At 50.5% G+C, this 72,089-nt stretch overlaps 1 pseudogene; it reads right to left on the minus strand.

Annotated features, from left to right (window-relative positions):
• Positions 1-428: 428 nt before the first annotated feature.
• LOC139825726 (dynein axonemal heavy chain 9-like) lies at positions 429-58,156 on the minus strand (annotated as a pseudogene).
• Positions 58,157-72,089: the final 13,933 nt, after the last annotated feature.

Here is a 72,089-nt window from a genome sequence, read left to right on the forward strand (position 1 = left end):
CTGCTCACTGGAGGATTCCAGCCCAGATCCGACGGGTTGATGTACAGGATCCCTTTAGGCCCAGGGTAAGAGAGAACATATAGTAAAGACATAGCAGAAACTGTTCCTTTCTTCCAGCAGAGTTTACCAGGTACTTTCACACAACTAAAACCCTATCAAATATGACGGGACGTCCCATTACCTGCCCCCTTTTCCTGCCCCACTGCAGAGTAGAAACATGAACAGTGAAGAAACTTCACCCTTGAAACCACGGCGCTTTTCATGACCTTGCCCTAAATTCAGAACATTGTCTTGTCTGAGCAGTTTCATTGCTCTGGGCCCCATTTCCCCATGTGTAAAACTAGGGGACACCTCCATTCCCTTCTCCCATACTTCATGCACTTCTTCAGAAGATCAAGAACTCTTTGAGACAGATACTGTCCTTCTCCTCATAAAGTCCATCCAAAGGGCTTTGCACAACAGGAGCACTCAGCAACGCTGAAGCCATGATCACCCACCAACAGTCAGAGTGCTCTGGGTAAATCTCCAGGATGATGACAGCTCCACATGTGCATTTGGGGTCAGGATCCTCAGTTTGTCTGTCAGAAACCTGCCCTGTCCACCCACGGCCGCTGTGATCTCAGGTTGGGTACTTGCAACAGGAGTCAAGTTGGCCAACAGAAGACTGGTTAATGGCACTAGATCCTCCTGGGTTCACGGCAAATCCCAGTGCGGAGCTCAGGCCAGGACTCACCCGCTCGGGACACGGTTGCTGGGGTGGCTGTGCGCAGGTGGCTGATCTCAAACACCAACCGCATCGTTGGGTTCAGAGGGATTCTCTCATTGCTCGCCAGGGTCAGCACCTGCATTGGGCAGACAGACAGACAGACAGAATGACATCTTCCCCAGGAACAGGAATGAAAAGCATTCAGCACTTTGCACTAAAAAGCTTGGTTGCTGCCAGCACAGTTCCTTGAGGGAATGCAGCTGATTTCCAGCAGGTAGTAGAACTGTCTGCCATGACTCAAAGGAACAGCACTCCCTTCGAGCGGCGGAAAAAGGTGTGGAATTATGACCCCACCCTATTTTTGAAGGGCCTGGAGTTACAATCAGGACATCTGTGATTATCCATGAGCCCAGTTCCAGGAAGGGAAATTACAATGAAACCATGATTTGAGCTATTTCCCCTCATGCACCATTTTCTATATGTGATATTGTTTGGTGTATCTGAAGAAACACAACCGCATTATTCTAGGAGGTGTTATTTCAGCATCTGCATTTTTAGGCTGAACCATGCCACGCAGTCAAAGAATATCTCCTTCTTTAACTTATATTCATTACCTTATTATCATCCATCACAGTATTAAGAGACTCAATCCACATTGGATCAATATCTCCATCTAGTACCATCCACTTGGGACCGTCATGCGTGATGTTGGCCAGCTCTCGCATGATTGATGAAAACAGGCCTGGGAGGGTGACAGGAGGATGGTGATGAACACTGAACTTGACACCTGCTCTAACGGTTTTCTCCAGCAACACAGTAAAAATTACTCTAATTAATGCTTTCCTCTCAAACATGCAAAACTCTATGTGCCTATACGTAAATATTACTATATCACAATACGGTTCTAGTTTGCTTTAAAGTGAAAAAAGGGTTATCAGTTATCACTACTGAAAATGATTGCAGACCTACGCACGAGCTTCATTCCCACCGAGAATCATAAGGGATAAGAAAAATGTAGAGTAGCTACTCAAAGGCAAAAGGCGGCATGAGTTATACAATGCAGAGAAAACCACCTGAATATGCCTAGGAAATCCTTATAAATATTTTTTTGTGGCTCAAAGTATATCAGGGCAATCAAGATGCATTAAACGCTGGGTCATGGCTTTAGTGAGACTGAGGGGAGAACAAGCACAGAATGACATTGAATGACAGAACAAAATGTTGGTAAAATCAAGGAGAGAGAGGATACAGAGTCTCAAGGGGAGTAAATAATGAATGTTAAGAAGACCACGAAGGCTGGGAATAGAGCAGCAGCACTGCAGAGCAAATGAAAACTCCACAAAACTACTGCTCTCCTCTACATGTGAAAATACCTCGGGAGATGCTGGTCTTCATGAAAAAACATCAGGCAAACATTAAAAAAAAGCCTCTCTTCCAGTGAATTGTGACAAGAACTCTTTTTTTTTCTCTTTTTTTCTCCAGGACAAGCTATTTCTTTGTGATCCAGATCAGGAACAGCTAGTGGCACCATCTGACTGAAGACAAAGCTTGTGCTCAGCAAATGCAGAACGGCTCACCTGGAACAGGTGTGTGATCCCGAGACTGGGTCAACAAAAATAACGCTTCAGCGCCTCTGCCTCCAGCCAGTTCCTTACGTGTTGGACACGCCTTGGGAACCACTCCGACATTATTAGCATCAGAAACAGTTGCTGTCTCAGGGCATCAGGGCTTCCCTCGGATACACCGCGGCAGCGGGGAGAGGAAAGCGCCTCTGTCCTGACCTTGTGCATCCACAGCACACGGCTCTCTTGGGGTTTAAAAGAAGAGTTTTGTTCTGCAAAGAACACTTTTGGGATTCCCATATGGGACCTTTTACCACCTAACATGTAGGACCTTTTCAACTTCTGATAATGTGACAGGATAAAACTGGGGAGCGGAAAAGCAGGGGCTGATCTGTAAGGGAACAGGTCACCTCTTGCTAGGCTGTGGTGAAGATTGCCTTGCTGGTCTTTGACAACATGAAACAACATTTTCAGGAATGGTTACTGCAGAAAATATCTGCCTTGAAAGCTCAGGGAGGAGTGCCACTATTTCATTTAAACCATCGCAGGCCAGAAACCACTGGACAGTCACCTGTAAAATGTCCCTCCTGCTGTTCGGTGTCACCGCTGCCCTCGATCTGCAGCCACTGCTGCAGCCAGTCTGCACAGTTCAGGCTGTACCCTGCACGTCCCTCTGCCACTTTGATTTAGGCTCCCTAATTACAATTAGAAAGAAATTAACCTGGCATTGGAGCAAAGCAGGGGGTCGGGAAGGGTCCATGGCGGGGCCAGGGGAGGTGGGTGGCAGCTCATCTGCTGCTGTGGATGATTCATGGTAATGTCTTCCCTCACCTCCCCCACACCTCCCAAACCCACCGCACACGTAAATCGAAGCTGCCTTTATGTATCAGTCACAACCAACATTTCCACTCCAGATTTTCTGTAATCTTCCAGCAAGTTTGAAATGTTCCTCAGGAGTAAGCAGGATCAACAGCTTGGCAAACGCTGGTGTGCTACAGAGATCGGGCAGCCATACTGAGTGGAAAAACTGACGTTAAGGCTGCTGTGCGTGCTATCAGCAATGAAAACCTGGGGATGGGACATTTTTTGGGGTCCCAGTGCACACCACAGTGCAGGAGGGACATCTCTTCCATCACTGGTCCAGCCAACTCCCAAAAACTGCCTGCCCCACTTAGGAACTGGTAAGTGTTGGTATTAATGGGCATTAAAATTATTCTTAGGGCAATAGGATCAAGTAGGCTTATGCTATATTTCCCATTTGAAGATCAAAGAGCTAAAACATCCTGTGTATCCTTTCAACAACAAACTGTCATGTGGCTGTAGGCAGCAGACAAGCACCTGGGCTCTCAGACCTGCACATGAAGAACCAGTCACCCTGCTGCTGCTCGGGAAATTCATTAAAAATACCCGTCTTTATCTACATATTTCAGACATGAAATGACATTTACCGTCTTTCCATTCTCTTGTTGCTGGGTTAATGATGCCAAAGAGCTCATCATTGGTGACTGCCTTGGGGTTGAGGTCTGTCCAGACAGGACGTCGCTTCATTATCTGGTAAGTCCTGTTCAGGGATCTCATCACCTGAGACTTGCCCGTGCCCGCGTTACCCACCACGAAGACAGAGTGCCGGACCGTCAGCAACTCCTCCAGCTGCACCACCTGAGAAAAACACTCCCAAATTTTAGACAAAGATGCCAAACTGAAGTTCAGGTCTATAAAATAGGTCCCACTGGGCCACCTCTTTAGAAAGACGTGACCCTGAGACACAAGCAGATTTGACAATTGAGTTTGGTCCAGCCACTCTAATCACAATGGGTGAAATGCTCAGCCTGCAGATAAACTTTCAGCGCTGTTTATACTTGACAACCACCACCTGATGAGGCCCTGCTCTCCAGGGGCTACACTTTCATGAGCCTACAAAAGTTGGCCCCTTTGGAAGCCCAGAGACTGATCCAGTGCTGACTTCAGGAGCAGGTGCAACTGCCTCAGACCCAGCACAGCTGACTGCCCTCCAGCGAGATCTGCCTGCAAGGACAATGCTGTGCAGAGCTCTCTTTGTAGAAGCAAAGCTGTTTGAGAAAACCCAAATGATTTGATGGCGACGTGGGTGTAGCAGAAGATCTCTTGGTCTTACTTTGAGCACAAAGTTGTCCTCAGCCTGCAGCCGGAGGTCCAGCACAGCCTGCCTCACAAACGACTCAAAATTCAGGTCACGCTTCCGAGGCACATCCAGTGCAGGGAATAGATCCCCAATCAGCCCCATAAACACCGGCACATCATCCGTCACAATCTTGGGGATGTTGAAGTCACGAAGAGAGCGCATCAGAACCTGGTCTTCGGGTCGCTCTGGGTCATCTCGCTTGAGGGAGCCAGCAACAACTAGCACTGACTTAATGGCACGCAAGCCCCAGTCGTAGTGATCCTACACCAGAGGAAGAAAAAAAAAGAGGCATGAGTTTATGCTTAGACAGTACCATGTAGGGTGAAGAACCACCATTCCCAAACTGCCAGACTAGTAAGCAATGAAAATACATCTAAATCTGTTATTTGCATTGTGGCCAGAGACCTTCTCCAGCCTGAGTGACCTGGTTTCCATCTCAGTAGGTGAGATTCCCGTCAGGGACAGTATTAAAGAGTCAAATAATTCAGCTGTTCAGACCATCACATGGGCTCACAGTTGGCAGTAAGACAGCAGCAGGATTTGCACTCCAGAGACCAAAGCAATTTGTTTCACCTAAATCATAAAGCACCTATAGCAAGGCCAGCCAGCCCCCTGCATCTGCAGGAGCCACCAAGGTGAAAGGCTTGTTAGTCCATTATGAGGCCCCAAAGACCCAAGTTTCTCCACCCTGCCCATCACAAGATGACAAGCCTGTTTGGTCTCAGAGGAGGTCCAGGAATAAGGGGTCAGTAAAGACATTGCTGAAAAAGTACCACAAAACGGCATGAGAAGAACTCTCAAGCCAACAAACAACTGTTCGTATTTCTGTCCTGTTAACACCCTCCAGAGCACAGCTCGACAGCTGACTGCTCTGTGTGGGAGGCCATGGCTTCCACCAGGCCCCTCAAGGCACAGCACCAAGTTTCTGCGACAGAGCATATCCCACCCAGCCTCATGCTGGCACAGCCAAGATCAGCTTTGTATCATCAGGAATCCTGATTCAGGTCTCCTCTGGACCCAGCTTCGATCGACACAAATAATGACAAGGAAAAATCTGATTTGCTTTGCACTGACAGTAACTCTAACAAGACCTGGAACCAGCCTAAGGCTGAACTCAGAGAGGGACACCATAAACCCTTTGCAGGCAGGAGAATCAATAGGAAGAGACTGGAAAGCAAAAGGTCACTGAATACTACCCCAAACATGGTGTCATTTAAACTCACTGAAAGGTCTCCCATTAATGCAGCTGGTCAAATGCTTTTGTCCCTGCAGATGCTCCAGTAAAGCAGTCTGAAAATTTTATTGCTCCGATGATCACCAACCCTCTCCTCCCCCAGCAGCCAGTGCAAATGCAGCCATTAAATAAAAGCTGTGAAACGTTAGCCATGGAGCTGAGCAGCACAGTGCCATGTTTCTGCTGATTTTGGAGATTCATCATACCACTCAGCCACAGAATCAGGCTCACCTGCTTGGACAGGAGCTCTTTGCAGAGTTGGTAGAGAGTAATGAACTTCCTGGCTAACACCCGGGCCTCGATGAATCCCTCAGCCACCAACATCATTTCACAGATCAGCTCAAAGTCTGGCACAACCATCGCACACGGCCTAAAATGACAGGTGAGGAGGCATTGCAGAACAAGTATTTCTTGACTACAGGTCTTACAGGCAGCGCATTTGCAGCTTCATCTTCTAGGCCTTCTTTTATGAGCCAGGTCACCCTCTGCCTTCCCCACGACAAGGGACAGAGCTCCTTTGCCCTGCCTGTGCGTGCCCAGACCCAGGCCTGTTGTGCAAGGCTTAAACCACCTGCGAATGCCCTGTGCAAGTGAATTCCCCAAGGACATGAGGTCGAGCCTGGATGTTCCAAAAGACAGTTTCTGCCAGGTCACAAACCCTGACCTGGACTCACCTGAAGAGAGCTTTTAAATTCTCAGGTAGCTCTGTTCGCCCTGCGTAACCAGGGTTCATGGTGATGAAAATGCCTACTGATGGTACTAAGTTGATGTCTTCTCCAAGAAAATTGAAGGATTTCTTCTTCTCCCGTATTGCATCCTGCACGCTCTTCACCTAGAAATCAAGACAGTACTATAGTATCAGCGTTCACTTATGAAAAACACATCAGACAACGGTGCTTCCTTCGTTACTCTTGGCCTCGTGACAAATGGGGCTAATCACTGTTTTATTTTTTACCGGCAGCATAAAGCTTTATACACTGTTTGGAGTACATCAGCATGGCAATATCAATTTCCCATCTCAGTCAAACTCTGGCAAAGCAGAAAAAAGAGCTGAAGAGAGTGGAAAGTCAAAATGCAAAGGAGTTGCAAGACTTCACACCTTTGCTCCATGAGACAATGATGAACGTGGGTCAGGAAGAGCAACTCAGGAGCGGGAAATGTCCCCAGCACTGCCTGCATTCACCTTGGCTTTTGACATCACCTGTGGGACACTGCTCAGCACATCTCACAGCAAAAACACCACCAAAGGCTCCACCATCTCTGAACCAGCCAGCCCAGCAGAGGTCTGATGTGTGAGAGAGACACAGGGCAGTACAGGTATCCACAACACAGCCAACACCCAAACGCACTCCCCAAAGTCTATCACAATATGGGCCCATTATTCCCTTTACCCATCTCACCTCTCCCCACACAGCGTTGCTCTTCAGGACATCCCAAAACCCTCCTGTGCCTGCTCCGTTCCCTGACCAGGCCCAGAGAAGGGGTAGCACCTCCCAATAAGCTTGGCCTCAGCTCAGTTGTAAACTGACCACTTGATATCACTTTTAAAGATTTTGGGACATCAGACGTTTGATTTAAAACCAAAACCAGAAGGCAGAAGCTGTAAAACCTCTCCTAACACCTTCACTCACTAATATTATATTGTTTTTTATATTTGCCTGATTGCAGCTTTGTTCTGCTCATTCCTCTCCTTCCGAAGAGTTCACCTCTCTGCAAACAGCACCTCAGCGAGGGGCAAATCTCTCTCTATTCACCGCTCTAACCTCACTACTGTTTGCCATCTCAAAGTAAAGCAATTAATCGAATTTTTCCCTGTAAGGAACCATATCGACATCAGCTGCATGAGTAAGACAGCCAATTAAACATCGCCATGGTAACACTCCTAATAGCAGCCGGGAGACACCATGATGGAATGACGGCCGTGCCGCTTTCTTCAGCTGCCACGCTCCAGCCAGGAGCGAGGGAACCATCAGCAGTTGAGTCATTCCTGGGCTTCTTTTGTTCAGCTTCCCTTTTTATTTCAAGATCCTCAAAGACTTTTTTTCAATGACAACTTTAAACTAGGACCTGACGGAAGAGAAATTGAGAGGGAATGATACATAAACTCTTGTACCTGCCTGGGGCTTCTCTGGGATGCCACATAAGGTACCAATTATGAGTGAAACAGATGAGAAGAATGAGGAGTTCATGGAGGGGTTGAGAACAATGTCTTTGACCGAAACATTTACAGAAGTGTAGAAACTTCTGAGCTTTATATCTTTCTATAACACTGAGCCCAAAAGGGAGTCCAGGAACAATTCAGCACCTCAATCAGATATTAGGATCCTAAAACACGCACTCAGCTGACAGTTGGATCCTGAAGAACTTGGGCACTTTGGCACCTCAGTTTTCTGCACTGAAGCCCCCCAAGGCTTCCCCTGTATAAAATAATGCCAGGTTTCCTCATGGGCTGGTAAGAGGAGGGGAAGGAGGACGCGAAGTGACAGATTATATATATAAGCACGAGAGCACAGGACTTTCTGGCACGATGGGGAGGCCAGTCTCCCTTCCAGCCCTTCTCCAGGGATGCTGCTGCGCTTCACACGAGACTCACCAACACAATGCACTGAGCAGCTAAACTACAGAGGAGATGAGAAACCATTCGCCAGGGGAAACACCCATGCCCAGCTGGGCACCGCTCCAATAGCTCTGTCCCAGGTTTAATCCCACGGTGTCAGGGTACCCTGGGCAAGCGCGTCAGCAAGGGCCGCAGATCTGCCCCAGACTCCAGCTCCCGAGTGTCACCAGCTGACACTGGCTTTTGGGAGCACCACGGGGCTGCACACATTCCTCCAAGGAATGGTGCCAGTTGGCCAGGAATACCTTCCAAAGCCACTTGGCAGAGCTGTCGTTACAGACACCAGAACTAAATCCACAGCCATACAGTTTTGGAGACAGGTTAAGAAAATTAATCCTGAATGTATTCCCATTTCCTGAGTATGACACACAACCTGTGCCTGACCAGGGGTGATAAGGAACCCCCAGAAGTCCAGCGGATCTGCCCCAAACACCCCTCTTCCCCTCTGTGAAAATTATTCCCTACATTGCAGACTGAGCAGCCGCAAGTCAAGGCAGCTTCTCTGTCTTGAAACGATGTGCTGCAATTATCTCACAGCAGATTAATGACACGAGTGCTTTCCTGAGGAGGAACAGGTACAGAGCCATGGTGCGTAGTGGTCTGGGAAAAGATGCTACAAAGAATTGTCTTGGCACAAATGCTGTAACTGGGGCAAGAAAAGTGACAAATATCTTTGCAGCACGTAACTGCGACATCTTGGCAGTGCTGTGATATTCATGTGATTAATCTTGAGATCTAATCCCACACCTGCCTATACACAGAACTGAAACCGGCAATATGCAATTGCCATTTTTACCCTTGCTCCAAAGACTGCAGAATGGCTCTGCTCTGTTTGTATTTATTTATGAGTGTTTCTCCACTCACCTGTACAGCAACCACAGAAAGGACCTCAACTGAGATCCTGTTAAATTCATCAAAACAGCCCCAGGCTCCCGTCTGGGAAAGGCCTTTGTAAATATTCCCACAAGACTGGAAAAACAAAACAAAAACAAAGATTACAAGAGTGAAATCATAAATGGAATCAACTCCAGCAAAAAATTGATTTTATTTCCCAGCCTGTTTATTTATAGCAATTTACAGTCTATTGTGGGTATTTAGAAAAGTGCATGGAAACAGCAGGCACAACTCAATTATAATATTTATAGCTCTGCGCAGCTTGCCACTTTATCTGCTAATTGCACTTTCTCGATATATCTGTGCACCAGTTTCATTTAAAGGTCACTTGTGCTGAATTACTGATGGTCCCGTTTCCTGGGAGAGCCCATAAGCTAAATGAAATATGATCCGAGGCTACCAAAATCACTGTACCGTGCCAGACTGGCAGAGAGCAAGACTCAGCCTAATGATTCAGTGCTCTGTAGCGGCTGAAGGTTCACTATGTTTTGGGTTTATTCTGGGAGAGGATCCTGAGAAAACCAGGACAGGTCCCTCCCCGTGCCAGGGGCTGCCAGGTCGCGAGCACGCCGAGAAGAAACGACCAGGGTCCAACTATCAGCACAGCCTTGGTCTCAACTGAACAGACCAACATTTTTGAAGAATTACACATGAAATCTAACTCCAGAAAGGAAGGGAAATGCATAATGAGGCAGAGAAGATAGTTCGGGTCTCTGCCTCCTGAAGAACCTTGTGCAAATCTTAGAGAAGGAACGGGAGGAGAAGGAAAAGGCATTCAGCTTAAAGGAGTGTAGCAGGGATTTGGAGAGAGGTGATCACAGAATCCCAGCCTGGTGGGGCTGAAGGGACCTCTGCAGATCCCCCAGTCCAAGCCCTGCTCACGCAGGGTCACAGAGCAGATCACACAGGTGGGTCCAGGCGGGTTTCAATGTCTCAGAGAAGGAGACTCCACACCCGCTCTGGGCAGCCTGGGCCAGGCTCTGGCACCTCCCAGCAAACAAGTCTCTGCTCATGTTCAGATGGAGCCTCCTGTGTTTCAGTCTGTGCCCGTTGCCCCTCACCCTGGCGTTGGGCACCACTGAACAGACTCTGGTCCATCCTCTGACACCCACCCTGAGATATTGATCCCATTGATCAGATCCCTCTCAGCTTCTCTTCTCCAGCTCAACAGCTCCAGCTCTCTCAGTCTCTCCTCACAAGAAAGAAGCTCCAGACCCCTCAGCATCTTTGTAGCCCACTGCTGGACTCTGTGCAGTTATTCCTTCTTAAACTGGGGAGCCCAGAACTGGACACAACTCCAGATGTGGCATCACCAGGGCAGAGCAGAGCGGAAGGAACAACCTCCCTTGACCTGCTGGTCATACCTCTCCTAATGCACCCCAGGTACCATTGGATTACTCTCATCCTTCAGGTTTGCTCGGGCCCTGAGCATCCCCAGCCCCATGTGACCGCACTGCAGCCGAGGTGGGAGCCATACCTTGTAGTCCATCTGCTCGGAGCAGTTAAACACGTACACCATGATGCCCAGGGCTCGCCCCAAATCTTTCGTAGTCTCCGTCTTGCCAGTGCCCGCAGGGCCTGCAGGTGCTCCGCTCATGGTCAGGTGCAGTGACTGGGTCAGGGTGATGTAACATCTTTCACAGTGAATGATGAATGAAAAAAGGAAATATGTCCAATAGGTCAACTGTGGGCTGCAGGGCAATAGCACTAGAGCATTGCACTCAGCAGAGCCTCTCCTCTGAAAAGCTGTACGTGAGCAGGGGTCATGTCTGAGCTGAAAGCCTTCTTGGCATTAATTACCACCTCTGCTCAGCTCTGTTTTCTCCAAGAGATACTCATCTTCCACCAAGGTCTGCCCAAACCTCTTCATGTCCAGCTTGTGTTCTCTCTGGATCCTCATACAACTCATGGATATTGGGCACATCTCAGGCAGTATGAGAAAAGGACAGCTTTTCTGGAAGACCTGTCACTGACAGAAACCTGCTCAGGTGGCCTATGAGTGAACCCAACTCAAAGCTGCAGCAAGTCCCAAAGTTTCTCCATCATGTTGATGATGGACACTGGGGTGGTGTCCACATGTGAGTATCTATACTACCTGTATAAGCCACAGAGGTGTAGTCAATATAGCCAACAAAACCTGATGATACCTGGGGGCTTGACGCAGCTGACTAACACAGGTGACTAGAGCCACCTGAGATGCTCTTGGTTGCTGAAATGTCACATAGGGTGGAGAGATATGACAAGGGGTCCATAGGAGACTTTTACACTTCTGGATTGGCAGCTGGAAGCCAGGTGGGACAACACAGAGTATCTCAAGTAACCCTAGGTGTCCCCACTGAGGCAACCAGGTAGATGTCTGCTTCAAGATGGGATGAAAGCTCTCTAGACTCACCAGCTTTATGGACTGTGGACATCTTGTGCACAGGAAGACACCCACAAGTGTTTTAATGTGTGAGCTGAATCCCACCCAGGGATCTGATGTACAAATTCCCCAGAGGGTACCACCAAAAACCAGATAAGAGTTAGAGCTCGACCACTGGAGTGCTGGGACATGGAGACAGAACAAGAGGGATACAGGTGTCTGAACTAAATCCATCTTTGGTTGGCATCTCTCTCTCTACCTGTGTGGCAAAGCCCAGCTATGACATTGTGTCCCAGGGACTTACCTGTCGGTCAGCGGAGTGATCACAAGCCGAGGGGTATTGCCAAGGTATTCATAGGAGTACAGGAACTGGGCGTCACAGATGTTGGCAAAGCAGTGCCGTTCCTCATCTGACCATCTGTGCCGGAGCTGTGACAGCCAAATGAAGGCCTGGGCATTGTCCACCTGCAACACACCCACAAACACCATCACAGGAAGGCCGGGGATGCCAGACACATGCAGCTCGGGGGCCAAAATAGCGACTGCTATAAAATTTTCATGGGGGATGACTGGTCCTCACTGCAAGGCAGGTGTGGTGAGGAAGGCCGCCTCCTTGCAATGCGGTGAGAAATGTCACCTCCCCATCTCCCATCAGTAAAGGGGAGGAACCAAATTAGTGACCACATTGGTGGGAGAGGAAAAAATTAATGGCCAAGAGAAAGAGCCTTACAAAAAGACTCCTGAATAGATTTAAGAAGCAGCAAGTCATGAAGAAGGTCTCATAATGCAACCAGAGTGAGAGAAGGAGCAGAGGCCATCTAGACAAGGAAGAGGTTGCAGACAGCACCAAGGAAACAGACTGGGGACAGGTGGACAAAGACAGGCATGGCCAGCGCTCTCTGCACAACCAGCAGGCAGGTCCAGATGCATCACTTCACCCCAGGCTGGACCGAGGCACCACTGAGCCCAGCTGAGCCTTGAAGACAGAAACCCTGTGAGCAGCCTGGCTGCCTCTGAGATGACACAGATGAGGGAAGAGCCACAACCCAATACATTCAGGGCATCTTCCCACCCACCTGCAAGGCTAAACACTTGGCATGGTGTCAGGGACAGGGGAGTAGTGTGGGAGAGGTGTTGCAGGAGAAGGGAGTCCCACATAAGTCCCTGTGGCCCCACACCAGACAAAGGACGCTACAAAGAACAAAGCTTGAATGCTTTTTCTTACTTTCTAAAGTCAAAACTGAGACTGAGTCCAGCAGCCTCCCAACACACCACCATCATCCACCAGCACATGTCTTGGCACCAGGACGCAGTGCCGCGCTCTCACTCCTGGTGTGAATCTGCAGCAACTACAAGTTGGTGTTGCAGGGCCATGACACAGCACAGCTCTGCAGGCTTACAGGGGCTTTCTGCACACTTACTACAAACATTGTAGAAATAAATTTAGTCATACGTCTCCCACTGAGACCGGCAGTGATCTGAATGGCCAGTGGTTGGGCCCCCTGAAGCCCCCCCTCCAGCACCCACAGAACTGTGCTGAACTGCCAACACCAACCTTCTGTGCTATCATCTTTGCCACCACATCCCGAGCATGCACGTCGATGGTGCAAATGGTCATGATTTTCTGTCTGTCGCCCTTGGAGAGCTGCCCGATCAGCATGGTAACGAGGGTGTTCAGCTGGGTCACTTGCTTCTTGTGCTATTCCTTCATCGCATTCTCGTAGCCTTCCTCCACCCTGGCAAAGGCAATCCCAACCTCGGTTGTCCACCAGATCTGGGTGCAGCAAAGCGCCACCTAGGGAAATAGGCTGGTTCAGTATCAGGGAAAATACCAAAGCTTCCTTATGTTCAAGAGTGTCGGATCCACAGGGAGATCAAGGATGAAACATCCGTGACATGAAATTAAGTATTTTTTCATACAGTAGTCACAGCAGACAGTACAACAAGGATCTGCTCCATGACATTCATTTAAAACACCATATCAGTGATAGACACATTTAGCAGCTAGTTATAAGTAAATCAGCACCTTTCACATGCCTGACACAGCAGAGGAGGAAGAGTTGGAGACCACGAGGTTGTCAGAGGTGCATCTGAGGGGCTCTTCACTCTTATCAGGCCTCACCACTTTGCCTTCCTGCTGCACCTCTCACTGCTCTGGCTGTACAGACTGCACTGCCCAAGCCCCTGGGCTCTGTCACCCAACCAAGAGCCCCAACCAGAGCATGGAGCTCAGCCTGAAAACTCCATCAGGAGACCGCCAGGATAAAGGACAACTCATCCTCCCTCTCTCCTGGATAGCAAGGTGGAGGCCAGAAACATGCCTGTCCACAGCTGCTGAAAGAAGGGAAGGGCAGGACTGATGGGGAACCCAAGAGCTACCTTTCCACGAGCCAGCCTGAGTGGTGATAAGAAGCAGTGGCAGATACCTGGGCAGGATAGTCAAAGAGCCATTGTTCCCTTGGTTTTTCCTCATAAGCCATGACGGCTTCTGTCATCTCATCTCTCACAGTAGCCCTCATGCTGTCTAGTACATGACTGAGCCAGACTTCAACCTGGAAAAGAGATTAAATCCCAGTAACACATTTGCTCTTCTTAAGTGCCTTTGGTAATTAGTGAAGATAGGAAATGAGGCAAGCATCTCAGTTCTCTTTAGACTGGACATGAGGGAAAGGTTCTTCACCCAGAGGTGCTGGACACTGAACAGGCTCCCAGGGAGGTGTCACAGCCCCAACCTGACAGTGTTCAAGGAGAGACTGGACAACGTCCTCAGACACACGGGGTGACCTGTGGGGTTGTCACTGCAGGGACAGGACTTGGACTCCATGATCCTGGTGGGTCCCTTCCAGCTCAGGACATTCTATGAGTTAACCAAACCTCACAGCCTCCTTCAGACTGGGTAGATTTGGCTAATTCTGGTACTGTAGGATTAGCATCTACTTCCAGACACCAAGAACAGAAGACAGATTTTTTTCTTGAACTCTAGCTACAGGAGGAACCAAAATGAACTCCGTCAATGAATAATTTGGTCAGGTGTGTTCCACCTCCAGGCCATGACAGAATCCCTGGTGGGATGTGGGCAGTCTGCCAGCAGCAGAAGAAAGATGCTGCCAAACTTGGGAACACAATTCCTGCTGAATTTCATATTTCACAGGCAAAGCCCTCAACAAGAAGACAGACTGAACGCAGCAAGCTCCATTGCTGGGGAGCTCAGTAGCCGGTATTACGTACTTTAGCTTCCTGTAATAGACCATGCAGAAAGGTGAAACTACCAGGATAGATAAGCTGAGCAGTAGCTTGATTCTTACATTTCATACTTTCACTCGTGGTATGAAATAATGAAGACTTGAGAAACAGGTAAAAGGCCTTCTCCTGCCAAACACACCCGTGCAGAGGTACTATGGAATAGCTTGGTCTCTTTTCAGTCTGCATCCCCTCCCTCACCGAGGATATTTGTAGCAAGCTTTAAGACTAACCTTCAAAAGGTCTTAGAAAAAATCAAATTAAAAACCTAGTCAGAAAAATGGCACAGCTCTTTCTCTCACAGTGGACTGCGACATCCACGTCCCCCCTTAGTGAGGACCTATCCAGAGTGACACGAAAGGTTGCGGTGTAAGGAGGTACTAAATCACCACCTCTTCCAGCTTTTCTCATGCACCAAGGGAGAGCAGTGAAGCTCTATGACGTCTTGGCAAGGGATCTCACACGAGGGGCAGGGGAGCAGACTCCACCGGACAGTTTTGATAGACAAGGACTTCCCTCTCACCTGCCCACTGCAGTCCCAGGGCTCGCTGAAGCTGACGTACTCCTCCTCTCTACTGTACATTCCCAGGCCAACCTTGGTTGGCTTTTGCTCAGAGTCCAGCTGGAATTTCATCCTGGCCAAGCTGTCAAAGAGTTTGGAAAGATGACGTTGCACCTGCAAAACGGGTTGTATAAATAAAGCAACCAAGATAGGACGAGCGGAATGAAGATCACTATACATGTCACAAGCAAAATCATGTTAACAAAATATCTTGGATATTTAGGTAGCACCACATCTTCTCAAATGTGGCCAACATACTGCCAACAAAAGCCTCTTGCTGTCTCTTGTAATACTTCCACCTATTTCTACGTAATTTAGAAAACAGACATGCCTTAATAAATCATGTTTCTCCATTGGGAAATCTTCCATACAGAGCAAAAGCATAGAAAACATTGAAACACCTCATGACTCCTACCCCAAATTTCCCTACATGTAGTGATGAGAAGTCTGTAGCCATTTCTCCACCTCATCCTATTCTCAGCACAACGTGGAGTTTTCTTCACTATGAACTTTCCTGTTTTTCCACTACTAGAAACTGATTTTGTGCTAGTGAAATATCCTAAATTCTCTTTCATGGAGAAGAAAGATCTTTATTTCTGCCTAAGACCTATGATAAACAGCCCAGACCTCCTATAGAACAACCATGTTCACCAAAAGCACTCTTCCAGAAGGAAAAGAATAATTCAGTTCTTTCCTGTTCACCTCCATCTGAGTCTGCAAAGCCAACAGGGAGATGCTGTGGGCTCTCAACATCAGCATCTGCCTGCTGGGAGCTGAGCAGGTCACCAGCACTTCTTCCAGACCACTGCGTAACACACAACTGCATCACTGCGCGCCCCACGCCAATGAAGGTGAGATTCTCCTAGGATTGACGTCCCCACAGAAAGGGGAAGCTCCCAAAGCAGTCCCAGACAGGAGCTGCCTCTCTCAATTACAGCAGAGAGGTAGAAAAACTCCCATAGGGGAGATGAGAAATGAGGGAAAGGGACCTGGGGGTCCTGGGGACAGCAGGGTGACCATGAGCCAGCACTGGGCCCTTGTGGCCAGGAAGCCAATGATACCCGGGGTGGGTTAGAAGGGGGTGGTCAGTAGGTCAGAGAGGTTCTCCTGCCCCTCTGCTCTGCCCTGGGGAGACCACATCTGGAATATTGTGACCAGTTGTGGCCCCTCAGCTCCAGAAGGACAGGGAACTGCTGCAGAGAGTCCAGCGCAGCCACCAAGATGCTGGAGGGAGTGGAGCATCTCCCGTGTGAGGAAAGGCTGAGGGAGCTGGGGCTCTGGAGCTGGAGAAGAGGAGACTGAGGGGGGACTCATTCATGTTTACAGATATATAAAGGGGGAGTGTCAGGAGAATGGAGCCAGGCTCTCCTCGGTGACAACCAGTGATAGGACAAGGGGGAATGGGTTCAAACTGGAACACAGGAGGTTTCACTTAAATTTGAGAAGAAACTTCTTCTCAGTGAGGGTGTCAGAGCCTGGCCCAGGCTGCCCAGGGAGGTTGTGGAGTCTCCTTCTCTGCAGACATTCAAACCCGCCTGGACACCTTCCTGTGGAACCTCAGCTGGGTGTTCCTGCTCCATGGGGGGATTGCACTGGATGAGCTTTCCAGGTCCCTTCCAACCCTGACATTCTGGGATTCTGCGTGAGATGCCCAATGCTCTGATGCTTTCAGAGAAGGAAGGGTGGAGGTGGATTTGTCCATCTAATTCTGACTCACTGACTCACAAAGAACTACAACCCTCCCTCTCATGAGCTGTGCTGCAAGTGGACGCAGCTTCTCACACACATACAAGCAGGGCCAAACCCTGGGAGGTGCTAAGTGACTCTGAGAAGCACAGGGCACTCAGCATCCCCCCAGATCACAGAATCATTTTGGGTGGAAGAAACCCTCAGGATCAAGTCCAGCCATACCCTAGCTCTGGCACTAATCCATGTCCCTAAGAACCTCGTCTAAATGTCTTTTAAACCCCTCCAGGGATGGTGACTCCAGCACTGCCCTGGGCAGCCTGTTCCCATGCCCCACAGCCCTTTCTGGGAAGAATTTTTTTACAATATCCAATCTGAACCTCCCCTGGCACAACTTGAGGCCATTAAGCGTATCTTGAGGCCATAAGCTTATCTCTTTTCAAACCGTAAGTAAACCGTAGAAACTTTTTCTTACATGTAGAAGCTTCTGGTCACAAATCCCCAGCTGCCCCTTCCCAGACCCTGTCCAGTCTGGAGGGTTCGGACACAACCCCAGCACTTGCTGCGATCCTGCTGCCAGAGCCCGAACGCACCTGAATCTGCACAAGTTCAGCACCCAGTTCACGAGGATAATGTCATTGTGTATTTAATCCTCCTTTAGGAATCATCAGACTTTGAAACTACATTGGGAAGGCTGAGAGTGTATCTATGTATGATACTGCTTGACATTTACTTTGATTTTACTGCAAATACTTTTGAATAACAGAAAACACCAGGAATTTCTTCTTACTCAATAGAGCATTTCAACACAGTATCTTTGCTTCCTGTGTTTTTTTTTTCCTCTTCATTTTAAATATCAATCAACTATGTATTTATGATACTCTGTGGGCTGAAATCACCCAGCAGCAGACACAGACAGAAGCAGCGTTAAAGGTTAGAGGTAAACAACAGCATTTCCAAATACACATGCAAACCTGCTCCATTCCTGTGCTCACATCAATACTGAAAATGGTGGAAAGCCTGAAGAAAGTGAAAATACTCGCTACCAAAAGACAGAATTAGGACTTTGTTCATCATCCAACACTCGCCTTTTGCTGTGAACGTTTTGACTGGTTTTATGCACCAACCTCTGAATAAAAGATGCGTCCCAAACAAGGCCAAGCAGAGCTGTGCAGGGGTGGGTGGCAACCCAAGGAAGTCCTGCCTTGGCCACAGCCACTGTCTGACCACCAGCTGTCTTACCTCTTCCAGGCTGTGTTCTGCTCTTCCCCTGTAAACAGGCCATCCCAGAGACCTTTGCATGGGGGAAGGAAGAAGTGGCTGACTAGCAGATGTCTCCTCTGCCTAAAAACAGAGACGTCTCCAAGCCCTCGGTTGTCAACACTGTCACATTTGAATGATCGGTCTGTGGCTCTTTCAACAACAGATGCTGTTTGCTGGCATCCCAGCTTGGGGAACCAAGCTCAGCAACAAGTTTTGGCTGAGATCCTCAAGAAATGGTTTCCCCCAACCTCACTGTATCCCAGCAGAAACAAACCCACTGTTTTTATGGTATCAAGAACATAGCTCTGCTCTGTGCAGTGCTTTCAGAACCATCTGCAAGCATCACCAGGGACAGATGGGACAACATACAGTGTGCGCATTGCCTTTCAGAGACGACAGATGAAGGCCAGCAGTGAAAGAGTTATTGTTAATCCAAGTGAGGGTGGGAGAAAAGGCACTCAAGAAAGGATAAGCTACAGCTGAGTCCCTAGACAGCATCTTCCACCCTGACATTACTGACAGCTGGAAAATGTGAAGGTGACATAGTGCAAGGCTTACCAGCTGTGGGTTGGTGCCATTGGAAAGAATATCCAATAAATCTGCTGAAGAAACAAAGTAAAATCTGGGAAAGGCCAATCTTTTCATGTCCAAATATTCAGCCAAAGCCTTCTCACACAGGGACAACCTGGGGAGAAGAGCAGAAAAATAGAGCCCAGGACAGGCGGGTGAATATCCTTTAATGTGTCGTGCTACAGTTTGGGTTATCGAGCAGATTCTCCCCTCCCATGGGGAAATGCCAGACATGAGCTGAGCCTGCAGGCTGGTCCTTTACAGCATTTTCCAAATAGATAACAAAGCACATAGTAACTCATAGATCTCTCTCCACTCCCAAGGGTCAAACAGACAAAGAGTCAGAGAATCCTCACCAAAAAGCAGAAACACAGGTGGAAGAAGAGGCTAGAAAGGCTTTGCAGTCTGACTTACTGTTTTAGACAAGCTCTCAACTGCCACAGGTGATTTCACACTAGGATGAAAGTTTCCAAAACTGCTTTTATTCTAATGAGCACATTTTAAAGTCTGATTCAAACCTACTCAGCTTTTTGTGCTTGTGAAGCCTGAAAAGAAACTTGTTTGCTCCGTTCTAAAATGAATCTCTCAGTGTTTACATGTTAAACTGCTGCTGAGCTTTCAAAGTTCATAAATAACATGCAGTTAGTCCTCTGTGGGGAACACGGGCCTTATCTGTTTAGGAAGTAAAATTAGATCTCTATTTTAAATGGATAGTTATTACTGACACAACAGCTCTCACGTTAACTTGTTAGGTGTGTTCCAGGTAGAGTAGCTCATATGTTAGGTGAGAACTGTATCCATCTCTGGACATTAAGGTCTTTCTCAGGGAGTTCAGTTATACCATCTGTGAAGGGTACACACACAAAGATAATTTTGTTAATTAAAGCACATGGGATCAGCTCTGCTGCAGATATCCCTGCTTGGACTGCTAAATAGATATTTAAGACACCAAATTTGGGGTGGCAGTGAGGCCACATGTTATTAAAACCAACTGAGTGCCTAGCTTTGTATGTGCGCAAATCAATATTCAAGATAAGAGTTTGCACATACGCAAAGCCAGAATCCACCTTGGGGGCTTCAGGGTGATGGATCATGAATAAAAAGACTCAATGTGTGAATGCAAAGAACGCACAGTCCAGAAGGAAAGCCTTGGAGCACAGGTTAAACCAACTTATTAGAGCTGATCCCAGTCTCTGACAAAATCCTGGGACTGAAGTTGTACCTACCTACTCTGAATGTCCTCCAGTTGTTGGGACAGACCTGGTTTATTGGTGGCCTCAACCACATTTGGGGTTTTCTGAGTTTCATAGGCCAGTTCTTTAAAGTCCGCATCAATCCCTTCAAAGCGTTTGGAGTCCTAAAAAGCAACACAAACATGTTCATGGTAAAACATGGATTTTGTGCTAAAGGTCTCCATCCTCTGGGTGCTGTCTTTGGGTTGAGGGGAAAACCTTCTGTCCAGTGCAGACAGGGACCCCTCCACCATTCCAGAATGGCTCTTCCACTGACTTGCCTGAAACTAGTCTTCAAACAGGCACTTGCCTTCTTGTCACTGTATCCCAAAGGGGTTGTGGATAAAGTGCTCCATGCAGGAGGCAATGTCTAGGACCAACCATTTTCATGGGATTTAATTCCCCTTGGAAAACCTCATAAATCTCTCTCTCCCATGTCCAGGTGAAGTACCAAGTTTCCCTGGCTGCAGCAGCAGGAGATGCTCCCACACCGTGGAAAGGCTACCAGCCTCATGTGAGTGCACTCCTCCCCTCCTGCTACAGCACAGGAATCCCAACACCCATCCACAAAACGGGTATGATGACTCTTGTAGAGGAGAGCCCTTCCTTGCCTTCAATGAGGGTATGGAAACCCCATGTCAGCACCGGAGGCCCACGTCAACAATTATGCTCCATATCTAACAGGGACTCTGAATTTCTGGAGCTAAACACTGAAGAATAAAGCAAGCTATGTTCAAAACATCTCTGCTCCTCCCTTCTTCCCAGGTCAGGCCTCCTAAGTGAGGCGGGACACTGAACAAGTGTTCCAAGCAGTCCAGGTAACACTTCCACGCTACCCTGTGTTCAGCCCCAGGAGCAAGGCTCCATCTGGAAGGTTGAGCCCTCCCTACACTCACGCCACAGATCCAGCTCCAGGTGAGCATCCCACAGCCTGTCAGCACATCCCCCAGCCCTGGATGCATCCTGAGGGTGCTCAGCTACAGAGACTTTGAGCTTCAGTCTTTCTTTTACGGAAGAGAAGCTGCTGACTGAGCCACCTGTGTCCCTGGAGCCAAGAGGGCCCCGTGTCCTGGTGCATCCAGCACAGCACGGCCAGCCGGGCAGGGAGGGGATTGTCCCGCTCTGCTCTGTGCTGGGGCGGCCTCACCTGCAGCATTCACTGTGTGCAGGGCTGGGGACACAGGAGAAAAGGAGATAAAGCTACTGGAGGGTGTCCAGAGGAGGGACATGAACTTGGTGAAGGGTTCGGAGGGGAAACCGTATGAGGAGCGGCTGAAGTCCCTGGGTTTGCTCAGCTGGAGCAGAGGAGACTGAGGGCAGAGCTCATGGGGCTGCAGGTTCCTCAGCAGGAGCAGGAGGGGCAGGGCTGAGCTCTTCTCTGTGACAGTGACAGAACCCAGGGAATGGCAGAAGATGTGCCAGGGAGGGCAGTGGGACATGAGGAAAAGGTTCTTCACCCAGAGGTGCTGGACACTGAACAGGCTCCCAGGGAGGTGTCACGGCCCCAGCCTGACAGTGTTCAAGGAGAGACTGGACAACGTCCTCAGACACACGGGGTGACCTGTGGGGTGTCCTGTGCAGGGACAGGAGTTGGACTTGACAATCCTGATGGGTCCTTCCAAGTCAGGACATCCTATGGTTCTATGGTTCATACCACTGCCAGACAGCTACTGACATGCAGACAGCTGCCCAGCAGGATGCAAATGTAAATCATGATGCAATTTCATACATGACATTAGATAGCTCCTGGATATTAAGAGCTTGCTGGCACATGGTACAGCCTCAGGGCACTGGTTATCAGCACCTGTATATATTGCCCAGTGAGCGAGGTGTGCCCAGAATCATAGAATCATTTAGCTGGAGGAGACCATTGAGATCACTGAGTCCAACCATAACCTAAATCTAGTACTAAACCATGTTCCTCATCTATACATCTTCCAGGGCTGGTGACTCCAGCACTGCCCTGGGCAGCCTGTTCCAATGCCCCACAGCCCTTTGGGGAAGAAATTGTTCCCCAGATCCAACCTCAGCCTCCCCTGGCGCAACTTGAGGCCGTTTCCTCTGCTCCTGGTGCTTGTTCCTGGGGAGCAGAGCCCGACCCCCCTGGCTCCAAGCTCCCTTCAGGCAGTGCAGAGATCAGAAGGTCTCCCCTCAGCTCCTGTTCTCCAGCTGAACCCCCCAGGTCCCTCAGCCGCTCCCATCACACTTGTGCTCCAGCCCCTCACCAGCTCCATTCCCTTCTCTCAACTTGCTCCAGCACCACAAGGGCTTTCTTGGTGTGAGGGGCCAAAAACTGCCCCCAGGACACTCAGCACAGCGTGCTCTCTGAAGCAGATGGAGGAACAGTCCAAGCAGAGCAGAGTGCAGGGTTGGAGACAGAACAGTGTGTTGTCCAGGGGTCAATGGGCTGCGCACATCCCCTCGTGGGTGTTCGTCCCACAGTGGTGCTGTCAGCGATGCTGCTCGTGAACAGGGACGGGGGTCACACAGCCAACTGTGGGTCACTCGTGAGTGAAAGGCAGGTTCCTCCACAGGGCTGCGAGTGGTCCAGCGGGGCCAGGAACAAGCTTGGAAGATTTTCTAAATAATCAAGAGAATAGGGAATAAGACTGGAAGCTGGACTCAAAGACAGCCCTGAGGAGGTCACAACCCTGAGGAGGGCATCAATGACAACTCTGCTCAATTTTCTGAAGCTGAAGTGGGAGAAGAGCTGCTCTCCTGCTGCACCAGCACTGGAGGCAGGGAAGCGGATACTGCAAAGCTGCCTGGTCCAGCTCTGATTTGACAATTTGCACCATCTGAGTAATTACCTCCGTCTTCTCCCCTCCAAGGAAAGAGGGAACATGCCTGTATCACTGAAGGAAGCCAGCAGCCTCCTGCTCAGCCTCCAGGAACTCTGCATCTGCTGTGCAATGGTGGAGGGGAGGAAAAACAGTTTCTCAGCAGGGTTCAGGCACAACCAACAGTACAAAAACATCCTGGGGCAACACTGGGGAAACTGCTGTAGCATTAAGGGAGCCTCCAAGAAAGCAATGCAGCAAGAGAACAGTCCTGCTTGGGGGAACACGGCAATATAGACAACCTTCTTCTGTGTAATGGAGGCTCTTCTTCAACGCTTTCCACACAGGAAAAATAGGATTTGGGATTTCATACCTTAGGAAGCTGTGCCCGTATATCTTCTGAGCCTATGAATATGCTCTCCAAGTGAGACCACGTACGCTGCACTTTGAACCAGAGAGAAATGACGGAATCTGTTGTGGACAGCTTCCTCTGCCATATGGACACTTCCTCCAAGAAGAAAGCAATACATTTGGATGTCATTAAATTCTGCAGCTGCACCTGGTTGTCTTCTAAAGTTTCTATGAGTTCCTCGTCTGACTTCAGCAACGGGATGTTCGTCCGGGGGTGAGGCTCATACTGAAACTCCATGGTGCTCCAAGTCATTTTTAGCTCCTTCAGGACTTTCTCCATACTCATTTCTCGTACCGCTTTGTCCACAATGCCACGAACCTCATCCTCAAAGTTATGGAGGTTGAGCTTCAGGAGGTCAGCCAGCGCGGTGTCCGAGTCCATCACAAACCTCACACCCGTCACCTGCATCAGCTGATTCCAGTGCCTTTCCCTAATGGCGGGATTTTGAAGTTCTGCCACAGCTTTCAGGGCCGTCAGCATGTTCTTCACCTTGCTGTCCAGCCCAGTGAAAGCATCCCACGCCCTCACCTCCTTATCCAAATTCCGAATCTCTCTTGCAAACTTTTTACACTCCAGATCCATGTTTTCCACGTTAATATCCGCCCATTTGGTGGTCTGCCAGTCATCAAGGCAAGTGCCCACAAGGGAGATCATATCCCAGAGCTCTTTGAGAAGACACAGCTCCTTTCGGCACTGCTTCAGTTGTTTATAGTCTGGCACTACGACTTCAAACAGACCAGCTGATTCATAAATCGAGGTCATGGCTGACTCCATTTGTTTAATCTCAATGTGCTTTGTATCCAGCAGTTGATAAGGCTTTTTGGTGTCAAACCTAGAAAGAAATGTTTATTCTTCATAAGTGATATTGTAACAACTTCTAAAGAAAACATAAAACAAATGGTGCCTCTGAGACACAAAGCAGACATGATACATCTATAGTACCCATTGATGGTGCAGCCACATGGCACTGCTGACAACCCCTTTAAGCAATATTGTGCACTCAGCATCCAGATTGAATCTCTTGCTAACACCTTACAGTGTTTGCAGGGACAAAACACCCAGGGCATAACAGATACAACACCGTGAGCAGGTAGGAAATGTATGCAAGGGTTCAAGAACACATCCTCAGGACACTCCGAGATGATCCCATGAAGCTTTTCTTCCTCAGGGCTTCTCTGATGTTATAATTTCACTGTACCTGAATGGTGCTTCTTTCCGAAATCGCTCTCTGAATCTGTGTTGCTCAACATCAAACGCCGCACAGCTCTTGCGCACAACTGTCATTTCGTTCGCCTGCAGAGGAGCCACATGCTGCTTCACAGCTATCGCCAGCTTCTTTATATTGTTCCATTTTTCTGGCAGCTCCTGCAAGCAAAATTTAAATGACGGTAGGCAGTATTTGCTATTTGATATAAGATGTGACTGATCTGTTTAGGGACAATCACAGAACAGGAAAAGCAACAGATTCCATGCCTAAAACTGCAAGGAAGTTTTGTTGTGATGCAAAAGCTAAACACAATTTGGGATAAAACTTATCAGTTATCCACAATTTTGAAGACGAATGAAGACTGAGACTTTAAAACTGACTGCTCTGATTGCAAAACATGTTAAATAACTTCAGAAGAAGGGTCCCAGACCAGATCCTGGGCTCCCAGGATGGCTCGGTGGTTGAGAGAGCACAGTTCTCCTGACACCGAGCCCAGCGGGACCCAGAGCTGGCTGGAGGCAGGAGGGTGGGCTGAGGATGCAAGTTCATCAGATCGTCCGGCTTCCCAGAGCTAATTAAGAAACAGAGCCCGGGAAATTTCCAGCCAGCTCTTAGAGCAGAAGATATTATGCCAGAAGGACTTCTACAGAGCTTTCTGGGGCAAATCCCTCCAGCCTGCCTGTATAATATTAGTACTAAATAAGACAGTTTCTTTCTCAGGACTGCATCCAAGCTGCGGGTGCACAGCACTGCTAACAATCCACCCTTTGCACCTGGGATTTTATTTAGAAAGAGATTTGATTTCTTCTCTTCTCACTAGACTTCTCGAGCCAAATCCTCACCCCAGACAGTGACACCAGCCAGGGCTCTGCTGTCCTCAAGTCCCACAGCTTTGCTCTCCCACTTTCCCAGGTACTGTGCCAGCCTACAGGAAAGACTTTGGGCTTCTTTTCATCCCAGTGCACATAGTTGAGAAGACTAATGGAGATGCACCAACACTATGCAAAGAAGCGAAATAACCTGGAGGCAGCAGAGGCGGCCAGAGCAGGGCCAGTCCCTCCTGAGGGGTCTCTTTCTGGCACTTCATGTTCCAGTCTCTGTAGAAATCACTATCCATGACCATAGCAGGGCACACATGGAGCTGCTTCCTTGTCCTTCTCATACAAACTATCAGCTCCAGCCCATCCATCTTCATGGCCATGGAGGGAGCGGTACCTGGAGGAACTTACTTTGGTTTTCCTACTGTGTACAGCAGTGAATGAATTATTCAACTATGTGTTGCTGTCACTTGCCAGAAAGAACGAAACTGTTTTGTTATCTCCTCCATCTGAATGGCTGCCCTGCATACCTCATTTCTTCTGTCAGAAAAATAAATCAGTTGTTCAAATCTACACGCACAAACAGGCACCAAGCAAGCAGCTCTTGGGCAGAGGAATCAGCAGAGCTGGGTTCCCCATAGCACCATTTTTTATGCTGAACTGAAGCTGCTGTAGCAGCCAAAACATTCATTTAATGCAGCTCTTCTGTTTTTCAGGGTGTCTGTAGGAATCCAGTTATCTTTAGGACCCTTACCCGTGTCAGATTTGGTGATACAACCATCCGTGGATCACGGCTGCACCAGCAGAAAACTGGGGGATTGCTAAAGCCCGCTCAGGTCCCATCCAAGCCTGCAGCAGAGGGAGGAACTTCTCCCCAAAAAGCTCTGCCTTAAACCTGGTGTCCTACACAGAGCCCTCTGCACACAACACCCCGTGACTAAGGGGTATCCATCAGTATGCAGCCACACGCTCCTCCACCGTAACATGGTGACTGCTGCCAGTTCCCCAAGGCTGGCTGGGCATCCCACAGGCTTTTCCAACCTTCACCTCATGGTCCCCTGTCCAGAAATGAGAAGAATTCCCCAAAGAAAAATTGATTCATCAGGGCCAGATGTGGAAAGGTGCTGAAATACTTTCATAACGTGCTCCCAGTGATGTCCTTTGGGTCAAGCAGATTGGGTGTTATAGACCTAGTGGAGGACTGAAGTCCTATGAGAAGGCGACTCCTCTGCCAACATTATCCTTCCCATCTCCACAGTTGCCAAGAACTGGCTTATTTAAAAATAATTATAATTCAAACTAATTAACAGATGTATTTGAAAATGCATTAATTTTTTTCAAGAGTAATCGCTGAGAGTTGGAGCAGGCAATTCTATGTTTTTCATACATAACAAAAGGCTTAATCTCTGCTTTAAAAGAAAAACCTCAATATAACTCCAAAATTTAGAGCTATTAAGGCACATCCCACAATAGTAAAATACTATCCACTGAGGCCCTCTAATGACAGGGAGTGGGGCTTTAAATATTCCTGCAATGCTCTTAAGCTCATACTCTTTGACGCTGGCTACTTGGCAAACCGCCGTGTCCACCGCAGCTTTTCACCCACCTCCAGTTGCTTATAGACTTCCTCCGGCAGCTCTTGCTCATACGTCTTCAGCAGTTCGACGGTTTGCTTCAGGGGCTCGAACATGGCATCGGTGACACTGTGCCTTTCCTTAACGGCCAGGAGATGCCCCATGATCTCCACCAAACCGTCATAATCGCCTTTTTCAACCTTTTTGCTCAAACCTTTGTCAGCAGTTTTTATGAACTCGTCCAGGTCAGACAAGCTGTAGAACACAAAACAGGAAAGCACCAAATGAGAGCAGTTCCTACCGGAATCGTCCAGGCAGCTGGACTGGCACGGAGAGGGAAAGGCCTGGCTAACTCTGCCCATCACATGGCAACATGCTGAGGGCATCAGAACCACAGTTCATGCTCACAGGGATCCATAGATGTGGTACAGCTTCCTGTGAGGAACGGATAAATGGGTTGGGACTTCACAGGTTGGAGAAAAGGCATTTGAGGAGCACAAGTCTTACGAGGAGCAGCTGAGGGAGCTGGGGCTGTTCAGCCTGGAGAACAGGAGATGAGGGGAGACCTGATCTCTGCAACTGTCTGAAAGGAGGCTGGAGCATGGAGGGGGTTGGTCTCTTCTCTCAGGTAGCAAGTGATAAGATAAAATGGCCTCAAATTTCTCCAGGGGAGGTTCAGATTGGGTATTAGGAAAAAAATTATTCACAGAAATGGCTGTCGGGCCTTGGAACAGGCTGCCCTGGGCAGTGGTGGAGTCACCATCCCTGGAGGGGTTGGATAGACATATAGATGAGGTTCTCAGGGACATGGGGTAGTGCCAGAGTTAGGTTATGGTTGGACTCTGTGATCTTGATGGTCTCTTCCAACCAAACAGATTCTAGGACTCTATCCTATGATTCTATAAGGGAGACCTGTGAGCTCGGGTCTGTGGTCTGAAGAGAGTGAATTTGAAAGGACAGTTTTCATGTCATCTCTTCCAATACAAGAATTCAACAAATGAACCTGGTAGGTTGTAAAGCTACAACAAACAGGGATTCTTCTTCGCACGCTGCCTTATTTCAGAGGGTAAGTCTCTGCTGCAGAAGGATGCAGATGTTAAAAATTCACAGCGGTTCAGAAAAGCAACCGAACTTTTGTGGGAGAAAAAAAAATCCATCCAGGTCTTTAGATACAAAGGTACAACCCATGACTCTCAAAGTCCTCAGGTATGAATGGTTAGAGACAAGGAGACTATTTGGGGGAAGTTTCCCTACCTGCTTCTTGATCTCACCAGCTGCTGGACACTGTTAGCAGAGCTTGATGGGCTCCTGGATCTTTGGTCCTTTCCATTCTTCCCTTCTCAAAACGCTTACTTTTGAAGTGCCCGCTTAAATTCTGTGGATGCTGCTGGACCAAAACAGAGCCCTAAACACTTCACCTATTAAAGACTAAACTGCTGAGTCAGGAGCTCTTAATAAGAACTCCTAAATGCCTGTTCTAACCTATGCAAAAACCTCTTTGCACAGGAATTATCGTGCTGAAAAGAACACAAGAGATCACAGCAGCCACCACACGCAGCAGCCTTCACTAGTACATATGTCTGTAAATATTTCTTCGTAAGCATCCAAGCCCTGTGGCATCCTTCAGCTGCTACTACTCAAATAAATCACCTAACACATCATCCTGCAGAGACCAGGCGGCTGAGCAGCTATTCAGAGCAGGGAACACATGTTAATTCAAAACTTACATCCAAAGCTCCTCCTTTTTGTAACCTTGAAACTGCCTCCCCATGACTGCTCATGCCAGGCAACCCAAATTACTTTTTTTACAAAGAGTGCACTCAAAAGAGCACTGCATTTAGAAACGGAGCAAGTATCTCATGGCATTAATGCAGCTTTACTGATGGCAAATTCAACAAAATAAGCATAGAGCCCTAGAAGAGATTAGATTAGTTGGACCAGGATGAACAGACAAACAGACATCCTGTCCAACACCACACAGTAGGTCGTAGGAGCATCAGCTCGCAGGATGTCGATGGTACCGAGTTCGTGGAACTGTTTGCACTTTACACACTCAGCTGGACCAGCTGCTCCCAGCAGAGACGAGGGGATGAAAGTTAGCAGAGATGCGATGGAGCTGGCAGGGGGTGTGTGCCCCCTCCTCTTGCTCCTGTATTAGCCTTTTGCTTATCAGTGTGAAATGATAAAGCCCAGCCAACACAAGAGAAACCCACTTTGGTTCTGGGAAGAAGAGGTAGAACGGTTCCTACCTGTGCATGACGTGGTCCATGAGATGCTGCTTGAACACCAAGCTCCACCGTTTAATCACATTCAGCAGAGACGCTTTGAAAGGCCGAGCATCAACTTTCATCCAACTCTGGAAAATGCTGATGGGCTCGATGCGATTCACCTCCTCATAGATCTTCTCGTAGGAGTCAATCTGCTCTCGGAACTGCTGCAGCGTGGGAGGTGACTCAGGGACCCCGTTCTCTGCATGGGCCTCCATTTCTGCCGCAGTGAGAATGTGCCCGTAGAGGAGGAACTGGCGGAAGAACTCCTTTCTGTCCTCCCCGTACAGGTAGGAGTAGTGGTCGAAGGCACTGCGGTAATCACAGCAGGCCGCCATCACGGCCTGCACACGCCCCATCAGCTCGTGGCGCATGTCGGCCAGGTCAGCCATGTCCTCCATGTCAGCCTGGAGAGAAGAGGAGAGGAGCTCGCAGTGATGCGGGGGCAGCGTGGCACCTCCTCACTGCCACACAGCGTGAGGGAGCTCCACAGCCACGGACCTGGTAGTGGAGGAAGCCGCTGTGCTCAGCCAGCCTGGGCACCAGCGATGAGATCCGGTAGATGTCGTTGAGAAGACCTTCCACCACGTCGTAGAAGCCATCGTTTGTGCCAGGGTCCAAGGAGGGTTGAAATATCAAATCTGGGATCACCAAATCCAGCTGCACCTCAAACAGGGGAGGAAGCCCTGCCTTGGGATCTGGTAGGGAAGAACAGAGGTGCCAGGTTATTTTTGAAGGGGAGAAAAGTGATCTAGAGCCACCACTAACATCCCACCACAAGACACACACATGCCCCACAGGGACACCAGGCAGGTGGGACACCCACTCGCTGGGTCCAGTGACATTGTGTCTGCATACAACGCAGAGGGGAGGCTGCCAAACCAGCTGGTGTTCTGGTACCCACAGGAGATACTGGAGAACAGATGAGACACAAGTGATTTAAGGACCGGAAAAATGCTGTGGAGGGAAGCCTTAAAGAGACCAGGCTCTTCAGCTAATCAAAAGGGAGTCTGAGAGCTGAACAATTACAGCGCATAAGTACTTAAAGAGGAGAAAAACAACAGGAACCAAGAGGCTCTTTAATTTAGTGGAGAAAGGCATGAAAAAATAAAACACCAACTGGTTTCACAAATGTGAAATTCTGTGCTTGTTTTTAACAAGATGGTGAGGAACTGGATGCAATTCTCCAGCTCAGTGTGCCTCCACATCCAGGAGGGAAGCGTTCTGAAGATGTGCTTTAGCTGGACACAGCTGCTCTCAGCAGAGTGACCCTCCGTGGCAGCCTTAGGCAGGAGCTCTGGTTTGGTGACCCCTCTCCTCACTCCTCAGTGATGGAGGTTTTTCTTTCATGTCTTTCATCCACAGAACCAACTCTTGAGACTCTCCACAAACGAAAGGTTGTGTCACCTTGATGCTTTGTGCATGGGAGGTCAGGAGATGGCTGATGCCCAAGAACAGACTTGGAATGATGCCTCAATTTTGTCTGTTCACAAATCCCAGCAAATGGTGCACAGTCATCTCTGTCCCTTCCCTTGAGCAAGGCTTTGCTCCAGTGACCAGGGGACAGAGTTACCCTCTGAGTCTGGAGGCTCCTCCAGCACTTGCTGTAGACAATGCAAGAGGCAGAGTAGAAAGACCACCAAAAGTCAAAGCACAAAACAGAAACTTCCTTTTGGTGAGACTGAAGATGGTATCACGGCCAGAGCTGAGGAACCAGCAGTTACCTGTGTTTTCGAGGAGGTACTTGAGTGAGCACTCAATGGCAGTGAAGAATCCATCCAGAACTATCTCATCCACGTAATCCACATAGGCCTTCCAGATGTCAGATGCTGGGTCTGCAAGTAAGAGGCTCTGGTTTTCCTGGAAGAAAAAGACGACACTTTGAAATACAGCGGGGCTGAGTCTGTCCTACAAGAGCTGCCCACAGCTGAGGACTCATGGCAATGAGCACACAGGTACCAGCCCTGCGGGGGGTGAGAAACCAGACAGACGGATGTTGCTGCTGGTAGCATGGCCACAATTTTCTCCTTCTGTCAAGGGCTGCTTTGTCATCTGAAGCAACTCAAAATAATCACAAGGTAAAAATGGAGTGCGTGAGAGACTTAGCAGCCCTGCAACCTTCTCCTCCCTCTTCTCTGAGGCCAAAGGGCTCAAGGGTGCTTTGCAGACCTGGGCCAAAGGCTCATCCCAATGCATGAAGCCTCAGTCCTTGTGGCCTGTATAATGTTACCTTGGGTGGATGAGTCCTTCCAAGTGGACTGCTTACACCTCTGCCCTACAAATGGTCATCTCAAAACAAGAGAACTTTAAAATTCAGAAAAGGGTTTTTAAATAAACCAAGTGAAAATAGTTAAAGATTGGGATCAGAAGACAAAGGGTTGGCTTACAGCCTCCCTTCTCAGCTTATTGCGTTCCTTACCTCCAGGCAAGTTCACAGTCAGGAAATTCACGGTTTTCTAGGCCACAGAATGGCCCCATCCTTCTTGCGTCTCCTCTTCCACACCCACAAGACCAGCCTGGGTATCCATCCCCTGCACCTCCCAGGCTCTGCCGTGATCCTGTTCCGGCCTTGCTATGCCCTCTGAGGGCTCTTTCTCCTAAGCCTGCCAGGGGCTCTCAACACAGGCACGGGCTCAAAAAAAACGTAAGGTCCAGCTTGCAGTCTGCTGCCAGGGGTTCAAAGCTGGCTGTATTTCATCTCTGGGGACACAGGAGAGGGTGCCATTCCCAGTGGCATGGCAGCTTGGCACACATGAGATCATAGAATCATTCTGGTTGGAAGAGACCCTCAAGATCATCGAATCCAACCATAACCTAACTCCACCACTAACCCATGTCCCTAAGAACCCCATCTGTACATTTGTTAACACCTCCAGGGATGTGACTCCACCACTGCTCTGGGCAGCCTATTCCAAAGCTTCACAATCCTCTCTGTGAATTATTTTTTCCTAATATCCAATCTGAACTTTCCTTGGTGCAACTTGAGGCCACTTCCTCTCATCCTATCTCTTACTACTTGGGAGAAGAGACCAACCCCCTCCATGCTCCAACCTCCTTTCAGACAGTTGCAGAGAGCAAGAAGGTCTGGCCTCAGCCTCCTCAAGATAGAGTGGCACTGCCAATTGGGCTTGAGTCAACCCAGAGTTGCTGCTCCCCAACTTTACACATCAACGCTGAGTGATTAAACTGTTAACAGAGCAAGCCAGGGCTCTGGTGCCTTGCAGACTCACCTCCACATTTTGCTGACACAAGAGAAAGGGGAACTTCACAGGACTGAACACTATGGGAATGCCCATTTGAAAGCACCACCCCCTCTTCACCGTCCCATGCCCTTGTATTTGACAATGCCCCCTTGTCACTGGTGTTCTACTGAACCTTTACTCCAGAGGCCTCATCCTGGTGCAAAAGGGCAATGCAAGCCAGCATCTCACTGTCCTGCCTGTGCTTGTGGGTGCACGTACCCAAACTCTCTGTGCTCTTCTCTCAGCAGCCTCAAGACTCACCTGCTCAAAAGAAGACCTGAACACCCAAGGGAAACACAGCAGACCAGCTCTTGGCCCCTTTGCTGCTGTTCCTCCAGGTTTGACCAGCACAGCAGGACAGAGGCATGGGGACATCCTATTTTGGGCCACGGTGCCTTTCCCTCCCCAGGACCTTCATGCTGCTTTGCAGTTGGTCCTGCCCTGTGAGCCACCAGAGCAGCGGTGCCAGCCCTTCTGCCTTGGCCACAGCCCCATGTTCTCTCCGGTCAATTTAGGAAGTGTTCCCATCTTTTGGGTGTAGCTGGAGGTGGTTGAGCCTGTCACAGCTGCAGCAGCAGGACAACGTGGGCATAGTAAAATCCTCGCCGTGGGTTCAGAGGGTACAGAAGTGGGTCAGAAGCCCAAGGCTGAGTGCAGACAGTGAAGTAAGGTGAGCAACAAGGGCTCAGTGTCCCAGAGAGGGTCAGCCCAGTCTCTCCAGAGTCCAAGGCCAGATGGCGACCCTCAGGAGTGGGCTGGACCTAAAATCCATCTGCCTTCCAGCCAAGGTGCTGTCCCTGACACGCTAAAACCTCTGGGCAGGTGAGGCGCAGAGATTTGGGCTTTCTCCTGCTCTGCAAAGAGGACTCTCAGCTCTGGCAAAGCCACTGGAAAAAACCCAGGGTTCAGACAGCAGCTTTTTTCTTGTTACTCAGCTTCTCCCTGGACTGACAGCGTCACCTCCTGCTCCCACAGAGGAACAACAAGCCTAAAGCAGAAAGGTCAGCCACAGCCAGCTGCCTCTCCATTTTAAGGTGAATATTTCGGAGGAGTTTTTCCTCTGAGCAGGATCCCAAAGCCTGATGCACGACTCCCCTCTAGTGGCTTCACAAGAACCAGGACTGGGAGCCAGACTGGGCTGCATCGGCTCCCGCTCCTGCTCCAAACTCGGTGCCTGGTCAGCAGCCCCGCACACTCAGCTGTACCAGCTCACCCATCAAAGTATTCCTTAATCAACAACAGGTAAGTTTTTCAAATGAGTTAAGGGAGTTAATTTTAAGGTGAAGCAGCTCTGGACATTTTCACCAGAGTGGAGAGACACCCAGAGCCTATGAAGAGTCAACAAACCCCTGGAGAAGGTCCCCCCTCACCTTCACCAGCAGATGAATCCTCTGCCCTGACTCTCGGACAAGGCTGTAACGCCGTTCCAGGCGGTCCTGACAGTCCTCCAGGCTCAGCAGCGATTCTCTTTTACAATCTCTTCTCACAAATATGGGCGACGCCCACGATCCCACGATGGTCTGGATCTCCTCAACATTGTTTTTGGCTTTCTGTATCCTCTGCTCGAGGTCATGGACATCATCCATCACCATGGAGATGTGATCCCAGACACCTGGTAAAAAATGAGATGATTGACTACTTTTTTTCAGAGCTGCATGGCCAAGCTCTTGTGCACTCTCCATAAGACTTTTCCCCCACGGTTTCATGTATTTCTCACCCATCATTAACACAAGAGACTTACCACCTCAACCAAAAGAGTCACTTCTAGCTCCCTCCTACCCCAACAATCCATGGTACAGCTGCAGCCTCTGTTTTCTGCCAGGAGCACCAGCACCGTGGGGACGTCTGACACTTCCCCCTTTCCCGTACCCAGATTTAATCTGCTACCAGAGAGAGAACAAGGACAACAGGCTGAGTGTTCCTGCCACTGTCACTAGAGCAGGGACCCACAGCCCCACAAACACAGGCTGTGACAGCCCAAGGTACCAGCGAGGGCTGCATTTAGATTCAGGGAACTTCATCTGCAGGAAAGTCCCTTCATCTTTGTTGTGCAATGGAGAAAGAGTTTTTCAGCATGAGGAATTCTGCTTTGCAAGTTCCCAAGGGAGGACACTTGTTCCTGTTCATACCACAAGCCTGATGACAGAAATATATATTCCAACAGCGAGCAGTTTGCTTTCACCAAGAGGAAACAAATTGTCTTCCTCCATTCTGCTTTGCAGTTAAAACTGATCAAGCAAGAACACTGGTTAAATCATCCCAAAGTCACAGTGCACAAACCTCACCACTAACCACAGTATTTCATCTGGCTGGAAAGGATAACGAGGTGGCCCTGGCCCCCACCGGGAGAAGTCTGTCCCAAGCCAGATGGCTGGGCCAAGGGGTCCCAGTCCCTGCACAACTCAGGGAGAAAGCAGTGCCTTGGGGACACAGGGACATGACCACACAGTGGGTCACTTGGGCTGGCACGGGCAGGGAGCAGACTCTTCAACCCCAGCCTTGCCAGCTCTCACAAACCCCAATCTTGCCGTTTCCTCAGCATCACTGCTTACAGGGCAGCCTCTCTTCCCCAAAAGCCCAGAGGGAAGCTGAAGGGATCAGGATCCTGTCCCCAGCCCAAGCAGATCAAGGTAAGATGGGAAGGAGCAGGCAGGCTGGGGGCTGCCCTTTGTCTCCCCAGTGCTGGCTGGGAGATCTCCAGAGGTCTCTTCAGCCCTCACCAGTCTGGGATTCTGTGAAATCCTGTACGGCCTCTTTTGCCCTAACACAGAGCTAGCTCACCCTCCATCTTCCAGTTGAGTGTTTCTTCTGCCTTCTTCAGCTTCAAGTTAATATCCCACAGCTGCTCCTGTATGAGAGGGTATTCGACCTCCAGGACTGTCTTCAGGACCTTGTTGTATCTGTTCACCATCAGCTCCAAGTTGGCCGCCAGCTGCCGGTATGACTCCTTGGAGGAATAGATTTCTGCTGCCGTGGGTGGGATGGCTCCCAGCCGGCTGCCAGACAGGTAGCTCAGCTCCCTCAGCACCGACACCAGCTGCAGAAACAAGGCAGAGAGCTGAATGTGAGACAATCCTCCCCATTCACCTGGTAGACACCCTCCCGTCAATTCTGGGGATCTTAGGGGGTTCCTGCTGTTTTATTCACAAAGCAGTACGCTCTGAGAAGGGCCTGGACACCTCCTAGTCCAGACCATCTCCCTCCCATTGATCTTTGCCTCTGATTTGCTTCCCAATCAAAGACATATAGCTCTGTTAACTACCCAGCCAGCAAACCCTGTGCAGCCTCTAAAAGCCATGATGATCTCTGGTCTTCTCAGCTATCCTCATCAATACAGTCTTTCAGCAATACTGTGCCTGCAGGAGGAGGCACAACCAAAAGCATCTTTGAGTTGTGATGGAACGGGATTGAGTGGGTTATTAAACTATAAACCCAAGTAGAAGTGAGTCCCTGCAACAAACGGAGCAGCAAGGTCTTCCAACGCAATATATCACTTCTAAGACAAAAAAAAAAAATCTTTGCTCAGTTTAGTGGCTTGTGAGAGGGAAAATGCTCCTGAAACGGCACATTTTGGCTGGGTGACAGAAATTCAGTATATTGTATGGGCAATGGCAGGGGTGAGGAGTATCTACAATACTAAAGTGACTATGTCCACAATGACAAGAAGAGGAAAGAAAGACGGAGCGCAGAAGGGTGAAGGGAGCAGTTTGAGGAGGTGGATGGAAGAGGATGGGATGGGAGGAAGGGAAAAGCAGGGGATTGAGGGAGCAGGAGGCCAAGTGAGATAGAACCAAACTCCCCTCCCTTTTATGCACTGGAATGTCTGAGACATCCCCACCATGGTGTCAAGGATGTCTTACCCTCTTTCCCTCTCCTCCATGGAAGGTGAGCTCTGGAAGATTCTTTAATGTTGAAGGGTTGCAAATACATCCTCCCTTTAGGCAAAATGAGGTGCTCCTATCTGCTCTGAAGGGCATGAAGGGGCTGCTAAGCAGGCACCTGAGGACATGAGGCAGTCCTCAGTACGGAAAGCTGAGAGCAGCGCAGAAGCACTCAGAGACTGGAGCTGAGAACATGCTCAGCACGTCACAGGCTCCAAACCCTGGCACCAGGGTGAAGGGTGGAAAACATCCCCTGGGGCCATTTGCTTCCCACCTTAGCAAGGAGATTCCAAGGAGCTGGACAAATCCTTTGTCTGAGAGCCAAGCTGGAATCAGCTCTGGAACCTCAACACTTTTCTCTAACAGCAGCAAGTCCCAGGGAAAGGGGGAAGTGTTTGATGTTTTCCCAGGCCCCTGAGATTCAGCACCTCCGCAGCAAATGGCATTTCACATTTGAGAGGCCCCAGCTCTCATCAGGCCCCAGCACCTTTGAATCCACCTCTGCACTCTGCTGGCTTGGACCCTGCCTCTGCTTTGGGCAGGGGGATGGTCAGGCCTCCCTGTGCTGGAGAGGGCAGCCCTAGGGAACAGAGACCTACTGGAAGCCTCCTGCACCACAATTAAGGAAATCCAACAGCCACAACACTGAAGTAACAAAACAAACCTTTCCTGGGATTTTTATACCCTTTCAGGAAGCTCAGATTTCAGGTAAACATAACACGAACCCACGTCTGTAGGATGATGCTCCTACGCTCCCCACACCAGCGTCAAACCAACCTGCTCTGGAGATGTTGACACCAGTTAACATCTGGCTACTCACAGACTTTCTGGCTTTAATTACAATCTGCGCTGCTTAAACTGTAATCCTGATATTTTACCAGGAGACAGAGCCCACAAAGGGGATGGTTAATTCATGTCACCCATAACAGATGCTCCAGGGACCTCAGCAGAACAGATCTAGTAGCGATCCCACCAGACTTGCCATGCACGGTGGGGCACAGCTTGGAGACGTGCCCTCCAGCAGACAGGAAAGCTAGTTCTTACCTGGGGATCAAAATTAACTGTGATCAGTTTGGTTTCTGGATCTCGCCGGATAAGCGGTTGAGTAAGGTTGTACTGTGATTTTTCAGAGACTGTCTGGGACCAGTCTGCATAGAGCTTCTCCTGATACCTGCCGAAAAACAAACAAACAAATTAAAACATCCACCACGTAGCTGCCAAGCCCGCACACCAAGACATAGAACCAAATAAAAGCCAAGTCCACTTCTGAGGGCTGAAGAACATCAAGGAATATTTAAAACCCACCCACACCACCTCCATAAAGATCTTGGCTTCAAAGACAAACACCTGAAAACCAGTGACAGCATCAAGTCAGGAAAACAAAGATCCCCCAAGTACCATTCTTAGCAGAGGATTCAAATTTGGGGACAAACATTCAAAAGCTCAGAGCAATCAGTTCAGTTTTAGCATCAAACATTAAGATATTAAGTGAGGTGCAACGAATCCCACTCCCACTTGTGGAATACACACATTACAGCCACGGTAAGTACACTGTGAATGGGCACAAGTGGATTGAGACTTCTGGTCAGCTCAGGTTTTCTACCACAGCATCTCCTACATCCAAAAGAATCTCGTTCCAACATTTCTGCTGGGCTGCACAGCCCCTGTCCCTCCCATGCAAACTTCTCATTTCAAGATATCACAGAAAGACTGTGGTGTGTAGCAAAGGATTCCTCCTCCTCTCTCATCACAAAATTCCTTCTGGCTTAGAAAGAGACATTCTCAGGCCCTGGGCTTGCAAATGTGCTGAAAGGTGGTTTAGAGAAGGAGAAGGAAATGGCCTCAAGTTGCACCAGGGGAGGTTCAGACTGGATATTAGGAAACATTCCTTCCCCAAAGGGCTGTCGGGCATTGGAACAGGCTGCGAGGGCAGTGGTGGAGTCATCATCCCTGGAGGGGTGGACAGACGTGGAGACGAGGTTCTCAGGGACACGGGGCAGTGCCAGGGTTGTGTTAATGGATGGACATGAGGGTCTCTTCCAACCAAAACAATTCTATGATTCTATAAGGTTTGGCTTTTTTTCATATAGTTACAGTCATGCCTGAGCCACCACTTACCTGTCGAGCAGCTGGATCATTTCTTCATACTTCTCTATCACCCTTCTTCCTTCAGCAGAGTCCAAGCAGCTGGTGGCACAACAGACAAGCTCAGCGTTACATTTAGCCCTGTGAGGCTGCAGTCTCTATTTACCCCTTCCCAAAACCACCCACCACCTTGCAGGCAGAGCCTGGCTGGGGATCTTACATTCCAACCCCACCATATCGCCCAAAACCATTTCACTGCACAAAAGCTCTCCAAGCCCCAGTGCGCCCTTTTGCGGGTGTTTGCATGGCAACTGGCAAATGAGAACCACGTCCTGGGGGAAGAACAAGGGCCCAGAGCTGCTGGAGGAACACTGGTCTCCGTAACATACTCAATGCTCCGGTGTTTGCACAGAGCAGGGCAACCTCTGCTCACCAGCCACCACTTTCTGAGGTCAAAGAGGCACAGAAAGAAGCAGAGTGTGGCTCCCGGCAGATGAAGCTCTTGGCGGTGCCCAATTCATGCCCCTCAAACCGAAGAGCAAAGGTGTCCCAGAGTGCGGGAGGCAGAGCCCTGGCCACGCTGCCAGGGCTGTACAGCCCAGGGAACAGCAGGCCAGAGGAATTCTTATCATGCTGTCTTTTCCCCACTGTTTCATCTACAATATCCAAGTTTTCCTCAAGATGGTTGTTGATTTTGGAGGACATATTGACAAAACCTGAATTAACTTAACCAAAAGCTGGAAAAAAGGAGCGCCTGAGCAGTCACCGCTGGGCAAGTGCTGAGAAACCTGCTGGAAGTAAACAAGTCCTCTGAGCAAATCCAAGTAAATCCCAGCAAAACCACTTTTGTTTCTCCTTTTTAATCCTTTTTCCCTTTCAACAGCATCATGTCACCACCGTTGCAGAGCATGTTATTAACTACTCTAAACAGAGGACAGAAAATCAGTGTGAAATGCAGATCTGGGTCCTTCATGGTGGACAAAAATTTGCCATTTAGGTTCAAATCAGACATGATAACTTGGGCTCTGTGCTGGGAACAGCCCAAGAGTTTGTTTCATTGCACCAATGTCTTTGCTGCTGCAGAATAACTGTGCACTTAAAGACACTTAATGGCAAGATACAGTGAGAGAAGGTTACAAACATGGTACAGTGACGGTCAAGTTATTTTGGTCAAGTACATTAAAAAAGTGGATCCATTTACACAGAATCCTGACCAGCACACGTGAAGCCATTCCTGTGAGCTACCAGGTGCAGTCCCTAGAACATCCTCAGTTGTCATAAGTCCAACACTGCCTTGCTTACAGAGCTCTTAAATGTTGTCTCATGTGGTGCCAGCTGTGAGTATGAGGCCATACTTCCCTGACACCATCCGTTATAACAAGCATTTGGGTGATAAATATACCAGCATTGGTTTCTTTCCTTGATCTTGGGAGATGGCTCCTTTGTTTAACGCTGAGAAAGTTTTCTTCTGCCCAACAAAATGCTCGTCTGCTCCCCAACATGCAAACCCAGCTCCATCGACCCATCTCAGCTGAGTCCAGCCCAGCACTTCTCTGCTATTCACAGTTTGGATGATGCCAGAACCAGGACTTGCAGCTGAGGAGGTCCTGGAGAACATGCTGAGTGGGATTGCAGCAGGAAAGGTTCTGATACCTCTTTCAATTGCAACCTGGGAACTATGTCTGAAAGCTGAATAGCCCACTGTGCCTCTTAATCGCTTCAAAACAAATCCAGTTAATGAGTTTCTTAAAAAAAATAATGATCACAAGGAAGCTGAAAAGCACCAGTGCAACCACTTCACACCTCTTTGACTAAGAATTATTTCAGCTATAACCATGGGATAATGTTCACCACAGAAAGAAAATCAGATTGATTACAGAGAAGATAGCAAGGTGGTCATAAAGCAACTTAGCTGGAACAGACACGCACAGATGTGGGATGTGCCTGAAGTGATCAAACGGCACCTGGATTCGCGCTCGCAGCTCCTGCGCCCAGCGCAGCGCTCCAGCCACCGGCGGCATGTTCTTGTGCACAGGGGGGGATCCTGGGGAGGGCACATTGGAACAGCATTTGACTGAACACTGCACTTGTAACCCCAAAGATGCAACAACAGAACCTCATTTGCAGAAAACTGCTCTGATTTCCCAGCTTCCTTCCTTAAATCCAACATCTGCCACACTGATGTAGGTCTGTGACCAAGGCAAGTGCCTCTGGATCTTGAATAAGGAGCTGAGATCGAACGAGAAGCCCAGACTATGTCCAAACCTGAGCTGATGTGAGGTGTCCCTTGCCTGGGACACATTCCCCGCCCCTCACAAACACTGACATAGGGATTTCTGACCAGGAGTTACTTCTGTCCGTCTTATCTAACAGCCACAGAACAATAACCACAAATTCACAGCAAAGGATTCTCTCCATGATTCTCTCCAGTCCAGGACTTGTCTCGTTCCAGTATGATCTTTCTGAGGCAAGTAAATAGGTTATTGTTCAAAATGACACACTTGAATCCTCATAATCTGATAGAAATCCACCCATTCCCCCCTGTGCCAACAGTCACGGGGAATAATAAACTTGGAAAAGGCTGATTAAACCCTTGGTTACAAAGTCCCACTCGCATACTTTGCATTTTAAGCATTGTAAGGGAAACAAAATAAATTCGTTCTGAGGAGCACATGAGTGGGTTTGCAGGTCCCATGGGGTGTTGGAGGCAGCACACAAATGTGGAGAGAAACCTCCTGTCACAGCCTCGCTGGGAGAAAAGCTCAGCATGTGTCTCCATTCCCAGTCACATATCATGCATACACATTTGAAAAAGGGTATTTTTACTCCTAACCAATTATTTGCTTTAATACTAAGAACAGAGCTTTCCCAGGCATTTCCATTGCCACTAGGAGCTACAGAGGCTGAAAACATCTGCAATTTGTAAAGTTTTGGGTTCCTTAGAAAAATAAATCATTTCCCCCCCAAATTAATCTCAATCAAACTCCCTGTAAAACCCATTTTACTCAGCACGTTCTACCTACCGAGCTTCAGCTCTGCCTGGATGTGCCGGGAGTAGATCAGCCTGGCGTGGTCCAGGGCCCTGCTGAACATGCTGATGAGGACGGAGTATTTGCCAGCAGCATCTGCAGCGACTACCGGTCGCTCCAAAAGGCTCCCGAACATGTCCAGCAGCTGTTGGGGTGAACACGCAGGAAAAGAAGAGGGGAAAAATTTACAACCCCGACTCCTGCAGAGAGATCAGCTGGGACCTTCCTCCCCAGCCCAGAGGCTTCAATGCTGTCCGCACCGATGGGCACTTTGGAAAAAGGAAATTTGCTCCCTTTGTTACGGGGCCTCTCCGACTTTCTCTGGGGTTGGACCACATTCCAACTGTTGTTCTTCAAATGCTTCAAGATTTTCTATTTTTTTCAAAAAACTTACAAAGATAAACACTGTCACTTGCTAAAGTCTTTTCTACAAATGCTTATATTGATTTTTTTAAAAAAATACCATTTATTATTTCTGCAAGATAGATTAATTGATAAATAAACCAGCTTTGTTTCTAGAAAACCTGTTTCCAAAACTGAAACAGATCCATGTATTAATAATATTAACAAATTGATACTAACAATATCAATTCTCACCAGGAAATCCTAGAAAAAGCATGATTTCCCCCAACTTGCAGAGAGAGACACAAATATATCTCCTGGCATCCAAAAGCTTTGTGAGGGACCCACCAGCCTGAGCATCCCAAACCAAGAGCAGCCCAAAAGCTACAAGTCCCACTGTCCCACCAGCAAACACCAGCCCCATGTGCCTGTGGCTCCAGCACTGCCTGGTCTCCTCAGCGTGATTCTCACCGAGCCGGGTGCCCTGATTTCCCTTTTAGGGAAGAGCAAGGGAGCGATAAACAAACCTTGAAGGCGTGGTCCAAGTTGGAGGCGTCATCAAAAGCCTGGATGAAAATGGTGCCCAGCCGACGGTCCATGTCTTCTACTTTCTGCTGGAAACCAAAGGCATCCTGCTCAAAGTCCTGCACAAAGGCAAAACACAAGCTGTGAGGCTGCAAGATGGCACTAGGAAGGTACCTGTAACTCCTCGATCCAGAGATGCCCTCTCTTATTCACCGTGAACTAAGCCACGCCTCTGGCCAATCTTCAGCCATCGCAACGTGGCAAAGTCCTCACGAAGCTTGAGAACATTTCTGTGCTGTCCCATGGCTGAGATGTCGGCCCTTTCTCTGGGAGGGACCCTTTGGTCCTGAGGGCTTTCCACAGCCCACATGGCACTATCTTCAGCCTACAGGCAAGATGGACTATTTCCACACCCTCTCCCCCACCACTTGGCCTGAAGACCACACCATCATCCAGAAAACCCACGGATGCACCTGCTGAGTCCCAAATCCAACCTACTTTCAAGTCAAAACAAGCCTGTGGTTCCATGGTGAGCTGGTTGTGAGTGAGGCAGTTTCAAAACACTCGCACAGGTTGCCCAGAGAGGCTGTGGAGTCTCCACACTTGGACATAGGTAATCTTGGAGATATTTCACCTGACCAGTCACAGTCCTGCTCTAGCTGAGCCTGCTTTGAGCAGGGAAGGTGGACTGGGTGATCTCCAGAGGTCCTTTTCAAACTCAACAGTACTGGGTTTCTGTAATTTCCATCATCTTCTTGCACTGCTTTTCTTGCTTCAATTGTAATAAATCCTTTGAACTTCAAGAGTAACATCTATATTTGTTTTCCTACACGTAAAAGAGTCCAAATCAAAGACTGAACTTGACAGTCTGTGACAGTCCTTCTGTTCTAGCTTGGACAAAACCACTAAAAATGAGGCCATGTGTCTCTTTTCCAAAGGACAAAGTGCAAGGAAATAGCTTTTACTATTGCTACTGCTGAGCTCCAGCAGATCCAGATGCCATGTTTTAGCTAAAAAAAACGGCTCCAGCAGTGGCAGAGGGTGCAAAACTAGAGCACTGAAAGAACAAACATGACTCAGAGTCACACAAATGGCCATGGGGTCACCAAACCCAAGCCACCTCCTGCAGAGCCACTGTCACCTCTCCTCTGTGCCTGCCCTGCTGAAGGAGGGGTGCTATGGAGCAAGCAGCTTTCCAGCAAGAAACACTGGGGACGTGCCACCCCCTGCAGAGATGTACTGGGAGCTGCAGGAAGCAAAGCACGAGCCACCCATCCCCACACCAGGCAGGTCCCAGAGGGCTGGGAATATTCCTTTAATTAAAGCACTACTGATAATAAAATAGAGCATCCTTGAATTCTGAGAGCCCCAGATGCCATGTGTTCATCTAGGCAGGAGCGAACACATCCCAGAGATGATCTGAGTTGGCCCTCATCAGGCAAACTACCTTGTTTTTCCAAAACTAAGACAGCGTCTTATATTAATTTTTGCTGCAAAAGATGCTTACTTTTTTACATGTATAGCTGCCTGGACCCTATTTAAATTGACTTTTTTATGAACTGTAATTAGGGCTAATTTTTTGAATAGGGTTCATATTTCAAGCATCCTGAAAAATCATGCTATAGCTTGTTTTTGGGGTAGGTCTTATTTTTGGGGAAACATGGTAAATACCAAGAGCAGGAAAGCAAAGAGATGTGGGTGTTGGTATAGCTCTTATACCTCAGCAAGCACCATGTACAGCAAAAGCTTGTGCAGAACTCATGGAAATCCCAGTTTCCCAGCTGCACTGATCTAAGGTGCTGATCTAGCAAGATATGTTAGATATAGACGTGCAAGAAGTCCCAAATCTCTGCAGGAAAGGCCAGCGGCTCCCTGTTCCCTCCAGTACCAGATCAGATCATAATGAAAGGAGGAAAGAGCTGGGAAGAAGATAGCAGGAAACTGCTGCTTTGGAAACATGCACATGTTCCTGATGTTCCCGCAAACTGGTCCCACCTACCGTGTTGGTCAGGTCAAGACAGTCATAGGTTCGCTCTGAAAACACCTTGTATGCCTCCTGGAATTCCTCATACATGTCCAGGACCTGCTGGCCCAGGGTCTTCCCTTTAATCCCACTGAATTCAATTTTCTCCAGCTTCATCAAGTCCAAGGAAGTTGCCAGGAGATCCTTCAAAGTCAACGGAGGGAGACACAGGTCATGATGTCGACAAAAGAAGATGACAACAGTTGTCACGACAGAGTTGCACTTGCTGAGGGACCTTCCCAAGCACAGCGCTGGTGCTCAGGCTGGGTGGCAGGGATGGGAAGGGGGGAGCCTGATCTGCCTGTCCTGAGCATCAGTGGCTGCTCATAACACGTCCCTGCCCAGTGAGACCTGCTGCAGCCACTAGAAATACCATGACAACTGTAAAATCGCTTTTAAGCGTATTTAAAGGACAGATCCAAAGCAGGATATGAGACTCTTATATGTCATCCAACATAGCTAAGAATCCCAATTTTATAGGTATTAACCAAGGACAGATTTCTAATATTTACAGGTACCCAAACTGTCCAAAGCTCCTGCGCAGTCAAACCTCCACGTGTCCAAGTGGGTGTTGCAGCACCTGCCCCGCTGGCCCTCTCTGCTGAGGTGGCACACGGGTCCTTCCCTTCCCTTCCCATCCTCTGCAGCCTGGCAGTGTCACCTCTTGGGAAAATGTCCCGCTCCCCCAGTGGTGGTGGCAGCACTGGGCAGCTCTGCTGCCATCCCACCTCATCTGTCTCCCTAGGTAGGGCCAAGTAAGGGCTGGTTGAACATCCATTGTCTCAGAGGACCAGGAGAAATGTGCACAGGAATGTACTGGTGGCCACTCTCTGCTTGCACTTGTCCTGGGGCCACCCGAGCAGGGCAGCAGGTTTTACCACAGACACGTAATATGAAACAGTGCAACGAACCAAAGGAAAGGGATCCTTCCCTCTTCACGTGCTCATGGGCTACCCATGCACCAGTGTAACTGCAGCTTTTATGAAAATTCGAAAACAAATGCACATATGCATTCATATTCACTTCGACACACCAGCACATCCGCTTGAACAAATACCTAGTAAGGCAAAAAAATAATGTGGAAATACCAGTTGTCCCTTGCTTTGTCTTGCAAGGTTGCTTGAAATGAAGTGATGAGGGGAAATTGAGACGGAGAGAGATGCAGCAGTTTTCCTCATTAACAGGCTGGTGTGCACTATGCTTTTAATTATTGTTTTACAGCTCACTCCGCAGGCTCTCCCTCTGACTCCAGATACTGCAGCTTCTACTGTCCCTGGAGTGTGGGACAGCCACGGAAGGAGGAAACAGACACTGGTCAAAACGCACAGTGCCCCAGCTCAAAACCTCCCCACTGGCTTTTGTCTGCAGCCCATATCCACAGTGTGCCCACGGCATCCATGGAATCCCAGCAGTCAGTGCCCCAGAGCCTTTACAGGGTCCCAGTAAACCTGTCACCAACACTGTCCTCATGATAACCTGCAGTTATTCCTGTGTCTATTTATATTCCTCTCTACACTGACCAGCATAATTTGGTTTATTTCACATCAAACCCTACTGGAAACCATCATTATGAATACTTTTAAAATAGGCACCAGTCATGACAGTTTTCAACATAGTTAATTAAGGAACACATAAAAGTATATGGCACATTTAAAGCAGTAAAACTGCAAACACCAGCAACCTGTACACTGGCCATCCAACCCTACACACTGAGAACGCAGCAACAATCAACAAAGAAATTCATTTGGGATGTGTGTGGAGAGCAGATGAATGTGTGTGGTTAGCCACGTGAGAGATAACAGGTACATGCAAGGTCTGTACAAGAGGTACATACAGTATCTGTATAAGAGGTATATACAGTGTCTGTATAACAGGTACATATGGTGTCTGTATGTCTGTGGTCTCCAGACACAGCCATGTGGTAAGGAGAGCATAGGGAGCTCCCACATTCACACTCAGACCTGCTCTCTGCAGAACATCTCCTGTGGCTCAAGGAGCCCTTGGCCACACTGGGAGCTCAGGGATGACACCCCAATGTCCCTGCCTCAGGTGACAGATCTGGCAAACAGGGACACCCCTGAGCCACAGCACCCCAGTTTGATGGACTATGAGGATGCGAAGGGACAACCTGGTGAGGAACGTGTCCCTGCTCCTCCCCAGGCCCACGTGGCACAGCCAAGGGGATCCTGCCATCTGGCCTCTCCAAGACAGGCAGGACCCAGCTCTAGGGTGTCATAGAATCATAGAACCATTTCAGTTGGAAGAGACCCTTAAGATCACTGAGTCCAACCATAACCTAAATCTGTCTCTGATGGCACCAGGAGACCTGGGAGATTACATTGCTTTATTTACAGCTGTGCAAACCACACCTCCAGTAATCCTCCTTTTCTTGCCCCAACAGGAGCAAGGAGTCCAACGGGACTCCTGAGAGCAAAAAACACACCTATCAACCTGACCAGCTTACATATGCACTGAGCAGGACATAGTAAAACACAGTCTTAGACTCGCTGTAACAGGAGACCTAACAGCAAAAGAGTGGCCCCATTCCCTGGTATCAGGTGAAGCTATAGAAAGGAAAGATGCCAGCAAGTGATCTCCTGGCTACAGAGTTCTCCTGACGGTTTGCAATGTTTTTCAAGACCAGAGTCTCACCTCCACCATCTCCAGTCTCTTCAGGAAGGTGTCCAGCCTCGCAAACACCATCGTGGAGCTGAAGTCCCACTCCCTCACTTCTTGGCCTGGTTCATAATACATGTGCAGTTTTTCCCTTCTCTCCTCAAATGCCTCTTTGAACATGTTCAGGATACCGAGCACCATTCGCACCTTGCCCAGGCTCTCCTCCATGTCCCCTTTCAGAAGGTCTTCTGGAGACAGGTACACCAGGGCCTGGAAGAGCAAAATCACACCTGAGAGGTCACTTCTGCCATCATGGAAAACAAGGACTTCTTGTGTTGAACACATTTGAACCTGTTTATTAAGTTAAATGTTGCCTAAAGAATCACTTTTCCAGGGAAGGACAATAGGAAGAAGGGGAGAGGGGACACAGGGGACTGCAAACACAGGCATCACAGCCACAGACCTGCTCAATGAGAAGGTTGCAGATCTCCTGGAGCAGCACCACTATCCGCACGGGCATGTTGTAGTGCTTGGAGGTGACCCAGATCAAACACACCACGTGGAGCAGGGGGAGCAGGAAAGGCTTCACCTCGCTGAACTCAACCCTCTCTACGTCTTCCAAGCGGCGCTTGAGGGGTGTCAGGTGCAGGTGAACGTCCTGAGCTTCAGTCAAAGCTGTGTTGAGAGACGTGAGAAGCGGTAAGAACCACCCAGCTGCGGTGTGCTGGGTTCCCAGCTAGGTGCTGGCCTCACCACATGGAAAAGTGCCTGGGAAAAGAAACTGTCCTGACAAGCACTGAGCACCCTCAGCCACCTGTGTGCTGCAGGTCACTCACTCGTGAACATCACTCACCTGCGGCAGTAACCAGAACAGAAATAAGCTGATGTGATGGCAGGGGACAGGGAGCTGGGACAGGGCTTCGTGGAGAGCCTGAGTCCACAACTGCTAAAAAGTCACACGGAATTTGCCCAACAGCACCAAAAATACAGTGCTGCCATGGCTGTGAGCCATGGCCTTGCTGTACAGCACGACAGGCTGTACAGCCTTGGCCTGAGCCCTTTTTAGCTCAGTTTTGGCTCAAGCAACTCCTTGTCCAGTGGGCAGATGACGACGGCCCCACTAGTCCTGACTGTAATAGAAAACCTGTCAACAGTAAAGCAACTGATGTCTGACTCGTCGAAAGCTTTAGCTTAGCTCTGTACAGCTGTGTGGTTTTACCCTGAAGAATTACCCCAGAGCGCAAGCATTAATAAAACCAGATCGTTGTGCAATTAAACCTGTGGACCAATAAGAAGTGACAGAAGTGCTTGAATGCATGCAAAAATAACCCCTAAGGCCCAAGACCAAGGAAGAAGAGACTCCCACTATCAGCATCACCCTCCCAGCAAATCCACCAACAGCAGCCACACCAGTACAATGCCAGGGAAAGGGGCAGAGACTTAAAAGCAGGTGCACACAAATCTGAACTGCGCTGTAATGGAAATTAACAATTATAGTCCAAATTATCCAATTAGGGTTAGTATCGCTGTAGCCGGATTAAAACCAAATATTTGTTGTATTTTGATTAAACCCTTAAAGTATTAATTAGTTTAACAATGAACCCTTGGCTCCTTATATAAGGGGTGTTTCTCCAGCCCATTTAAACTGCACAATGCAGAGTGTGATACAGATCCTTAAGAGATTCAATGTTTGCACGTGAAGTGGTGAAGAACAGTGTTTTCTGCCAGCACGTGCACAGCTAACACAGTCTAGATGGTTTCATTGTGCCAGAGAGCAGCTGGGTTGGACATGGATGTCCAGCTGTGTTGGTCTGCAGGGACAGACCAGCAGGACTACACTGTTTTTCACTACAGACAGGGATTTGCAATATTTCCTTGGGCTGCGCTCAACTCCCCTAAGCAAAGCAAAGCAAGGAAATTCGGGCTGCAGTGGCCAAAGCCTGAGAAGCAGCGCTCTAACAAAGCAGTCTTAGGTACAAGATCTGTCCTCTTAGTCTGAACTCCCGTTCCTGCATAATAACACCAGAGGAGCTGGTGGAAGTTGAGGTGAGTCCTGTTAGAGTAATGCAAACACTTTATTACAGCAGAATAAATTCCCAAACCCATTCACCCTGAACTTTGGCAAGAGTCTGGCTCAACAGACCAGCGATGGAGCTTGTCCCAGCCTGGAAACAAAAGCCTAGACTCAAGCACAAGCAGCCCAGTCTCAATTCACAAACTAGAAAGATTTGGCTTGAAATCAGTCACACCAGGCCATGAAGAAAGGCCAGAAGCCAGCACTGTGGTAAAGTTGCCCCAGCATCTCACCTGCCTCAACATCCATTAGCATGGTTTTGAAGGCTGGGATGTAGCTGCTCTCAACTCTCTCCAGCAGCTCCATCATGTTCCTGACCTTCCTCGTTGTCAGCTGGTTGTAAATGCATTCCAGGTCATCACACCTACAGCAACCGAGACACAGAATCACAGAATCAGTTGGTTGGAAGAGACCCTCAAGATCATCGAGTCCAACCATAACCTAACCCCTGGCACTGCCCCGTGTCCCTGAGAATGTCATCTCTGTGACTGTTCAACCCCTCCAGGAATGGTGACTCCACCACTGCCCTGGGTAGCCTGTTCCAATGCTTCACAACCCCTTCTGGGAAGAAATGTTTCCTAATATCCAACCTCAGCCTCCCCTGGCGCAACTTGAGGCCGTTTCCTCTGCTCCTGGCGCTTGTTCCTGGGGAGCAGAGCCCGACCCCCCCTGGCTCCAAGCTCCTTTCAGGCAGTGCAGAGATCAGAAGGTCTCCCCTCAGCTCCTGTTCTCCAGCTGAACCCCCCAGGTCCCTCAGCCACTCCCATCACACTTGTGCTCCAGCCCCTCACCAGCTCTATTCCCTTCTCTCAACTCACTCCACTACCTCAAGGTCTTTCTTGGCCTGAGGGGCCCAAAACTGATTTGAGGTTTGGCTTCCCCAGCGCTGAGTACAGTGGGACAGTCATTGCCCTGGGCCTGCTGGCCACACTGTTCTTGATGCACACCAGGATGCTGGTGGCCATGTTACCCACCTACACTGGGCCATCAGCTGTCCCCCAACATCATCTGTTTCCCCTGGGCCTGATTCAGGGCTTCCTCCAGCTACACATGGACTGTGGAAATGGGAGAAAGCTGCATGAGGCACAGACAAACCCTACAGGACAGAAAGTGCTGAGTTCAGCATGACAGCAGCTCTGCTACTGACAGAACATCGCTGAAAAAAAGCCATCGTGTTTCTGCAGGCATTAGCAACAGCTCTCCAGCCAGCAGGGCTTTGCCCCGAGTCAGCCTGAACCAGTACAGCACAAAGGTTTTCAAAGGGCAGGAGGAAATACCACTCCCAGGCTCCTGAGCATCTAAAGCCCCTCTGGCCCTGACAGATGAACAGCAGCCAGCTGAGATGCACCATTTCCAGACAGCCCCCAGCAGGTGTCCATCAGCAATTACTCCTGTGGATGGCTCCTAGTGAACAGTGACGAAAGAGTGCCCAGAGCGGGTGTGGAGTCTCCTTCTCTGAGACATTCGAACCCGCCTGGACCCACCTGTGTGATCTGCTCTGTGACCCTGCGTGAGCAGGGCTTGGACTGGGGGATCTGCAGAGGTCCCTTCAGCCCAACCAGCCTGGGATCCTGTAAAGGGCATTTCTGAAAAAAGTCCCTTGAGGTGTAGCCCCTGTGGTGGGGCTAAGTTAAAACACAGCCAGCTGCCCAGTGACCTCCCAGGCACTTTGCAGATCATGATGATTTTCTGTGCGGGAGCAATTTTCCTTAGTTGAAGCCTACATGAACCCCAAGTGGCCTGTTCTTCTCAACTCATGGAATTAGCAGCTCCACCACCAGCACTCTCCCTCTACACAAAACCAGCACCACAGGGCACCATGCACTGGCCAGGCTGCTCTGGGTACCTGTTCTTCCAGAACTCCAGCTCCACCTTCGGGTTCGGATTGCTGCCTTGCAGGAGAGGCTCTGAAGGCTCTTTCTTCAGTGCCTCCTGGATCTGGTGGCTCCAGTCTATGATGGCCGACTCCATGGCATACACCAGAGATTTATCTATCCGTTCCATGCTGTAGTAAACAGAGTACGTGATTAACTTTGTTGATGTGCATTGCTCAGTTGGATCTACTTCCAATGGCCGTGTGGGCAGCTGGATTTTACAGGGTTTCACATTTCAAAACCACAAAACAATCAAACCCCATAAGATTTTGTCACTGGTTTAATATAGGAATTACACTCTGGAGAAAACGGCTGAATGTCTGCAGCAGTGTGGGCAACAACACTGTTCATAAAGTGAATGGTGGAAATGAAGAGCCAGTCGCCACCTCTCTGCACAGCCAGTCATTGTCACATCAGATCCATTCAGGTTCAGGATCTGACCTGGAGACTCACACATCCAGCAAGATTCTCTCTCCCCATACCATTCTCCCTCAAAATATTCTACATCCCTGCAGTCATTAACTCACTTAATTCAGCAAGAAACACCACCAAGTGGGCTGGGAAGCTGAGGACAGGTCACCCCACTGCCTTAGAAGCAGTAACTTCTCACAAAATCCCACCCGCACCACGTCCTGTCTGAGGAGTGATTCATTCCACTGCACCCACACATCTCCTGGGGTTCCACAGGGGCACGCACGCAGCCCAGACACGATGACAACTTGATGTACAAACGCATCTGCTTCTCTGGACCTTCCAGAACCTGTTATTTTGGGGTGGTACTCACGATTTCTCATTTTCCAGATCAATGTCCTCATTTCCCTCTGAGCCAGCTGGGAGAGGCAGCAAGGTCTTGCCGTCTACTTGGCCAACAACTGTGAAAATGGTACTTTTGAGGTTGTGGACATGACGCACGATGTCTTGTGACACCACTTGTGGCCAGCCCTGATGGTTCTTCTTGTTCGTTAGGATGGGCACGATCACCTACAGCGGGAGTCACGGAAGACCAATGGAGAAAAAAGTGCAGCAGGAGACGGACAGGCCACCAGGCTCTGAGGTCTGTGCTTGGCCAAGCCTGGAGACCCATATTCATTGCTGTCTCAAGCAGTTCCCATGTGAAATAGAGGCAGCTGATGATGAATGGGCATCTCTACAGGCCCACTTTATACAGCAGAACACCCTTTTCCCCAAATCCAAGCAGCCAAGGAGGGTGGAAGCCAGTAGGCAAAGTGAGCAGCCCCATCCCCAGGCTCTCCCAGCCTTTCAAGCCCGCAACTGGAGATGGCCCCATGGGCTGCTGTCCCTTGCCCTCACAACTGTCCCCGGTGCTTGGTCCCCATGTCCCTGCCCATGGGCACAGCCGTCAGGCTGCCCTTTGAGCCTGCCAGGGCTGGGCTGAGCTCAGTGTGCTGCAAGGGAAGGTCTGCTGGTACCCCCTGGGATACACTGGTGGTGAGGGTCCCCCAGGTCCCAGCTGCAGCCCACCAAACAGGAGCTTTGCCTTTATCAGCACTTTTACTGACCCGGCAGCATGGGGTTGTGGGGCTGGTCGGGGTTTGCCCAGATTTGAGCTGCTTTTGGCTTGTTTGAGCTGTGACAGCAACACCGTGTCTGTCACCTATCCTGGCTGGCTCTGCACTGGGACCAGCCTGTGGCAACAGCCTAACAAAGCCAGGTTGTCCCTAGTGACAAACAACAGCCCTTTGTGTTACTGGACTCAGGGTGGGGGTAGGGGAGGGGGGGGAGGTGACTAAAGGCATAAAAATAGCTGCAAATGGACATAAAATTGAAACGGAATAAAGCAGCTCAGCACCTCCATGGTGCTGTCCCAGGATGCTGAAGACTCTTTGGAACTGTGGCTGGCTCTGTAGACCCGAAGAAGACCCGACCAGCCACCTTCGTGCCCAGGGAGCCGTGGGAAGGGGGAGCACAACCCCAGGGAACACACGGGCAGGTGCTGACGAGTTCACCTTCAGCAGTTTTAGCTGCATTATTAGCAAGATGTGTCTCTATTACTTAAAGCATGTGGACTGCTAATGCCAGTGATGTTGTAACCAGGCAAATGATAGCCGTTCATTTTCTTTCTGACTGTTAAAATGATAACTGGACTCAGGATGAAGCCCCAGCCCACAGAGCAGGTGTGTTCCCTTCGGCACCGCAGGAGTGAAGCAACAAGTGGACAAGGTCACCAGCTGTGACCCCTCACTGAATAAAGACAAAGTGTGGGCAGAGGAACACACGACCCCAACCCCAGGAAATTCAAGACCTTTTTCACCTTCACGCAGACCCACCCCATCTGCCTGACCCAGCACCACCGCTGCTTTTGCCTTCAAGTGAAGCTTGAGAGGAAAATAGGATGAAAACCAGGCACAATCTGCTCCCTGCAGAAATACTGCATGTCTGCACAGGGGAGAGCAAAGCCTGCAAACACGCAGCTGGGACGCACAATCCCGGCTCCCAAAGGCATCCAGAAAACAGGATTTAACAGGATCTGCCAAAGTGTTCCTACCCCACCATCTACCCATAGCAGACGGTGCTTGCAATGCTATTGGCCAGCCGTGATGCAAAACCACTGTTTGTGCAGACTTCGCAAGACCACGGGGCTCATCAAAACAAAAGCTCCCCGTATAAATAATGTGTTTTCTCACAAAACCAGGATAACCAGTCTGGCAGCCTGCTCTTGGGAATCCAATCTATCAGTCACCATCTTAATATACCAAACATCATGATCAGAGCTGCTCAAATCCAGCAGCTCCTCTGCTTTCCCATTACAGCCTCATTCCTGAGACTTCTCCAGGTGAGGAGCCATCAGGAATAAACCGAAACAACATTGTCTAGTTCAGGCTAATAACACAGCAAAGCAAAAGCACTCGAACCTCTTGACGATCTCTTTAAGAAAACATCAGCCCACCTGAGATAACCCGACACTGAGCTACAGGAGGCTCCTGAACATCACAAAACACTTTTTCACTATGAGAGTAATCGAGCACTGGCCCAGGTTGCTCAAAGAGGTTGTGAAGTCTCCATCCTTAGAGATAATGAAGAGCTACCTGGACATGGCCCTGGGCAACTGGCTCTGGATGGCCCTGCTTGAGCAGGGGTTTGGAGTAGGTGACCTGCAGATGTCCCCTCCAGCACCTGTGGGTACATCAGTCCCACAAGGACCCCACTGATAGACAGAGCTGATGTGGATCAGCATTCAGGTGGTTTATATGAGTTCTAAAGCCGTCCATGGTACTGCAAAGGGCAGAGTTAAGGGTACAAGTGCATCAGCAGAGAAGGGAGGGAGGCCAAGGAGCCTGTCTGTAGGAGGGGACACCTTCCCCGCTGCCATGTGCGAGGGGCACCCGGTACTCATGGGTGCCAGGGCTCCCTCTGCACCTCCGGGGCTGCCCAGGCCTCACAGGATCCCAGCCTGGTTAGGTTGAAGGGATCTCTGCAGATCCCCCAGTCCAAGCCCTGCTCACGCAGGGTCACAGAGCAGATCACACAGGTGGGTCCAGGCGAGTTTCAATGTCTTAGAGAAGGAGACTCCACACCCGCCCTGGGCAGCCTGGGCCAGGCTCTGCCATCTCCCAGCAAACAAATTTCTCCTCATGTTGAGCCTGCCCCCGTGGCCCCTCATCCTCACCTCCTCCACGAGGGCGGCAAAGTGCCGCAGGGCATCGGCGGGCAGGTCCCCGCAGAGCAGCTCCCCGGGGCCGGCGCCGGGGGCCCGCAGGAAGAACAGCCCCTTGCGGCGGGCGGCGGGGGGCGGCGGGGGCGGCCCCAGCTCCAGCTCCCCGGCCGGGCCCCGCCAGAGCAGCAGCGCCGGCCCCGCCAGGAAGCTCCGCAGCAGCGGCCCCGCCGCCTCCCCGCCTGCCCAGCGCTCCCAGCGCTCCGCCGGCACCCCCAGCCCCCGCGCCGCGCACCGGCACAGCCGCTCGGCGCCGGGCACCGGCTCCACCGCCTGCTCCATCCGGCCGGCACCGGCGGGTGTTTGCGGGGAAGAGCCGCGTTGCCCGGGGGAAGGGACACTGCGAGGAGCCGGGGGCGGGCCGGGGCGGGACCCAGCTCGCCTGGGAGACGCAGCTGCCCCGGGCAACCACGGCTATCAACACAAGCTGGGGATGGAGGGCCTGAGAGCAGCCCTGCGAAGGACTTGGGGGTGCTGGGGAAGGCTCCCTCTGGGGGGGGGTCTGGATACCACTGGATCCACCTGGGCACCCCCAAAGTGGCTTTTTAGCACTTATTTTTCTCCTGAAAAAGCAAACACAGTGGGGCTTTCTCCCACCTGGTTTGGCCTTTAGGAAGGGAAGAGCAGAAGAAGGGGCCTTGGGGACTAGAACCACTACGCAAACATTTGATTAGGGAGACAGGAGCTAGAGATTTGTCTGTCACTGTGGAAGAGGTGACAGCGGTGTGATCTTTGCCTCCAGACTAATCCCAAAAATATGCCCAAGCTAGAAATGGGTCAAATGGGGAAAGGGAATGGGCCTGGACCACAATGGCAAACTGATTGTTCAGAACTCCCAGGAAAAGGGGGGTACCGATATTTGTTGGTATTAACTGATGTTTTTTCAGGTTGGCCAGAAGCGTTCCCTACCAGGACAGCAAAAGCTTAGGAGGTGACTACAACACTGATACACAAAATAATACCAAGGCTTGGAGGCCCAGCTGTTAGATCCTCTGATTGAGGGCCACATTTTACTGACGAGTATGTGAAGTCTTTTGCAGAAAACTTTGAAACCATAATAGGAAGGTCCATTTCAAGACCCCCTGACTGCTACCAATATCAGAGAACAGAATGCCTGGATTCGCCATTCTAGAGTGAAGAAAGCCTGCGAAACACCACAGAGGGTAACCCGGGCGCAACCTGGAAAACTCTGTTTTTCACAGTCACCTTTTGGTCCTTCTGGGGGACCAGCCTGGGTGGTGCTTCCCGCATTGGGAAGAAGAAACCCAAAAGAACAAACAAGTAGAATTTTTGGTAGATATGGGGGCAACACTAATGAAAACCTGGATAGAAGAAACTTCAACCCCATGACGGGAGGGGCCTTTTTCTTGTTTTGTTAACTACAGAACCAGCCGCTGCCCCCACCCTGAAGCACACAGGCTGTTGTCCCACACTGCCAGCACCACCCCCCTTCTTTTAGCAGGATCATTTTATCTGAGCATGGCAGTGGCCCTAAAGGCACTTGCTTTGATAGAGCTGTCTCAATAAGGTGTTGAACAAGTCCTCGCAGACACGGAATGATGTAGCATGCTATAGAAATCAGTGCTTCTGTTACTTCGATTAAAGAAGTAATTTCTCTCAATATTCCAAACCAAGATTCTAACAATCCCATGAGTGGACTATCTACACCTGAATTCTCAGCCAATTCTTCTGCTGAAGCTGTGGTTAGACATATATCACCTTTTTCTGCCAACATCCTATCTGGGACCATGTTATTTTCCCATGCCATTCTACTAGTAGCATCTAATTGCTTGGTGATTCATTTAACTGCTTGTCTAGTATAACTTATAAATAAATGTTATTTATCCCGTCTACATTCTTGTTTGTAGTTACCTACCAAAACAAAAAGGACTCAGAACCCGCAGCTACCTTGACTTCTTGCTTTGTGTTCCTTGGGGACTCCTCTGGGGACCCCAATCTAATTGAAATAAACCCTGTCATCAGAGGAAAGCCCTCAACTCCTTTTTCTGTTGCCCTGATGGATCACAGTGTTCAAATGCCAGGGTAAAAGGAATTTCCAATTGTACGGCGTCACAGGTACCTTCCCAGTGGGGGATAAAATGGAATGAAGTGTCATCTTCCCACAGTACCACCAAAGATCCACTCAAGAAGCATTTGAGGACATATGAGGACCAACTTCCCGTGTCTCTGCACACCTACTCATGTTCCTAGGAACTTGGTATCATTCCTGCCCCGTCGTGAGAGACAGGCAGTATGATTTCCAATTATTCCTGAAAATGCCAGGGGGATTTTGATATTTTTCCCTGCAAAGCTGGAAACAGTAGGGAGAGAGTATGACACGACTTATTTCTCCATGCCGTAGAGTCTTGGCATAAGGCTAAGACGCACTCCATCCCCTGTCAATCTTCGCTCCACCCCAGAGGGAAGGGTACCACTTGGGCCACAGGCCTTCCTGCCGCACAGGCATAGCAATTGCTCGTTTAGGCTTTGCACCATATATTTGATCCATTCTACCCAGGCATTTGTACCTCCATATATTTTGAACCTTCCCAGGGCATCTTTTCTACTAATGTCTATTTGTGATCCATAAACCCCACTTACTGAATCATCTGCTCTCTGCCTTGCAATTAGCAAAGGGTTGCACTGCAGAGACTCACATCCTGGGAGAGACTGTCCTTTAGATAGGGTCATTTTTCTTTGCAACTCTATAATCGTTCATTGCTCACTGTCCATCCCCTAAACTCTGTGCTCCAAATAACACTGTACCAGGAGGGGCAATGAGAGCACAGGCGGCGGCTTTCCCCGGCCCCAACCACCGCCTGCCCGCCCCAGTCCGCCGCAGCGAGCCCGGCCGCCCAACCCCGCCCAGAGTTCCTCCCCACCCCCCGCCCCGGCCTTTCGCCAGCGAGTTCGCCTCCCCCCCGCGAAGCCGGGGCGTCCCTGCCGGCTCCGTGCCCGGGGTGGACGGGGGTGGACGGCGGGGGGGGGTGGACGGCGGGGGGGGGGGGGGGCACGCGGGCGTCCCGCGGTTTCTCAGCCCCGCTGTCGGAGGCCTAACCCCCTCACCTGCCCGTGCTGCCGCCTCCCGCGCTTCTTCCTCGGTGGCTCGCTCGCTCGGTCCCTCGGCCCGCTGCCCGCCCCGGCCGCGGGCTGAAGAAGAAACGGACCCCGCCAGCGGCTTTGCCTCCCCCCGGGGAGGCATAGAGACACCGCGTCCCCGTCCCCGTCTCCCCGTCCCGGCCCGCCTGCCTCCCTGCCTACCCGCGCGCGGGGTTCCTCGGCCGATCGGCAAGACGCTCCCGCGCTGGCCTCCCCGCGACCGCCCGCCCGACGGGCTTGACTCCGAGCGACTGACCGTTGGGCACCTGGCGGGGGGCAGGGGGCCGGTTGCCGGGCGGCGGGGAGAGCGCGCATGCGCGGCGCGCGCAGTTGCCGACCCCCTCCGGCCCTTCCCGCGGGTGGGCCGGAGGGGGCGGGGGGCAAGGCGAGGGCGGGAGAGACCGCGCTTTGGGGTGCGGGCGGGGGGGGGGGTGTTTGTGCTCGCCGTGCAGTCTGAGCCGGAACACGAAGTGAAATTATACGGCGGCGGCAGATGCGGGTGGGGGGCACGACGACACCACCACGACCCCGCCGCCCCTGCCGAAATAAACCCCCACCAAAAAAAAAAAAAACCACCGCCACGAAACCCGCATCCCCACGCCACGCGCGAGCCCCGAAACTCCAGACACGGACTCGCCGAGCGTGTGCACGGATCGCGAGGGTCGAAAAGCTCGACTCGTAGAGTCGCGTACACTGTCCCGCAGCCACCCGCGAGAGGCTCGCTCGGTCGCGTCCAGATCCTGTCCCTGCGTAGGACCAACCGCCCCGCCGTTCCGGTTCAGTCCTTGCCCGCCGGTCCCACTTACTTAGACTAAGCCTAAAATGCACAGATCTCTCCATAAGGATGGTTTTTATACTCTACTTCCACAATCTGCTGGCAGTACAAAAGAATAAGCGGCAGATCTACTTAGGCTGAGTCACGGTGCTTTGCTCCTAAGACCATGCATACCATGGGAATATTTCAGCTGCATGTCCCACCCCAACCCCAGAGAGCAAGAGCTCCAGGAACAGGTGGAGAAACAGGGAAGGACACTGCAGTGCTTCTGAGAAATAAAGCAAGGACAGAAAGGCAGACGGGCATGCTGTGGAACCTTCTCCTTACCCGACTGTGCTGCTGCCACACATGAAATGACACTGTAGAGCAAGTACTTTTAGCACCTTTTTTGTGTTTCACGTTCCAGGAACCCTGCCCCTGGAGGTCCAGCTGCTGAGGTGGAGACTCAGGACCTGGACCCCATGGCTTCGGGGCAGAGGCTCTGATGGAGAGGAGAGGAGATCAGGGGTTGCACTGGGAAATGTGTCTGCACTGCAGGGGATGTGAGAGAGGTTCCTAAATCCCATCCCCAGCATTTCTGGTAGCAGTTAACTCTTCCTGCCCATGTCTGTGCTCCTGCAGCTGTGTCTCTGTCCCTGGGTCTGCTCCCTGTCCGTGTCACAGACCCCGTCCCACCCGCTGTGTGCTCAGCTCTGTCCTGCTCACACCGCCTGGCACTGCCCAGGTGTTGCTTTATCCATGCGAGCCACGGAACCTGACACACCAATACGATGTTCACAGAGTTCGCTTTATTGTCGGACCGGGCTGGCTTTATAGCAAAGCTGCCCTGTCCACGCGCCTTACAACAACGTGATTGGTTGTAACTCGTGTCATACAATAACATGATAGGCTGCATGTACTGTCCACGCGCTCTGCACGCATGTGTCCGGCGATTGCTCACTCATTATTACATTCTAATGGTGCTCCTTTAGTCTCTTTTGTCTCTGGCTTCACCTCTCAGCCAGGCTGGCGACAACCCCATCCCCCTGGGGCGGGGGGGGCTCTGCCACTACATCTCCCCCTCTTTTATTTAATATTAACAATACGCCATATCATGCTTTAAATACAGTGTGAAATACAGGGTAAGAACATTAAGGCTAATACAATTACAATTAACAAGAACAAACCTGTTTTCAATATTCCTTTTAACCAAACAAGGCATTCACCCCAAAAAACCCAGTATCTTCTGTTATTTTCTTGTTCTGCAAATCTTCTATCTTTTTAACTTTTAAGTTCAAACAACACATACAATCAAACTCTTCATAACTGTGAACATGTCCAATAACAAAAAATTAATTGCTGCTCTGTTTTACAAAGTGGTATTCTCAACATTGGCTACATTCGTTGCCTGAAGCGGTAACACCTCTGAGGTTAAGGGTTGTCATCACTGCAACCGGTTTCTTCTCTGTTAGCTGGCCAAGGTCTCACCCACTTTGCTGGGATCCATGAATTTTTGTGGTTACCTGTAGAAACACAAGCATATCCCCTTCCCCAGGTTATTAGTGACATAGGACCTTCCCATTGTTGTGTTGTCGGATTAAACACACTAACCTTAGGCACATTTTCGGAAAAATCTTTGACATTTTTGATTTGGTGCATAACAACCGGTTCCATTTCAGTTTCACTTTTAGGATTAAGCCAGTTCAGCACATACAATGCCTTCATCAATACCTCTTCTGGGCTCACACCAATTCCCCCTTGTTTTTTCAAAACAGACAAAAGACTTTTTAATGCACGGTGTGCACGCTCAATAATTGCTTGGCCAGTAGAATTATAAGGGATTCCAAACAGGTGCTGTACCTTCCACTGGGTGAGGAAGGCTGCAAGTCTGTCAGAGTGGTATGCAGGGCCATTATCTGTTTTGATTTGTGTAGGGACACCCATGACAGCAAAAGCTTGTAGTAAATGACGTTTTACTGCCTTTGTATTTGCTGAGGTCAAGGCTGTAGCCCACAGCAGTCCTGAACAGGTATCTATGGACACATGAATGTACTTTTGTCTGCCAAATGGTGCAAATTCAGTAATATCAGTTTGCCATAACTGACCCGGCTGCAAGCCCCGAGGATTTACTCCCTTTTGTTGGAGAGGGACTATGCGGGCACAATCAGGACAAGCTGCGATAATGGCTCGAGCTTGTTCCTTTGTAATTGTAAACTGCTTTCGGAGTGCTGCTGAGGATTGATGAAAGAATTCGTGAGCTTGTCTGGCTTGTTCAAAAGGGGATATATCTGCTACTGCCACAAGTTTGTCTATGATGCTGTTTCCCTCTACTAGACCACCTGGTATGTTAGTATGGCTTTTTATATGCATGATAAATACTGGTGCTGTCCTATAATCTAATACGTTCCACAAATCTAACAATGCTTCAAACAACAAGGAATTGGAAACTCGCTGCAAAAGCGCTCTATGTATTCTTTGTACAATTCCCACAACATAAAGAGAATCTGTTACCAGATTAACTGGAGAGTTATGCCATTTTTGCAATGCTGCTGTCACCGCTCGCAATTCTAAAATTTGAACCGATCCTTCAGCTATGACAATCTGTGAATGCCACTGACCATTCTCAAACCATACAAAGCCTCCTTTGCATGAGTGACTACTCGCATCTGTGAAAATGGTTATAGCATCTAGTGGATGCTCACTAACAATTGACATAGGCTCTAAGGGGAGGTTGGTCTTAAATATAGGATGTGGTGGATAATGATTGTCCACCTGCACCGGAATCCGGGCAAGAGCTGAGGCAAGATCGTCATGTTTGAGAAGGATCTGTTCAAACAAATTGAGGGAAATAGGGATCACAATTTTAGCAACATATAGTCCAGACAATGTCAGAAATCTGCTTAGTCCTTTCACTATCACTTGGGCAATGGCTTCCCACCTCTGAATGATGGTTTTTTGTTTTTGGCTGTTTAAAAATATCCATTCTAATATTACCAATGGATCCTTTTCTTCCGTGCTCCACTGGGCCAAAAGTCCTGCCACTTCCTTATTGGTATTATAGACATAGAGAGTAACAGGCAATTCTGATCTTACCCGCTGAGCAGTATTCTGTGAAACTTTTCTTGCAATCTGCTCAAGCGCTTTCTGTGCTTCTGGTGTGAGGCACCGTGGTTCTTGGGGGTCTCGTCCCCCACGGAGGAGACTAAACAGCGGTTGCAAATCTGTATTTGTAATACCCACAACATTTCTTATCCACTGTAAGTCCCCTACTAACTTCATTGCATCGTGAAGGGTTGCTATCTTTGCTTTTACAGTAAGCTTCTGAGGTCTAATCATGGCCTGAGTTAGTTCATATCCTAAATATTTCCATGGTGCGGTTTGCTGTACCTTTTCTGGTGCCACAACCAGACCCCATTGACCTAATTGCTTTGTCAACTGAGTTATTATGTCCTTACTAATTTTCTCTTTATTGCACAAAAGGATATAATCCATATAATGATAGATGATCATCTGAGGGTGTTGTTGCCTGAATGATTTTAAAGCCAAATCTACATACCATTGGCAAATAGTAGGAGAATTTTTCATTCCCTGAGGTAGCACTACCCAATGATATCTTTTTGTGGGAGCTTGATGATTAAGCACTGGAACAGTAAAGGCGAATTTTTCACAATCCTCTGGGTGTAAAGGAATCGTGAAAAAACAATCCTTCAGATCAATGACAGTTATATCCCAATCTTTTGGAAGCATGGTTGGGGTAGGAAGACCTGGTTGTAGTGCCCCCATATCTTTCATTACTGCATTAATTGCCCTGAGGTCCTGTAACAAACGCCACTTCCCTGATTTCTTCTGGATAGTAAAAACAGGTGTATTCCACGGGCTGGTGGAAGGGACCAAATGTCCGAGACTGAGTTGCTCTTCAACCAGCTCCTCTAAATGTGCGAGCTTTTCTTTTGGTAATGGCCATTGATCCACCCAGACAGGATCATTTGTTTCCCAACTCAGCTTCATACATGGCCGGGTGTCGCTCGCTGCAATGGCCATTATTAAAAAGGTGACTGCATAACTATTCCCCACTGAGACATCACATCCCTTCCCAATAATGCAATTGTTGTGTTTAGAACATAAGGTCGTACCCATGCCCCTAAGCCCTCGCCCTCCTCCCTTATCTTAACCATATGTGTGCTGATGTGGGTGGGAGTGGCCCCCCCTATCCCCACTACCATGGTATTTACTGCTTCTAAAGGCCAACACAAAGGCCAGTCAGTGCGAGGGATAATCGTCACATCTGCGCCTGAATCTAAAAGCATTCTTTTCCTCTTAATCTCACTGCCAGGCCCAATAATGGAAACTACCCTAGATGGTTTGTCCAAAGTCAGTTTTTCCGTGAAAGCAACCACAGGGGCTCCAGTAGAACCAAAACCTTTCTGACCTCTTTCTGTATTTAAAGCCTTTGGAACACATGCTTTAAAAGGTACCAATTGTGCTATACGGGTCCCCTGTTTAATAGTCACAGGGGGTGTTAAGACTTGCAACATAATACCTATGGGTCCAACATAATCAGAGTCTATTAATCCTGGCAAAACAAACAACCCCTGTCTTGAAGCAGAAGAACGACCTATTAAAAGTGCACTCAATCCATACCCTAGGGGCCCTGTTACTGTAGATGGAACTACATGTACAGACCGGTCTGTTATTGTGACATCTGTTCCCACGGCCAGATCGACGCCTGCGCTTCCTGAGGTTGCTGCCCTGAGCTCGGACAAGCAACCATGGCTGTTCCCCCTCTCGGCTGGTATTGTGGTGTCATCGCGCCCCAGCCCCTGGCGCTGGTCCTCCCGTTTCCCGGCAGCGGTGTCCCATCTTTTTTAAATCTTGATCGACACTCCACTACTCGGTGTCCATACTTATCACACCGACTGCACGTGCCATCAAAGCGCAAATTATTGAGAGGGGCTGGTGACTGACTAGTGCCATTACTAGGTCCCCCTCTCCGAGTATACTGAGGGCAATTTCTTCTAATATGTCCTGTTTGTCCACAAGTAAAACACGCTAGGCCGCGAGAAGAAGGGCTTCGACCTTTCATTGCAGGCTTAAGTGCTGCAGCCAAGGCCGCAGCGTGGGCTTGAGCATGTATTTTTGCTTTTTCTACCTCCTGTTGCATAATTGGTACCTGTGTGCAAGCTTCCACCATCTCTGCTAAAGAAGCACTTTTTCCCAAACCGGCTAATATCTGTTGGCATTGGGTGTTTGCATTCATCATAGCCAAATCTTTCCCCACAGCAGCTTTTGCCTCTGGAGTCAAGTTAGGAGAGGCATCTATAGCTTCTTTCAAACGATCTACAAACTTCATATATGGTTCCCCAGGATCCTGCTTTATTGTAGAATAGGGTGGCACAGGGTTACCTATATTTGGCAATTCTTTCACTGCTGCCAAGGCAAGCCCTTGCGTTTGCTGCAAAATCCTTGGATGAAGCGCTGCCTGAGTAGCACCATCCGCATATTGCCCACGACCCAGTAACTGGTCCATGCTCGCTAACCGCAACGGATCATCAGCTGGTAAACGAACATTTTCTAATACTGCCAATTCCACCTTCCCCTGCCACTTGTCCAAGAACAGCAAATACCCCGTTGGAGGAAGCAATAACTCCATCAATGCCCTAATATCTGTTTGAGTTAGTACTTGCCCCTTGAAAAATGAATTGATTAGCTGCATCACATGCTTATTATCCGTACCATATTGCATAACTGCACTTTGCAATTGCTTAACCGTTTTCCAATCAAAAGGCGACCACTGCCTTTGTCCTCTATTATCTATGTGCACTGGCATTGCTGTAATACTACCAGGTAACATGATCCCTTCAATAGTTGCATCTCTGATTACCCCTTGCCAACGTTGCCCTGCATTATAAGAATGATCTCGAGGAATATCTCTACCCTGACGCACAGGGGCAGCACCCAAATTATCATTATTATCACTGCTATACAATTCCCTTGTGTTTCCCTGTGGATCAGTAAGTCGGCGCATATTTGCAAACCGATCTGCTAACCCAGTCTCCAGCCCTTTTCCATATCGCACTCTCAAATATTCATCTGCTTCTCTTACAGACCACATTCCATCTTCAACACATTGTCTAGCCCATTTTTGTATTCGCTCCCTTTTAATACGGAGCTCCTCCGGAGTGAGGTCTAATTCCACCCCCTCCCTTTCCTGTTTTCCCCGTTTTTCACATTCCCTGCCAATTGCCTCCAGCCCGTCCTTAATTGCATCTGACGCCTTTTTATATGCTATTAACCACGAAGTTTTACTGTTACCGCCATCTAGTCGTTTCATAGCTTCTAGAACTTCTTGCATCTGGCTCTCCTGCCGTCTCAGTAAGTCCTTCAGGCTCTGCACGTCGCTCTCCTCCTGGCAGTCAGGGCGATTCTGCGCGCTCCGTCCTGGTGTTCCATCGGCTCCTCCGGCAAAGGCACGTCGGCTGGATTAACTTGTCCTGGCTTGTTGAAACTTGCCGGTTGCTGCCATTCGTTGTCGGAGCCAGGCAATGGCTCAACGGGCGCAGAGGGTATAATCTGCTCTCCGCCCCAGAACTCCAGATCTGATACGGGACATACCAGCGGTGTTGATTCTTCGGAGTTCTCGGAGGGCGGGCAGCTCGCGGCGGGCGGCTCCGAGGGGACGGCACACAGCTCCGGCTCCTCTGAGACTTCCTGCATCAGCTGCTGACCTCCCGCCAGGGTCCGGCGAGATCGCAAGCCTCGCGGCTCCCCCTTGTAACCGCTTCCCGTAGTTCGGTCCCTATGTCCTCCCATGTACCGGGAGAAAAAAATTCGTCCGTCGAACGAACACAGCCCTTACGCTGGGCGAATAGTAAAAGGCGCTCCACCGCGTCTTTTTCCAAAATTCTTCTTGTTCTTGCAGCCAGCTGCAGAATACTTCTCACTATTATTTTTTCTTCCACGGATGCCGTGTTTCCCATGACACCTGCTTCTTCGTAGGCCTACTTTCCGCTATGATTGAGCGCTGGGCTGGTGTCGCCCCCAGGTGGCGTCCTCGCGTCTTCACTTCCGGCGATCTTGCTTCGATACGAAGGATCACGTCGGGGTCACCAAAGTGTTGCTTTATCCATGCGAGCCACGGAACCTGACACACCAATACGATGTTCACAGAGTTCGCTTTATTGTCGGACCGGGCTGGCTTTATAGCAAAGCTGCCCTGTCCACGCGCCTTACAACAACGTGATTGGTTGTAACTCGTGCTATACAATAACATGATAGGCTGCATGTACTGTCCACGCGCTCTGCACGCATGTGTCCGGCGATTGCTCACTCATTATTACCTTCTAATGGTGCTCCTTTAGTCTCTTTTGTCTCTGGCTTCACCTCTCAGCCAGGCCGGGGACAACCCCATCCCCCTGGGGCGGGGGGGCTCTGCCACTACACCTGCCCAGGGGGTTGCAGCCAGTGGGGGGTGCCCAGGAGTGGGTGCTGACAGTTTGGGGGAGCACCCGCCTGGCCCCAGCCCAGGGCAGCATGTTGGGGTGATCCTGGGTCCCCACACCGTGACACCCAGCAGCAGCCACTACGTGTGTGTCACAGGGCTGTGCTTGTCCCCCTGTCCCCTGCAGGGCTGGGGACACACACACATACCCAAGCACCTCAGAGCCCCCACCACCCCCTCCCACAGGCATCCCCACTCTGATGCCTTCATCACCCTGAGCATCCTCACCTGCACCCCCATGCTCCTGGACACCAATTTAAGCCCAGCAGCCCCAGTGCTGGGATGTGTTGTGCTCAGCTCTGTTCCCTGTGCCCACTTTGGGGGTTTCCTGCTTTATCTGCCCCCACTTAGGTGTTTTATTTCCCCCTGATGGATGCTGGATGTGCAGTGGGACCTGCTGCTGCTGCCATGGTCCCCCTTTGCTGCCCAGGGTGGGGGTGCTGGGACCACCTGCAGCCCCAGCTCATTTGGGGGGCAATGACTGGCAAACCAGCCTTCCCCCCACCCCGGGGGCACCCATTCTGCCCCCCTCTCTGTGCACTCTAGGTTCTCCCCATCCCTCTTCCCCTCTGCATCCTCTCTCCAGTTCCTCTGATCCCAAATATCACAGCTCCTGTGCTTCCCCCTCACACCCCCCATGCCCCAGATTCTTTCCTGGGTCTCCCCCATTCCTCTTTACCCCTCCAATTCCCCTCCAGCTCCGTTGCCCTCCGCAGGACTTTGCTCCTGTCCCCTGCTCAATCACCTCTATCCCCACCGAGCACCTTCAGCTTGGCTCTGGTCCCTGCATGCTCACTCCCACCCTGTGTGACACCCCCTGCACCGTCCCATCCCTTTCCCCCTCCCCATATACACTTGGATCCTCTCTGGACCCGTCTCCAAGACCCTCCCTGGGTTTCTGTGCCCCCTGCTCTGCTCCAAGCTCCTCTGGGGCCACCCAGACCCCTCTGTCCCTTCCTCTGCTCCCCGTGCAGCAGAGCGGCCTGTGAGAGCTCGGGCAGGATGTGCTCCCCGTGTTCCCCCTGGATGGGACCCTGCCCCACGGTCTCACAGCGAAGAGAGCCTGGAAAGAGGCTTTGCTGTCATCCGCTCTGGGTCGCCCATGGCATGGCTGGGCTGGGACAAGCACCAGCCGCCTCCTTCCCCAGGGGAGCTGGAGCTGGTCACATCGTTGTGCAGGTTTTGGCAGTCTTTCTCCTTGCTGGTGTTCTTCAGATGACCTGAATCCCAGAGCACAAAATCTTTCCCATTGAGATTTCTCCCAAACAGGCACGGGTGTCAGAGCCAGCGAGCTCCAGAGTGAGCGCTGTGCTGTCCCCGCGCTGTCCTTTGTCCCTGCGTGAGCAGTGAAAGCCTGGCAGCTGTGTGGGGGTGTTATTTTTCTCTGCTAAAGTGGCTGAAGCATTTCAAAGGGTTTCCCCAGGTGTTCTTGGCAGAGAGCTAAAGCCAGGCACATTTCCCTGGCCTCTGCATCACCCAAGACACTTCAGTTCTGCTTTTCCACCAAGCTGAGTGGTGTTGTCGATGCGCTGGAGGGAAGGGGTGGCATCCAGAGGGACCTGGACAGGCTGGGGGGTCCATGTGAACCTCATGAAATTCAACCAGGCCAAGTGCAAGGTCCTGCACCTGGGTCAGGGCAATACCCAGTACCAGCACAGACTGGGGGAGGATGGATGGATGGATGGATGGATGGATGGATGGATGGATGGATGGATGGATAGCAACCCTGTGGAGAAGGGCTGGTGGGTGACAAAAGGGACATAAGTCCGCAATGTGCATTTGCAGCCCAGAGAGCCAAGTGTCTCCTGGGCCACATCACCAGCAGGTGGAGGGAGGGGATGCTCCCCCTCTGCTCTGCTCTCCTGGGGCTCCCCAGAGAACCGAGTCCAACTCTGGGTTGTCCGGCACAAGACAGACATGGACCCCAGGGGCTCTGTCCCTCTGTCACCAGTGCTGCCTCAGTCCCACCCTGCTCCCTCCAGCATTTTAGAACGATCCTAAAACCCAACCTGTGGCTGGTGATGCCAACCCAGGCGATGTGTGGGTCAAAAATCACCATCACATATATTAACCCTCCTAAAACCAACATGGAAATGGCAGATGTTTGTGCCTCCTTGTGTGGATGCAGCTCTGGCTGCCTCGTCCCGCATCCCACCCTTGCAGCTCCAGGACAGACCCCACACTGGTGGCCCTGCCTGCATCTCCCGTCCCAGAACAGCCAAAGGAGCCGCTTGTTTTGGCATCCAACTGGCTGATTTAGCCTGGTTCCCTTTCTCCATGAAGGATAAAACGCGGTGCTGAGGCTCCGGTGTCAGTCCCAGCCTGTGCCTACCCTTCGTTGTGTGTCATTTCATGTGATTTTGATCACATCCTTGAAAACAAAAAGAACCTCCAACCCACTCAATCTCAGCCCTCCCAAGGCAGAGATATTTCCGTGTGGTGAACGCTCCCATGCAAATTCTCCCATGTCCTATTTTAGGTTTCTCGCCGGCACTGGCTGCAGACAACTGCGCTGGAGCTCCTGTCAAGCCTTAGACAAGGGTCTCAGGGATATGGGTCAGTGCCAGGGGTGGGTTATGGTTGGGTTCCATGATCTTGAGGGTCTTTTCCAACCAAAATGATTAATGAGTTTTTAGGGTTTATCCCAAATGATGGGAACCCCCGGTTCCAGCTCTGCTCTTTACCACATACCTTTTAGAGGCTGAAGAGGAAGGAGACGCAACACCTCAGCATACGGGGGGTCTTCCCCAAAGCTTCCCAGTGTCCCTTCTGTCTCCTCTGCACATCAGGGCAGGGCACAAGGGACAAAGTACCACCAGCACGCTCTGAAAGGTCATCATTTCTACCAACTGCAACCTGATCTGGGTGAAGATGTCCCTGCTCATGGCAGAGGTTGGACTGCATGAACTGTGAAGGTCCCTTCCAACCCAAACTGTTCTGTGAGTCTGATGGCTGCACTCCAGTGGCGGGGATTCAGTTCAGGAGGGACCCAGGTTTTCAGGAATGCGGACCCAGGAGTTTGGGAGAGAGGACCCAGGAGTCCGGGAAAGGGACCCAGGAGTTCAGGCGGGGATTCAGGTCAGGAGGGACCCAGGAGTTCGGGAAAGGGACCCAGGAGTTCGGGAGAGAGGACCCAGGAGTTCAGGTGGGGATTTAGTTCAGGAGGGACCCAGGAGTTGGGGAGGGACCCAGGAATTTGGGAAAGGGACCCAGGAGTCCTGGAGAGGGGACCCAGGAGTTCGGGAAAGGGGACCCAGGGGTACCCCTAAGGACCCAGTAGTTGGGGGGGGACCCAGGAGTGCCCCAAGGGACCCAGGAGTTCGGGAGAGAGGACCCAGGCGTCCCGGCGATCCCGCTGCGTGGCCACGCCCCCTCCCCATCACCCCGCCCCCCTCTCCTTGGCCCCGCCCCCTCCGCCCCTGCACCGCGCGGGCTCCGTCCCTCTCCCCCCCCCTCCGCCCCCCCTGTGCTCCGGGTGCCGAGTTCGAATCCCCCCGCAGCCGCCTCCTCCCCCCGCTCCCTCGGTGTGCGGGGCCTTGCGGGAGCGCTGCGTGCGGGGCAACGCGGGGCGGGAGCCCCCGGCGCCCCCGGGATGCGTGAGGGCGGCCGGCAGGGCCTGCGGCTGAGAGGAATCAACCTGACAAGAGGTTTTGTTCCATGGAACAGGACAGGATGGGTCTTCCCTGAATATCGCTGGATCTGTTACAGTTGGATTAATATTAGGACGGCAACCAGCCCTGTAGCCATAGAACTCTTGTAATCAGTAACCAAACTCTGTTCTTAAAGCTGACATAGATTTATGGTATATTCTTACAAGGCAGGTAACTGTAACCGAGCCTTATTCTTAAGGTGGACATAGATTTACGATATATTCTTTTAAAGTTGGTACCGTAGAAAATAACTGATAATTGTAGCATCTTTTAGATAGAAAGTTTGTGTTATTATAGGTGTGGAATATTCTAATGGTTGTCAGGGGTGTAATGAATATGTATGTGACCGACTTGTATAATAAGGTATGGTCTGAATCAGCTGTTGGAAGCTTTGGGTGCGAACCCCTGGTTTCCCAGCGCTGGAATAAAGCACCGCATGGAACTGTGCCCGTGGTTCTGTGTCCTGATTGCTGACATCAGCACAAATCACAACTGCATTTTTCACATCCTCCTCCTCCTCCTCCTCCTCCCGCTCCTGTCCGGGATGTGCAGCTGCAGCAGGCTCAGTGCCAGGGCCACAAGGTGCAGGGGCACCAAGAGCGGGGCCGCAGCCGAGCGGGTCCAGCAGAGCCTTGGGGAGGGCTGTCCTTGGAGCAGGGCCGGAGCTCCAGCCCTCTCCCTGCAGGCCTTGCCCTGCCCCCCCAGCGCTCACCCACTGCCCAGCGCAGCCTCCACAGCCACCAAGGAAACACCCACAGCGTGAGACCCAGCGGTTTGCAGGGGGGGCTTTACTGATGGGGGCAAGAGCTGGTGCCAGCAGCCTGGCCGGCACTGGCGCTCGTCACGCCGGAGAAGGCTCTTGCTGGACGTCTCTCTCGCGAGCCTCAGCGCCTGAGACGGTCTCCTGGCACTGGCCGACGTGGAGCAGATCCGCTCTCCAGAGCTGCGGAGTTGAGTACAAAGCTCTGCAGTCTTGTATGCACAGAGGTGCAGAGCAACAAGTCTGGTCAGGACACCTGTGGTGGGATCTGCTGCTGTCTGGAGAGAGCAGGTCCAGGTCCCTGGGGTACAGTCCCACCCTGCTGCTCTCCGTGCCCCCAGGGCTGTCAGGAAAACACCCTCTTTGCCCAGCTCTGGCCTGAAGCTGGCCCACAGCCCCTTTTGCAGAGGCGAGCACTCCAAAAGGCAAACACTCAACTGGGAATGCTCTTTCCCCAGTTGTTTTTCACGGCCTGCGGTACCTGGGCCTCCCATTGCTCTGGCTCTTTTTTCCAGGCCTTTGGCGGTGCCACTGCTGCGCTTCTGCTCTATCTTGCTGCACAAGGACTCCCAGAGCTTGCGTGTTTCCTCCTCCGTGCACGCGCGGGGCTGCGCCTGCAGGACCACGGCAATGCAGCAGCAGGCAGTGTTGGTGTCCCTGGCAGGGGCTGGGGGGATTTCAGCGCCCCCCTCCCTCCTGCCCCTTCTTTTCAGCCTCTCCATCAGCCCTGCTTTGCTCACGGTCCCGACTGCAGAGCCTTTCTGCAACGACCCCTGAGCCAAGGGAGCGCGGGGCTGAAAGCAACCCGGCTGCTTGCTGTCCCAGACCAGCCTGGCCGCACCGTTGCGCCGTCGCCATTACAAACGCCACCACATCGAGCCTTGGGGACGTACCGGTCCTGCCCTCCTCTCCCCCGCCTTGGCAGGGGGTGCAGCCTGGGGTGCAGCTTCCCGCAGGTGTTGGCTGCTGCCTGCCTCTTTCCCCGACCGTTCCCAGCGCAGCACGGCCAGCTCGCTGCAGACACACAGCGGGAGGAGGCGGTGTGAGCACAGGAGCGCGCTCCAGCCGGGCTCCCAGCTGGGCGCCAGCCGCGGCCGCAGGAGCGGCTCTGCCGAGAGGCCGGTGCCAGGAGAAGCGGCTCTCTCCCGCGGGGCTGCGGGGAGCAGGAGGAAGGGACTGCGGGAGAGGAAGCGCTGCCCGTGTCCGGAGAGATTTACCACTGGAGCTTGTCCTGCAGATCCAGCTGCTCATCCCTCTCCCCTCTCCTCTTGCGGGCCACCTGCCCCAGGATGCAGGTCACCACCTCCCGCAGGGCCCGGTCTGTCCGTGGGGAAAGGCTCCTGCAACAGCAAGGACAAAGTCTCCCTGACTCTGCAGCTGGGACCGTCCTGCCTCTTCCCACACTCAGCCCCACAGCTATGCGGCCCCGTTCTGCCCCACAGCCCCCTGGAGGCAGGAGGGGTTTCAAGCCCCTGCTCTGGCCCCTGCCGTGGGGTCTAACCCAGCCCGTTCCCGTGGCTGCAGAAATCCCCGGGCGCCCTGTGCAGCCCCGTGGCTCGGGGGTTGGCTCCCTGTACCCACCACCTCTGGCTCACCCCCACGGCCCCAGGGCTCGGCTGGAGCGGGCACACTCGTACCGCTTCGGGGGGACGCTGTTGTCCTCAGGGACTGTGGGGGGCTCTTCTCCGGCCTCTTCCCAGTCCTCCATAATGGTCCTGATCTCCAGCAGGTCCCAGCTGGACTCGTCTGACTCCACGCTGCTCGGGGAGCTGTCTGAGGAGCACTCGGGGGAGCTGGATTCCTGCACAGGAGGAGAC

This window comes from Patagioenas fasciata, chromosome 28 (assembly GCF_037038585.1).
Source record: "Patagioenas fasciata isolate bPatFas1 chromosome 28, bPatFas1.hap1, whole genome shotgun sequence".
NCBI lineage: Eukaryota > Metazoa > Chordata > Aves > Columbiformes > Columbidae > Patagioenas > Patagioenas fasciata.